General features: G+C 34.3%; 7 protein-coding genes across 14 annotated transcripts; 3 read left to right on the plus strand and 4 right to left on the minus strand.

Annotated features, from left to right (window-relative positions):
* Window positions 1-14,874: 14,874 nt before the first annotated feature.
* On the plus strand, window positions 14,875-19,029 carry LOC107886606 (uncharacterized). 5 transcript variants are annotated; one of them, XM_041079259.1, is made up of 7 exons: window positions 14,875-14,991; window positions 15,634-16,502; window positions 16,842-17,014; window positions 17,228-17,309; window positions 17,441-17,656; window positions 17,825-17,997; window positions 18,281-19,029. In XM_041079259.1, exons 2-7 carry the CDS (start codon window positions 15,702-15,704, stop codon window positions 18,402-18,404), a joined length of 1,569 nt encoding a protein of 522 aa, XP_040935193.1. In that variant the 5' UTR covers window positions 14,875-14,991; window positions 15,634-15,701; the 3' UTR covers window positions 18,405-19,029. The 5 variants fall into 5 exon arrangements, with proteins under 5 accessions (XP_040935193.1, XP_016666114.1, XP_040935192.1 ...); XM_041079258.1 differs by having other exon boundaries at window positions 14,878-14,991; window positions 15,479-16,502; XM_016810624.2 differs by having other exon boundaries at window positions 14,893-14,991; window positions 15,479-16,502; window positions 16,839-17,014.
* Window positions 18,901-25,983, minus strand: LOC107886607 (nuclear transport factor 2). Of its 4 annotated transcripts, none has more exons than XM_016810626.2 (10): window positions 22,691-22,728; window positions 22,462-22,583; window positions 22,173-22,307; window positions 21,433-21,739; window positions 20,962-21,221; window positions 20,626-20,815; window positions 20,289-20,410; window positions 20,146-20,211; window positions 19,738-19,819; window positions 18,901-19,337 (listed from the first exon to the last, which is right to left on the minus strand). In XM_016810626.2, exons 2-10 carry the CDS (start codon window positions 22,513-22,515, stop codon window positions 19,237-19,239), a joined length of 1,317 nt encoding a protein of 438 aa, XP_016666115.1. In that variant the 5' UTR covers window positions 22,516-22,583; window positions 22,691-22,728; the 3' UTR covers window positions 18,901-19,236. The 4 variants fall into 4 exon arrangements, with proteins under 4 accessions (XP_016666115.1, XP_016666116.1, XP_016666120.1 ...); XM_016810627.2 differs by having other exon boundaries at window positions 22,462-22,607; window positions 22,691-22,727; XM_016810631.2 differs by lacking the exons at window positions 22,462-22,583; window positions 22,691-22,728 and adding an exon at window positions 25,847-25,983.
* Window positions 24,988-28,410, minus strand: LOC107887702 (receptor-like protein EIX2). The gene is made up of 3 exons (XM_016811938.2): window positions 28,011-28,410; window positions 25,439-26,482; window positions 24,988-25,257 (listed from the first exon to the last, which is right to left on the minus strand). The coding sequence occupies exon 2, from the start codon at window positions 26,403-26,405 to the stop codon at window positions 25,491-25,493; it is 915 nt and encodes a 304-aa protein (XP_016667427.2). The 5' UTR covers window positions 26,406-26,482; window positions 28,011-28,410; the 3' UTR covers window positions 24,988-25,257; window positions 25,439-25,490.
* Window positions 26,602-28,259, minus strand: LOC107887700 (receptor-like protein EIX1). The gene is made up of 2 exons (XM_041078511.1): window positions 28,242-28,259; window positions 26,602-28,140 (listed from the first exon to the last, which is right to left on the minus strand). Exons 1-2 carry the CDS (start codon window positions 28,257-28,259, stop codon window positions 26,602-26,604), a joined length of 1,557 nt encoding a protein of 518 aa, XP_040934445.1.
* A 4,355-nt stretch (window positions 28,411-32,765) lies between the features above and the next one.
* Window positions 32,766-33,545, plus strand: LOC107887699 (uncharacterized). The gene is made up of 2 exons (XM_016811936.1): window positions 32,766-33,255; window positions 33,370-33,545. The coding sequence occupies exons 1-2, from the start codon at window positions 32,766-32,768 to the stop codon at window positions 33,543-33,545; spliced, it is 666 nt and encodes a 221-aa protein (XP_016667425.1).
* Window positions 33,546-42,994: 9,449 nt separating this feature from the next.
* Window positions 42,995-45,851, minus strand: LOC107887698 (receptor-like protein EIX1). The gene is made up of 3 exons (XM_041078512.1): window positions 45,755-45,851; window positions 43,672-45,360; window positions 42,995-43,602 (listed from the first exon to the last, which is right to left on the minus strand). The coding sequence occupies exons 1-3, from the start codon at window positions 45,849-45,851 to the stop codon at window positions 42,995-42,997; spliced, it is 2,394 nt and encodes a 797-aa protein (XP_040934446.1).
* Window positions 45,852-52,755: 6,904 nt separating this feature from the next.
* Window positions 52,756-55,138, plus strand: LOC107886605 (pentatricopeptide repeat-containing protein At4g02750). Its single transcript, XM_016810623.2, has 2 exons — window positions 52,756-54,786; window positions 54,944-55,138. The coding sequence occupies exon 1, from the start codon at window positions 52,786-52,788 to the stop codon at window positions 54,766-54,768; it is 1,983 nt and encodes a 660-aa protein (XP_016666112.1). The 5' UTR covers window positions 52,756-52,785; the 3' UTR covers window positions 54,769-54,786; window positions 54,944-55,138.
* The last annotated feature ends 16,951 nt before the right edge of the window (window positions 55,139-72,089 follow it).

The following is a 72,089-nucleotide window of genomic DNA, read 5'->3' on the forward strand; positions in this document are numbered from 1 at the left end:
TGTTGCCAGGTTGGCTCGGGGTTGGAGATCGTCGGAAGTATCATCACACTATTATTTTATCAAGTTAGAATAATGGTAATGCTTATTTATTGTCAAATAAGTGGCATGTATAGATAATTAGTTATTGATATTAAGTAATATTATGATTTAGCCAAATGTATAGGCTCATTTTGCTTCATTGTATATAGCCATAAGATTTGGCTCATAATGGTTAAAGTTATGTAAACCTATTTTATGTATGCATAGATAAATGTCTTGGTGTGGCTAAGTTAAGAACACAAAAAGGGCTTGGAAAATAGCCTAATGTGATACACATGGGCTTGAGACACGCCCGTGTGTCTCAGCCATGTGAAGAACACGGCCACCACAAGGGTGTGTGGTCTAGCCGTGTGAGCAAGTCAGTAGCTAGCTAATTTTTACACGGGGTCCAAACATGGGCGTGTGAAGACCACACGGTCTACTTACATGGTCGTGTCACATGCCACACGAGCGTGTGACCCTGCTTTGGTGGAAAAATTTTCTAAGTGTCTGAAAGATTTCAGTTTGTTCCCGAACCAATTTCAATGATTATTTTGGGCCTCGTAGGCCCTTTTAAGGGACAAATTATATATGTTTGAAAAGTTTAAAATTTCATGAAATTTTATGTCTCGATTTTAAATTATTACAAGTACTCAAGTACGGTAATACCTCGTACCTTGTTCCGGCATTAGATATGGGTAAAGGGTGTTACACCTATAATGCCAAATCATAACCTTATCAAAACCAAAAACAGAATTTAAATATAAAGTAGTTGTTGGTTGGCTTAGATGGTCCTCATCAAGAAGTAAATTTCACCAGATTCTTTAGCATTGCTAATCACCCTTACTGAGACCATGTTATGAAATTTACACTTAGATGAGTCAAATATAACATGACAATTCGAGGATTGGGATAATTTACTAATTGATATGAGATTACAAGCTAGATTTGGCACATGTAAAACATCATGTAAAACCAAGGAAGAAGAAATTTTAACAGTGCATTTCCCAACTATTGCCGAGAATGACCCATCTGCTACTTTGATATTTTTGTTTCCTTCGCAAGGTGTGTAAGTTGAGAAAAGAAAATTACTACTAGTCATGTGATCACTAACTCCAAAATCAATGATCCACGTGTTTGTTTTACAAGGCTTGACACTGAAAAGAAACAGAAAAATCAGTACCTGATTGGGAAAAGGAGGAAGAAGGATTATTGGAAGAGTTAGGACTAGACGAATTCATCCGAAACTGTGGTGATTGAAAAACTAGTGTAGATACTCTAATTGTTCCTTAGTGAATGGAGACCCTTCCAGAGAACTTTGGCCCTCATAATTTTTAGTAGTTGTTTGGAAAGCTCTGATATCCCCTAATTGTGAACCACAACCATTTTCACTTTTTTTCCATTCGTCGATTTTCCATGGAGCTTCCAACACGTTTCTCGAGTGTGCCAATATTTTTTGTAGTGATCGTACCAAGGTTTTTTTTTTCTTTTTTCACTATCATCATTATTTTTAATAGTTAAAAGAGCAGAATTATCATCATTAGCTTCACACTCTGGCCTTGACATTACTTTTCTCTTTGTCTCCTCTCTTCTAACATCAGAAAAAATCTCACGAAGCTTTGGAAGTGGTTTTTTTTCCTAAGATCTGAGATCTCACTCCACCAAATTCTTTATTTAAACCAGTTAGAAACAAATAAGCTCGTTCATTTTCTTCTTCTTTTTATAGCTTTTATACCATCTCCAGGACACTCTCATTCATCACTATAACACTGATCCAGTTCTTGCTAAAGAGACATCATCTCATTATAATAAAAAGTAACTTCCTTTTCCCCTTGTCTAGCTTTCCAGAGTTTTATTTTCAACTCAAAGATCTGTGAAGCGTTTTCTAAATCTGAATAGGTGTCTTTCATAGTTTCCCAAACATCTTTAACAATTGGGAGAAAAAGAAAAGGTTCACCTATGGAAGCTTCCATGGAATTAATAAGTCATACAATTATCATAGAATTTTCTAACCTCCACGTGCTTATCTTTGGATAGCCCACCTATGAGTGCTTGACTTCTCCATTTAAATGACCTAGCTCATCATGCCCATCAATTGCTAACTTTACGAACTGCAACCATCCTAGATAATTCTTACCATTCAACTTGTGAGATGTCAACTGAAACGAAAGGTAAGACATCTCTGTCCCTTGAGTCATTGTACTCTTAGTAGATGTTTCAACGGTAAAACTTTCTTCCTCTGTTTGATTACTGGATCTCTTATCTCCAATGAATGTTATTTTAACTATATGTTACTAGAGATTTAACCTAGCTCAAATGCCATGAAAGTTTTCAAGAGAGCATTTAAAAAAATTATTCTGTATTTTATTAACTAAAGAACTGAACTTAAATAGAGAAAAGAGTCAAAACCCAATTGGGAAAATAATTCCCTTATTCTAACAAACTACTAAAAGATAAGGGAAAATAATTCCTTATTCTAATAAACTACTAAAATGTAAAGGCTCATTTTAAGTGAAATCAGAATAGTGGTTTCGGGACCACAAATCCTATGTCGTAAAATTTATTTTAATATATTTTTAATATCCATAGCATGTTAGAATCATGGAATAAAAAATTTCATTAAGAAATTTTACTGTTTGTATACTCAATTTGTGAAATAGCACTAAATCGCATAAAGTGCGAAAGTTGTGTTCTATTAGTTGAAGGTGTCAAATAGCTATATAACTTTAAAGTAGAGGTCCTTATTGAGTAATTGGACCACTAATTGAGTTAGTGGATGTACATGGAGTAAAATCATGAAATTGTCAAAGTTAGGTTGGTATTAGGTGATTTTATTGATAAAAAAATAAAACAAAAAGAAGACAATAGTGTTCATCTTCTTCTCCACCAAAAATTGCAGTAAAATAGGAGTTTTTGAAGCTTAATATTTTAGCCACTTAGTTCCCTTGCATTTAAGTGATTCTTTGACCCGTTTTTATTGATTTATGTTTTCGGGACAGTAATAGCATAAGCTAGCTAAATATGGGACTAATTTGTAATATGATTGAAAGTCTAGAGTTTTTCCATGAGAGCATTTTTTTTCTTGAAGTATAATTGAAGAAAATGAATCTTTGTTGTTCAATAAACAACTTTTGTTATGGGATTTTAAGTGAAATTGCCAATTAGGGGCTAAAATGAGAAATGTGAAATTTATGTGTGAAATATGTGAAATTGTGAAATATATAGGCTGATATAGGTATATATGAAAATCGGCTACGCTTGTCTATAGAGGAAATTGCATAAATTTCATTTTACGAGCATAAGGACTAAATTGTAAAGGAGTTAAAAGTATAGGGGCAAAATAGTAACTTTGTCATAACATGAAATTTCGATTAAATTGAATAGAATGATGATTAAATGAGTTAAATTTGATATTATATAGATCAAGAAAAGCCATGTTCAGACTTAAACTGGGGAAAAGAAAATGTAGTGGATTGATCGATCGACTTACTCTGTACTAATTCAAGGTAAGTTCATATAATCACATTGTGTATTTATATACTTTAATTGAATTATATGTATATGAATTTAATAATTATGGTGTATAAATATGGAATGCACAACTAATATAGTATAATAAATATCGGGCCCCATTTGAACCCTAGAAATTCATAAGATACAAATGACATGTCATGTCATTAGGGTTACCAATTCTGGTTGAAATCTTGCTTGCGTTGCGGAATCACTGCAGCTCGTATGAGCTTACCTTTTATCCCTTGTATGAGCATACAGGTATAAGATTTGATGAATAGTACACTTCGTGTGTACCACCCATGTATCCTATGATATTCTAGATGGTTCAATGGGCATAGTACTACTACGGAATTATACAAGTTCGATATAAACAAGTACAAGTGTTTGCCTAGACATGGTTGATATTTGATATATGATTATATAGCATAGATGTTACATGTACAGGGAATTTGATTAATTGATGAATTCATATATGATTTTTGGTTTTATGTGAATACATGAGTAACTTGATTATGGGTTGTATGATAGGCTTTGACCAAATTGAATTGAGTTAAGTTTCAAGTTATTTACCTAAAACTGTAGTTATATGGTAAGTTTTATTCTATGATTTACAAACTTACTAAGCTTAATTGCTTACTCCGTTTATTTTCTCATGTTTTATAATATTTTGGAAGCTCGCTCGATTCAGAAGTTGTCGGAGATCGCTCACACTATCAAATACTCATTTTGGTATTTTGGACTTTATATTTTGAGGTTAAATGGCATGTATAGGTGTTTTGGCTAATGTGGCCTATATGTCTTATGTTATTTTGGTTATATGTATAGCCATGTGATTTGGCTTATTTTGGTATACTTAGTTTGTAAATATGTATAAATGATCTTTTGGCATGTTGTGTATATTTGCTATGTGAAATTCATGTTTATGAATTGGTATTGAAAGTGCCAAGTGTTTTAAATTTGAGAATGTTATGAATGCTAAGTTAGACATAATGTCTCATACATGTAGTTGACCATTTAGGTAACCTTTGAAGTATGTTGGGTATGTTTTAAGGTAGTTGAATTGATTTGTTTGTTATATCATGTTGTGGTGTAAATGTTCATGTTATAAACTTGATATTGGTTAGTTTTGAGTACCTATTTATGCCATGGTTGTATGCCAATTTATGTGTATAGGTTGGTACTAATGTGGGTGAGGAATATGGCTTGGAAAATGACCTATTTTTGTCCACACATGTAACAGCTCGGTTTTAGTTAAATTGGAACAGTAATTTTGAAACCATAAATCCGAGGTCAAAAAATTATTTTTTATATTATTTTATGTGTTTACAGTATGTGATTATGTATGTGTGAAAATTTCATGAGCTAATTTTATCGTTTAATAGCTCAATTTGAGAAAATTGATTAAATCGCGTAAAATGCAAAAGTAGCATTCTATATGTTAAATTTGTTTAATTGCTATGGTTGATTAAATGAAAGGTCATTATGATGTTATTATGCCATTGATAGTGAGAATGGACATAAATGAGCTTAATATCATGAAATTTGATGGCTTTTAATTAAGGTTAAAATGGAAAATTAGTGATTAAGTTATAATTAATAAAATAAAACAAGAATTTGGCTACATTATCATCTTTTCTAGCCGAAAATAAAAAGAAAGAACACCAAAGTTAGGGCTTTATAGGTTCAGTAACTTCAAGCTCAAATTAGTGAGTGATTTTTGCTCGGTTTTTTATGTTTTTTATGTTTTTGTGATCGTTGCTTTGAGTTCTAGCTGGCCCATGCCTTAATTTTTGAATTGGTTGATGAATTCTTGAGTTGTCATTGATGATAGCTTGATGTTTTTGAATGATGATGATGGAAAATGAATAATGTTGATAGATTTTAATGTTTTGTAAACTGATTTTTTGACAAAAATGTCAAATAAAGATTAAATTGTGAAATTTGTAAATTGAAGGGTTGAAATGTGAAATAAAAGAAATATATGGGCTGTTAGGGACCTATATGAAATTCGACTAGGGAGACCACCCCAAAACACTGGAAATACGAGTGGTAACCGAAGTGTTGCGAGAGAGTCTATTGTGAGATATGAGGTACGAGCACCTGCTTGAGCTTATGATATCCGTGCACGGGAGGAAGCATCCTCGCCAGACATTATAACTGGTACTTTCACTCTCTATGATACTAAAGTTATTGCATTGATAGATCCAGGATCAACTCATTCTTATATATGTATGAACTTAGTATCCAGTAAGACTTTGCTTGTAGAGTCTACTGAATTTGTGATTAGAATATCGAACCCCTTAGGCAAGTATGTTTTAGTTAATAAAGTGTGCAAGAGCTGTTCATTGATGATTCAGGGTTTCTGTTTTTCGACTCAACTGTTGTTGTTGCCATTTGATGAATTTGACATAATTTTGGGTATGGATTGGCTAACGCTACATGATGCTATAGTAAACTGTAAACAAAAGATGATTGATCTGAAATGTTAGAATAATGAAATTATTTGGATTGAGTCAGGTGATTTGAATGGTTTACCAGTAGTGATTTCATCGATGTTAGCTCAGAAATATGTGAGAAAGGGTTACGAATCTTATTTTGCTTATGTGCTTGATACTAAAGTGACCGAAAAGAAGATCGAAACATTGCTAGTTGTGTGTGAGTATCCGGATGTATTTCCTGAAGAATTGTCAGGATTACCACCTATTCGAGAAGTTGAACTTGGTATTGAATTAGTGCCGAGAAGGACTTCTATATCGATAGTTCCATACAGAATGGCTCCAACAGAGTTAAAAGAATTGAAATCTCAGTTACAAGAGTTGACAGATAGAGGATTTGCACGATCGAGTTTCTCGCCCTGGGGTGCTCCTATATTGTTTGTGAAAAAGAAAGATGGCACGATGAGAATGTGTATCGATTATCGACAGCTCGATAAAATGACCAAATGTGTATCTATTATCGACAGCTCGATAAAATGACCATCAAGAATAAATATCCTTTACTGCGTATCAATGATTTGTTTGATCAACTGAAAGGGGCAACGTTGTTTTCGAAAATACATCTGAGATCAAGTTATTATTAGTTGCAAGTAAAAGACTCCGACGTGCCAAAAACCACTTTCCAAATGAGGTACGGACATTATGAATTTTTAGTTATGTAACACCCCTAATCTGTACCCATCGTTGGAATAGATAAAGAGGCAGTACCGAACTTATAACTCAGTTTAAAACAATCATATATCAAATATCATCTCATTTCAATAATCATAGGTCATTCATGTTCAATACGAGCTTAAATCGAGTATACAAAGTCTAAACCTTGCATCTAGGACTAAATCGATAACATGTGAACTTTTCAGATCTTATAAAAATTGTCAACTTTTAAAAGACCACATGCCCGTGTGAACAGGCCGTGTGCCTCACATGGCCTTAGACACACTCATGTGTCTAAGCCATGGCAAAACAAGGCATACATACTGACTTGTCCACATGGCCTCAAGACACGCCCGTGTGCCAGACCGTGTGAAAATTAGAGAGGCTACTAACTTGGCCACACGGCCGACCACACGCTTATGTATCTAGGCCGTGTCAAAATTGGAGGGTATATTGACTTTAATTGGTAGGGTACCCCAGGGGACACACGGCCATGTAATGTGACCATGTGTCGCACACGACTGAGACACATGCCCGTGTCTCTGCCCATGTGAACAAAAATAGGCTATTTGAATAGCCATTTTGCCACCCCAATTTGGGTCAACCTATAAGCAAAGAAATAAGTATATTTGCACAACCAATTCAGCTAAATTCAAACCAAAACATACATCATTCATACCATAACATTATCAACCATATACATACTCATAAACCTTACCAATTTATGTCAAAATATAAGGTAAGATCATATCAAAACATTTATTTCCATACATCATTCAATATCATGCCAAGAACTTGACTAAACTTACCATTTCTTTTAACCAACCAAAACATACTAGAATTTGACATTATCATCACATGACATATACCATTATCAAACTATAAGTTCAAACACAAACTAGCCAAATCACATGGCTAAATATATACATCACGGAACATAATCCCACAACTTATAGCCTATATATGCCATACTTTAATATATAGATTTTCAAAATACCAAAATGAGGTTCGATAGTGTGGAGACGATCCTTGACGATCCCCAAGCTCACAGTAGCTTCGATATCTATAACACAATTCAAACACACACAAAGTATGCTTTCAAAAGCTTAGTAAGCTCGTACCAAAAATCATCAACAGTAAATAAAATATAAAAATATTAACACATAAGTACTTATAAATTCTCAATTCATCTATCAATTCTATGCCAACACCATCCATATGTTTATACCAATTCAATGAACTTTATATACATAATACCATCTACCACATAGGTATCGTACATACCTGAACCTTCTCGTATTTATTCATTTTCATTCTCACCTCTCGTTCGAATGCTTTAGGACTTTCCAAAGATTATTCATGCTTTAACATCCGCACACTTAGTGCTTTAAGGATTAGCCGAAGCTATAATGATTCCGCACACCTAGTGCCATTTCAATTAACCGAAGCTATCTCGATATCGCACACTTAGTGCCTCATACAGCCGAAGCTATACCATTTTGCACACTCAGTGCTATTTATAACCGAAGCTATTTTGAATCACACACTTAGTGCCAAATGCAGTTGATTTATCATCGTATTCAACCATAATCAAATTTATACACAATTTATGTATATTCAAAGAATCAAAAATATACTTGTAACATCATGTATCACGTACGAACTTACCTCGTATTTAGAATTGTCGATTTGAATCGTCTACTTGATTATCTTCGATTTTCCTCGGTCTAAATCTGAATTCCTCTTTTGTTGATCTATATGTATTCAAAATTAACCCTTTAATTCACCAAGTCATTCAAATCAATCCATAAACAACCCTTTAATTCACCAAGTCATTCAAATCAATCCATAAACATTCATTTAGGGCATTTTACAAACTAGCCCTCACATTTTCACAATTTGACACTTTAGTCCTAATTCACAAAATCACAAAACACACAAAATTTCCTTTTACACATATTAGGCCGAATACTCACTTAGTTCATACCAACCCATACATTTCATTTATTTCACATTTTAGTCCATCAATTTACAATTTCACAATTTATCCCATTTTACTCAAAATCATCAAAAATCCAAAGACAAAACATGTTACCCAAAACATATCTTCCATTTATCAACAACTAACTTCACAAAACTCATAATTTCATCAATAGAACTTTTTAAAATCATCATCAAAATTTAAAATTGAGACATGGGCTTGATAGTATACAAAGCAACGATCTCAAAAACGTAAAAATTATCAAAAACTGAAGCAAAAACATATCTAAATCAAAGCTTGCAAGTACCAAACCCTAGGTAAGGTTTTCTCTTTTCTTTTCTTTGATATTTTCGGCTATAAGAACATATTATGGCCTATTTTCATAATTTAATTTATTATAATTACTTTAATAAACATTTTACCAATTTACCCTTGTATTAAAACATTAATATTCCACCAACTAATATCCACCAATGTCCTTTAATCAAAAACATGGTCAAATAACCACATAAGGACCTCACAATTATAAAGCCAAGTCAAATAAGCACTTTTAACAAGCAGCAGGCAACTTTTACATTGATTAGGCCCTTTTATCAAATTGAGTATACATACAATTAAATTTTAATACAAAACTTTCACACATACTAATTCACACATCATAAGCACGAAACAATAATATTTAAATATTTTTTGAATCAGATATGTGGTCCTAAAACCACTATTCCGACTAGGGTCTAAACCAGACTGTTATGATTCTCCCCCCTTTAGGGATTTTCATCCAAAATCTTACGTTGAATAGATTTGGATATTGCTATCTCATAGCATCTTTAGGCTCCCACGTGGCCTCTTCAATACCGTGTTGATGCCACATCACTTTTACTAACGAAATTTTCTTATTTCTTAGTTGTTTAACTTCTCGAGCTAAGATACGAATCGGCTTTTCTTCGTAATTCATATTGGACTGAATTTCAATCTCAGACAGAATATTGCATTTATTTACCGCAAACTTACCTCAAAACAAAATACGATCAACTATATCGATTTAATCCACTATCTTTTTCTTTCCCTGGTCTAACTCCAGATTTTGTTCTTCTTGATCTATAATAAAAAACTTTAGCTTATTTAATACTCACATTTATTAAAATAGTCCTTGACCCAAACTTTGGCAAAATTACATTTTTGCCCCTAAACTTTTACATATTTACACTTTTTCCCCAAGGCTCGAAATTTAAACTGCATCCTATTTTCTTATGTTTTATGACATGCTGATCATTTTTCCCTTCTATGAAAACATCAAATTCTCACTCTAACATGTACTTATGACTATTAGGTATTTTTACCGATTAAGCCCTTTTACTCGTTTTCACTTAAAATCGAGTAGCACAATTTGTCTAACATAATTTAAATCCTCATATTCTATCAAAATACACAAATTTCACCTATGGGTATTTTTCCAAATATGAACCCTAGGTTATATTATTGCTAGCATAAGCTAAATCGAGCTACCGGGATTCCAAAAACGTAGAGAACACTAAAAACGGGGATTGGAATCACTTACTATGGAGCTTGGAAGCTTGGAACAAACCCTAGCTATGGAGAACCCTTGAAATTTCGGCCTAATGAAGAAGATGGACAAAAATTGGCTTTTAATTTTGTTTTTAATTCATTTTAATAACTAAATGACCAAATTGCCCTTAATTAAAAACTATGGTGTTTTATTTTCCTTTAGGTATTTTTGTCCAAACTAGTATAATGGTCTAATTACTATCCAAGGACCTCCACTTTAAAAACTCATTACTCACAAGTACTTAATACCCTTTTGAACTAGAACACACATTTTACAACTTTTGCAATTTAGTCCTAAATATCAAATTGGACCCTCTATCGATAAAATTTCTAAATAAAATTTTCAAAAAATCATGAAATCATGCCATAGACCTTAAAATGATAATAAAATAAATTTTTCTACCTCGGATTTTTGGTTTCGCAACCACTGTTCCGTTTAGGCCCTATTTCGGGATGTTACAAATTGAGTCCATTTAAATATGAAATGTGTGAAATTGATTATTAAATTCATTTATATAGATCTAGACAACGCTAATTCAAGGTTGGATTGAGGAAAAGAAAAGGTTTAGGACTAGTAAACTTTCTACGTGAACAAGTGTTAAGGTAAGTTCGTGTAACTTAATCCGGCATGTAAATATGCTAAAATTGAATGTTGTGTAGTATGGAATGTGACTTATATTTATGTGCATCACTTGCATGCTATGATGGAAAATTCAATACATGCTTGAAATGGTCATAAAGGGTTAAGTCTCTAATAATATTGAATTTCGATGATTATATGCGCTTTCTTGAAACTAATAAGGTCCTGCATTTGTTGCGAATGAGATTTAGCTGGACGAGTAGTCCCATTGACCATGTTATAGAAAGGATTTAGCCCAGATGGGTAATCCCAATATAATACCTCTCGAACATACGTTTTGATTAGGGTTTAGTCTGGACTGGTAATCCTAATCAAGCTCTTCTAAACATACGTTATATAAAGGATTTAGCTTGGACTGGTAATCTTGTTATACGATATGTGGCTCGAGAGAGTGTTTCTTGGTTAAGTGCCTTAATGGATACCCTTGAATAAGAAATTGACGGATTATTGAATCGTACACTTCTAGTGTACTACTTGAGCCTCTATCGAAATTCAATGATTCAACGGACATAAAACTCTTGACATGGCATGAAAATCTTGAGATGAAATGATAATGACTTGAAAGAATATTGCTTGATGAGCTCACCTATGTTACTTGATTGATATGAAGATTTTGGTGACTAACATGTTTGATTGAATGTATGTGATTAGGCAATTTAGCCAAATGGATGGAAACATAACATTGTATGCCTAGATTTAATAAGCAAGATTGGTAAGTTTAGTTTCCATTATACGAACTTATGAAGCATGTAATGCTTACTCCATTTTATTTTCCCCTGTTTTATAGTGCTCGAAAGCTTGCGAGGGTTGGAGATCACTGGAGCATCGTCACACTATCAACTAGTCACTTTGGGTATAATTAGTAAAAATCATTTTGGTATAATGGCATGTTTAGGACAACTTGGCCGATAGTGGCTTGAAATGTTATTTTGTAACCTAGCCATTGGAATGGCTAGTAATGGTTCATTTTGGTATTTCTAAGTAGATTATTATGATATATATATTTACACATGAGTTATGTTAAGAATATGTGATCAATGTTGTGTATGCTTAAGTTAAACTAAGGTAAGGTTGTGATCATGTATGCTTGTAGTGATATGTCTTGTGAATGATGAAATTTTCTTAAGTTGAATACTTGTATTGGTTGGTATTTGATATGTGTTTCAAGTGCAGGTTTTGAGTGAAATTTTGGGTGAGAAATGAAGGTAGAAATGGCTTTATTTTGTCCACACGGGCAGACACACGGCCTGGTAACATGGGCATGTGCTTAGGCCGTTTGTCCCCTGCACCTTAATTTTGAGAAACAAAATGCTCATAATTGAGCATACGGGCAGATACACGAACGTCTGTCTTAGCCGTGTGTGCCACACGGCCTAGAACACGAGCGTGTGTCTTGGCCGTGTGAAACCTACACCTAATTTTGAATTGAATTAATTAATCACACGGCCTATCACACGGGAGTGTAGCATGGTCGTATGTGCAAGGAAAAGAGTTACACAAGGTCGAACACGGCCTCCAACACGGGTGTGTCCTTTGGACCACACGGACGTGTGAGCCCTGTACCTTGGAAAAATTTTGTGATTTCGTAAAAATTTCTTAAAGGTCCCGATTAAGTCCCGATTCGATTCTAATGCTCGTATTGGGCCTCGAGGGCCTGATTAAGGGACGTTATGGATGATCTTGGTAAATGAATAGTAATTTACATAAATTAATGAAAAAATGTTCTAAATGTTCTAGTAATACTCCAAAACCTTATTTCAGCGTCGAGTACGGGTTCGGGGTGTTACACATTGAGTCATTTTTAAACTTATCCGAATTCTCATATTCACAATTTATACAACATCAAAGCATTTAAAATATACTTATAATGAGATTTATCATAGACGAACTTACCTCGGATGTGAAAACGACAAAATAAGTTGATTAGTCGATAACTTTAATTTTCCCCTGATCTAGATCTGAATTCCACTTTTCTTGATCTAAATATATTCAAAATTAACTTATTTAATATTCTCTCTATTCAATTTAATCCAAAACACACATTTAAGCACATTTACCATTTGCCCCTAATGTTTCACCACTTTTACAATTTAGTCCCTAGGCTCGTAAAATAAAATTCATTCAATTTCATCACAACCCAAGCCTATCCAAACTTCTATTAGGTCCCTAGAAGCCCATATTTTTCATTTATTTCACATTTTAACCACTAAATTTACACATTTCACAAATTAGCCCCTAACTTGCATTTCCACTAAAAATCACTTAACAAAACTTGTATATCTATCAACAAGCATTCATAATCTATCAAGAAACTTCAAAATACTCATGTATTCATCAATGGAAACATCTAAAATCTTTAACAATTTTGTAAATTAGTCTCTAGGCTAGCTAGACCTAATTGCAACGATTACAAAAACATAGAAATCATTAAAAACCGAGTCAAAATCACTTACATGCTTAATATACCATGGCCAAACCTTAAAAGCATAAATAATGCAGTTTCATCTTCTTATTTACGGTGGTGGGAGCTTGATGAATATGATAATATTATGTTTTTATTATTTTAACTTAAGTTATTTATAATTTACTAATTTAACCTTTATTATAACAATAAAATTTTATATAATCCATGTACAATAATGTCCACTAACCTTAATAAGGGGCTAATTACAACATAAGGACCTCCAGTATTTAATTTCATAGCTATTAAACCCTTTTAGCTTATAGAACTCAAACTTTACACTTTACGCGATTTAGTCCTTTTTATCAAATTGGCTAATCAAACGATAAAATTTCGTAACGAAATTTTTCACACAATCATATATTTATACTGTAGAGCTTAAAATAATAAAAAAATAAATATTTCAACTTCAAATTTGTGGTCCCGAAACCACTGTTCCAATTTGACTAAAAATGGCTGTTACAAGCATGAAAAGAAAGCTATCTGAAAAGCTTTTGTAATATATGATATCGACTAAGTTAAATAGAAGGCCGTTGGGTGAAGTTGAAGTCTATGTATAAGTTGTAGTACTCTGTTTGTATACTTGACAACATTAAGGTGAAAACAATAGTTGTATTATACAGAATGTAAAGACGAACACACATTGTACACAGAGTAATTTCATTCATATACACGAGGTTATTCAGTATAAGAGTAAAGGAAATTTTATTAGATGTTGTAAGAATAGTTACATAGGAAAGTATAAAAAGAGTCTAAGTACATCTATCCTTAGGTGTAACACCCAATACTTGGATTCAGATCGGGTGGAGGGCGTTACACTACCTTTGGGACCATGAGATGATGTTTTTTTGGTGGAGCATCGAAATGCAACAAAACATCGAGATAACTAGTAGGTGGACCAACTACTACTATAATGGGAACGAGAATATAAGAATTAGGCCTAGTGCCTCGAAGCTGGAATGATGCACTAGGGCAAGCCTTGCGTTGAGTGCACGATGTTGCGTGTCCATCATGCTTGAAACAAGCCTTGAGTGGGGCGAACGAGCTTGGTCCTTGGAATGGCCCTTATGAGCAATGCAACAAGCTAGAAGTGACCCTAAATTGACAAGTGGCCAATAATCGAGTAGTATCATTGGCTTCCGAAACATGAGATGCGTCAAGCGAGTGTAAACTTGGTGTCTGATTTGACTAAGCTTTGAATCAAGATGCCTTGAGTCTTGGTCCGTTATAATCTGTGCTCAAAATCCCCAATAGAGATGCTTGAAACCTCATACGAACATGAATGCTAAACGAGCATCGAGAGAAAATATCCTCCCTTGAGTTAAGTGATTTTCTTCATAATAATAACAATAATAAACTAAACGATTTGCATTAAATTTAGGTTCCGAATACCACTCACCTTATTAAAATAAATAACAATAATAATAATTCTCCAAGAATTTGAATATACCCCCACCTGTCATCTAATTGACCGCCTGGCTGGCTCCAGCAAGCTTTCCATATGTATTTTTATATAAAATAGATAGTTATAGATTTATAGTCCCAAGAAATTAGTGTCACAGTTTTCTGTGGCAAATCCAACCTCTAAAATCAGAGCCGAAATTCGGGTGGCTCACCTTACCTTACTAAAAATAACGCCAATTTCAACCGTATTGCCTTTGGGGTTATCATCTCTTTCCCATTACTCTCATCTTATCTTTCTTTTCTTTTCCCCTTTCTAGCATTTGTCTTTTTAGTGTAAGAAATATAGTAATTTAGGAATGTTGAATTTTTTATATACATAGTTATTCAATGGGTTTTTTTTTTTTTAAATTTCTTGACCTGGTTTAGCATCCATTCTCTAGACTACAAGTTCACTAATAATTGATCAGATAAGATTGGCAGTTGGTTTAGTTGCTTTTTTCCAGTTTCGGAATCATTAAAAACAAAGCTAGTCAAAAACAATAAATTATTAGGTGAACTTCATGTGAGAATGCTTTTTAAGTCCTTTACTCAGAAAAGGAATCACGTTCATCTTTGTTTATACTTGACTTTCTTATCAATCCAAGTTAATTTTCTTCTTCAATCTCTACCAATTGTAGTTTAACTGATAAAAATATGTTCTGTTTTTTTGTTTTCCCCCCTTGGGGTATTTTTTGAAATGATAAAAGGTAAGAGAGTTTTGAGCAAGAAGTGATGAAAAATGAAGAAAAGTTGAAGGATACTTGAGATTGTAGGCACAAACATATGGGAGAGTTTCTTTTACTTTGTCATTAATGTTGGAAATCAATTTGAGTTTATTTTAATATTATTTTCTGTTCACCAGCTCACTGGCACAGACTTCTATACTCTCATTTAGGCAAATACAGATTAGTATTTAAGGTTCCTGAAGAAATGCTTCAAAGAAGCTCATCAACCCCAGTTTTTGGAGCCCTTGTCTTCCCTTTTACTGACAGTCCAAATAAAGATCTTGATGCTACTTACAGCTTACTTCAGGGCAACCATGGTGGAAAACTCGACTTCCATTGTCAAGAAAGCCTCAACATGACATCTTTTTCACATAATTCATCTCCTGAGTCTCATTCAGCTTCAGGGTTGTTTGAATTCAATCCAGAATCGGGTGGTTTTCGCCTTAAAGGCTTTCGAAGAGCTAAGTCTGAAGGTAGCATAGAAAGATTAGATTATAGATCTTGTGATATAGCTCAGTTTCTAGATCCCAGAACACCAAAGAGATCGTTTCATAGGCATCATATAACAATGTTGCATAGTGCACCATCTTTTTCGATATTCAATGAAGGGGTTGAAGATGGAAAACTAGGGGAGGAGTCATTGGAGAGAACAGTTACAATTGGTGAGAACATTGATGCTGTAGGGAATCCAGATTTCAGCTTCCGGAAGAAGTGTATGGAGTTAATTCAGGAAGAAGAAGGAGATGAGGGAAAAAAAAGATTGAACCGAATTCGAGTTTCTTATAATGATGAAGAAGAAGTTGAACTTGAGCCACCTAGTCCTCCCATGTATCTTGCTACTGGTCTTGGAATTGATTGTGCTGGCTTTGGTGCCATGGCTGATGGTGTTGATTTAAGTTACATGGATCTTGATGAGGTTGATGATCAAGAAGAGTTTCATAAGAGGCTGGTTGATGAGTACCCTTGTCATCCTCTGTTCCTAAGGAATTATGCTAAATTTTTACAGGTGAGACTATTTCAACTCTCTTTTTTCCTGTTCTAATTAGGCCATTCAAGATTTTTTCTGTAGATTAAACTAACGCGTTTGATGTATGTGATGTGAATTCAATATAGGTCATATATGAATCATGTGGCTGATATTTCTCAAATAATAAGTGGCTAAACAAGTTTTAATCATCAAGATACCAAAAAATTGTCAAGTTTTAGCATTTTTAGGTGTATTTTAGATCAATCTCAAAAGTAGATTTTATAGTAGATGATCATATAACCACGAAGCCTGCTTCAGAAAGCATAGATAGCTTATACAACACAGTTTTATGGAACATGATTGAATCTTTTCCAGCAGTCTAAGGGAGATCTTCAAGGAGCAGAGGACTATTACCATCGTGCAACATTAGCAGATCCTGAAGACAGTGAGATTCTCTTACAGTATGCCAAAATATTATGGGATCTTCACCATGACAAAGATAGAGCCCTTAGTTACTTTGAGCGTGCCGTTCAAGCTTCTCCTCAAGATAGGTCAGTACTTATCTGTGCTTGGTCAGGCACTTCAAAATAAGTTACTTAAGGCCTAACTCAAACTAGTTACTATCTTTCTTCTATATCTGTTGACTAACTTGATTTCGCTGTTGAAAAAGGCTAGGGTAACAAAAACTTAGCCACTGGAATTTGTTGAACAGATCAGATCCAGAAGCTAAAGTTTAATTTGTTCATTTCTTTTTCATTTTCCAGCAATGTCCTTGGAGCATATGCTAGTTTCCTCTGGGAAATCGGGGATGATGCAGAAGAATATGGAGAACAAGAATACCAGGGGGTAGTGTTTCTTGAATTGTAGATTAGCCATTTTTATTTTCTTTCAGAGACTAAAATGTGACATATTTTCTTTCAGAGACTAAAATGTGACATACTGTTGGTAATGCTGTAATGGATATTACTTTTTCTCAGGTTAAAGAGGAGGAAATTATGAAGGTAGCCAAGAACTCACTGCCCGAAGAAGAAACTAAGCTAGCTAGGCTATCCATGCAACTACCAAATCCAGCAGGTTTGGAGGTTCATACCGATATCCAGGACATTGATATTGAGGATTATCATACGAGGATGGTTCAGGAAAATCCTGGCAACCCTTCGGTTTTAAGCAATTATGCTCGTTTCTTACATCAGGTGTAAATTTCTATATCCCACTCTTAATTTTTGTATCATTAGCGTCATTTGCTTGAGTGCACAGAACATAATGCAACACAGATTAGTATTATCACCACAAGTGGATGATTCTTATTTTGACTACCATTTTCACCCTTTTGTTTGTTAATTGTCCATTTTGATTGACAGTCTAAAGGAGATGTTGAAGGAGCCAAGGAATACTATTTGCAAGCCATACAAGGTGACCCTAGGAATGGTGAAACCATGTCACAGTATGCTAAATTGATCTGGGATTCTCACCGTGACCATGATAAAGCTTCACATTACTTTGAGCAAGCAGTTGAAGCTAATCCTGAAAATAGGTACTTAGTTACTTGAAAATCTACCTTTTACTAACTCAACTTTATTTCCAGTATTCTGCAATGCCCTGGAGATTCTAAACGGATTTTCAGTATCAATAAAAAAAGTACTTTGAAGAGAAATGATTCCATCCACCTATCCTTTACTGTATTTCTAAAACATAATTGAAACACGCGACAGTTTTAATCTCCTTTTCGGGTAATAAAACATTTCATTGTTAATTTATCGTTCATTTTGTAATGCCCAACCTGGCAAATTCTTATCCTACTGTTTTCCCCCTTACAGCAATATTCTTGCAGCATATGCTAGCTTCCTTTGGGAAACAGAAGAAGATGAAGACAATAACACAAGGCAAGATCAAACTCAGGTTTCTATTCAAAACAGAGCTTTGTCTGCAATAAACTCATAAGTCATTCATTCTGAAACCTTTAGGTACCAGATCACTAGTTCAGTTTCCAATGTTTGAGTCATCTATCAGACAACACTAGTTCAGTTTCCAATGTTTGAGTCATCTATCAGACAACAGAGAATAAAGCATATATCTTTATGTTTTTTTCTAACATACTTTCATTATTATAGTAATAGCAACCTTAGGGTACTTCTTATTTTCCTCTTCTACATTGTTGATAGAAGAAATACAGATTCAAGTTTCAACAAGGAACTACTCCATATAAACAGTTAGCTTTAATGGACAACTTAGCCCATTGGTTCAAATGATCACATTTAAAAGATGCCAATTATTTTAGCCAAAAGAGACGAAAATAAAAAGGATCAAAAAAGAGACGAAAATAAAAAGGATCAAACTTTTGGTAAAGCATGAACATGATAGATGAACAAATGGAGCTTGTTTGCTGCAGATTGAAATTAAACCAAAGTTTTGAGGCAAGCCTAAAAGAAAACGCAAGGAACCCAAAACTGCAAACATATTGCCCATTAAATATTGAAAGAACAAATTAAGTATATAATAATGGAAGCCCTTTCCAAAAAATGTAAATCCTATGCATAGTAAAACTAGCTAATGAAAAAAAAAAAAACCCTGATATATTGTTGTTGAATCTAACCATAAATAAATATGCTGAATTGTGGTGGTTGAAACCAATAATTTGATCCCTTCATAGAAGATAAAAAAAATGCCGGCTCTATGAACTTTGTCCAATTTTATATACTTGCTGGCCAGATAAGCCTCGATCTTGTTGAGATGTTTGGCGGTAAAAACCGTTTCCTCTCGATCTACTGTGGTCTCATTCACTTCCATTGTAGGCACATCCCCTGCCATAACTTCGAGTGCCAAAACTCCCCCTTGGAGCTTCTGTTGGATAGCTGCCTCGGCCTCTACCCATCCCTGCCCAGAACATTTTAACCATTGGATAAGAATGGAACACAAATGGAAACAAACGTATCTAATTTACAAATATAGCTTCAGGATATACTAGTTATTAAAGAAATATGAGCCCTTAATGCCCACAAAGCAAGGATGACAAACGTGCCATCATTTGAATATGGGGAGACACGTCCTGCTTTAAACCAGGTACAATGTAAAGATGCCATTGATAAATCAGCATAAGCACATGAAGGGCCATTTTATCATGGATAATGATAAGCATATGCAGGCTTATAACCATATGCCTCATCGGGTGAGATCATTCCTACCAGTTAGACAGTTGTAATGATGCTCACGTTGACAATGTTTTGCTACAGATTGAAAGTATTCCAATAGAAAAGAAAGGTAAAGAAATCTGTACTTCCTCCTCGAGAAGGGATATAACTATTTGGTCTCCGCTCTTCAATGTACACTTGTCGTCCAGCAACCTGTGCGGTTCCAGCCTATATGTGGAATATGATTTCACTAAATTAGTATACAATACCTATCGAGATGACAGTCCTATAGGAAATAAATTAAAAACTAGATCGAATAGGAAGGTCAAAATATTAATAAAATGTGCTAGGTGGATAGGACGAAAGAATGGAAGACATAATCACAGATAAAATAATTGTTGAATTTCCACTCAAGGTGCATAGAATGCTCAAATCGATTTGGATTTCGAATCTTAAATTGAAGCTGGCTTTTGGGTCTTTTTCCCAGAAATGCATAAGATAACTAGAAAAACAAGAGAAATGTTTATTGGTAGATGAATGAAGTAAATTCAGACCATGACCGCATTACGGACACTTGACATATCTTCGAATTCCACAAATGCATAACAAACACCAACATCCTGCACTCAAATGAAATATTTTAGCATCAAAAAGCAATATATCATAATAGGACTACAAAAGAATCTACAAAGTGAACCTTGCGACTACGAATCACCACTCCATCAGGACTAATCTCACCAAATTTCTTGAATTCCTCCTCAATTTCAGACTCAGAAACAGTAGAGAGCAAGTTCCTTACATAAACAGATTTTATTTCACCTAAAATACATGAGCACCAAATTAATTATGCATGCTTAGCTTTGAAACTAAAGACAACATGTGTCTTTCTAAAGTTTCAAGATAAATTAATGTTTTGAGATATTGCAACAACAAACACTTGTAGAATTTCAACAGAATTGACATTCTTATGTCTCACGTCTCACGATCCCATTTTTCAAAATAGCTAAGCATAAAAGGAATAGTTGAAGCTTTACCTTCATACTCTATGGGTGAAATTTCATCAACCATATCAACCCCAGACATCTCGACAACATTTGAGGAGAGAACAGGCTGCTGAGCAGTGTGCTGGGGAGCATGGTCCCAGTCAGAAGCAGGGGGCAGGTTCTTGCTAACAGAAACTTGAGGAGCAACTGATGGTGCCGATTTTCCTTTAGCAACCCGTAACTCCAACAATCATGCATAGAAAACGAGAGAAATTAAATCCTATCGAGAAGAGAAGCCAATTTCTAATTCAACAAACAAGTTTAGAAAGTTCATGAGCATTATATATTCATGCATGACATAAAATATCAGCCACATGTAGAACATACAACAGAAGCATAGGTGTGCTTTTGGGGTTCCCCAAAGGGTTCCTCGACTGGAGGCACATGCTCTTGGACAGTATTCACAGTATGCAGAAGTGAACCATTGCACTCTCGCACAGAACTCTTGTCCACAAGACTTTCAGATTCCGGAGCTTGCTGAAGTTGTTCCAAAAGAGTATAATTGTCAACTGGACCATTTTCTTTAACATCAACAGGAGCCACAAACTTCCGTCGTTGGATATCTCCACCTAGTAAATAGCCTGGCACTACAAAGAGAACAATGTTATAAGTCCAAGCAAATAAATATCCTTTTGAGAAGAATAAAAGAATAGTACTTTTAAAGAAAAGCAAACTATATGATCATACTTGTCCTAAAAATTGTATTTTTAATTCAATAAGTTTCAGAACAAAGCCTTATAACAGGTCAAGTGATACGGAGAATCGTAAAATTCAAATGTTAGATTGGATGAGAAATACCTGGTTCAGGAATTGTTGCTGAAGCATTGAGTTTATGATCAAGATTGTGCTGTGATAATAGGACTGCAGGATGGTGCTGAATTTGTTGCTCCTCAGCAAAGTGAAAGATGTCATTTAGAACAAAAAAGCCTTTCTCTTGCGGTGCAAGAAAAAAGGTTTGCACAAATTCCCTCCTGGAACAGAAATCTTTTACTAGCACAGAACCAGAAACCATCACTAGAACACCTGCATTCCAAGATTCAAGAGAACAAGCTGTCTTGATCTCAATCCGGGTAAAGTTGAGCGACATAACAAGGGCATGAATTTGCTTCCAAATGAAAGATAGGAAAAAAAGGGAAAGAATAAGCCAATAGTTCCATTCATTGAATGCATAAATAAAATAAAAATAGCATTAAACAAGAAAGAAAGCATAAATGGAAACTAAGAAAGCATAAGAACGTAGGACAACTAAATTTAAGTAACTAAGTGAGTATTTAACAAGATACCTCCATTGTTGATGACAACATAAAACAAGAAAGAAACCATTACCCCATATTACTGTTTGTGTATAATTATGACATTATGGGAGTAGATACTAAATACATTCAATGTAACTAAGTGAATTGAACTAATAATATAATAAATTATTTGATCCTTCCCCAGAAAACGCAACAAATAAAACAGCATTTGTTGGAGATTACAAAAATGAGAACTTGATAAACTAGAGAAATAATTGAGTAAAAATGAGAAAGCAGAACTACCAGCATTGCAGCAGCAGTTTCTCTGTGACTGCCATCAACACGAACCATGGTACTGGCATCACTGTAAAACTGGTGCACTAAATGTGGCTGCTGTATAATAACCTGATAATATCGCTCCACAAAATATGTTCCAACCTGAAGGAAGAAGAAGAATGAACGGCAAAAAAACTCATATCTTATTTGTTCTGCATTTCCACAATACGCTTCAAACAAACAAATAAAAAAGTCACAACTTTTATAAGGAAGAACCAGAGAGAAAAAGCAATAAAAAGAGAGCTTTCTTAAGAACCTGTGCAGCAGTGACTGGAAGGGGACAAGGAGTTGCCATTTTGTGAAACCTCATAAAACCCCAAAGAATCAAAAGCCCTTTTTGTGAAATAGATCCTACCACTGCCTCCACTCCCTCAAGATCTACACCATCCAAAAAGAAAGCTCCTACATTTCAGTACACTCAAATAACATAAAAAAAAATGAAGAAATCCGATATGGGTATTTAGAGAAAGAACAGAAAGTGTTACCTGATAGATGTGGGGAAGATTATCTCCACTGATTTCTGTTTTTTTTTGCGGCTTAAGCATTTAAATAATATTTAAATTAGTTAATATTATTATTTTTAGTAATATTATTATATTTTAGTAAAAATATAAAAAAAATTATTATAACTTCTTGTTAATATTTTAACATATAAAATATAAATTTTAAATATTTTTAAACAATAAATACTAATTATTTATAAAATTTAATTAGAATATATAAATTATATTTTAAATATTTAAATATAACTATTAAATATTTATAATTAGTATTTTAAAAAAATATTTTTTATTTTTAATTAATGACTTTAACATATTCGTAATTAAGTAGCAAGAAAAAAAACAAGGGGGAGTATTATATTATTAGAGGGGTGAAAAAGTAATTAAATACTAAAAGTGCTTTTGGGAGAGGAAAAGCTAAAAATTTTAACTTCTCCTCCTCAGAAATGTTAAGTTAAAAATTTCAGCCAAAAGCAGCTTGTTGTGCAAAGCTTTTCTTCCAGAAGTACTTTTAGAGCCAGAAATGCTTTTGAAAAGCAATGTAGAACTGGCCCCTAAAGTGCAGGGAAATTCTAGCATGAGCTCTTAAAAAGGAAAAGCTTTAATGGGAAGCGTTAGATTAATGGTGAGTTTGGATGAGCGGTACGTTTACCTGCAGTTAGTGTAAAAACAACAGTGGTGGTGAGATTAGATATTGTAGTGATACTGTAGCGTGAGACAAAAAGTAAGCTAAAAGCATCGCACCGCACCCAATCGCCCATCCAAACCCACCTTAAGTTTAAATGAAGTCCCAACAGTTGAATAAAATAGAAGGTTAAAATTTTGAGGAAATCGACATTATCCGATAGAGAACCGAAACTCCTGGAAGCCAATAGACATTCACTTCCACTTAATTTCCCCTTAACTTATATTACGAGTCTTTTTGACAATTAGATACTTGTAGATGTCCACTTCAGGGTTCTGTGTAGAGGTGTGCATGGGCTGGGCCGGGCCGAGTTCAAGCCGAGCTTAACTAAAAATTTAGGCCAATTTGCTAGGCTCGGGCCCGGCCCAGCCCGCCCTGAAAAATGGGCCTAAAATTTTACCCAAGCCGGACTAAAATAAAAATTAAAAATCCGGGCCCGACTCGGCCTGCCCATATTAATTTTTATATTAATTTTTATATAATTTTAAAATATATATAAACCATCAAAAATACTAAAAACATCAAATAAATATTTCTCAACAAATTGAAAATAAATTTTAAAAAATATGTATACTTAAATAACACTAAAATAGATGCAACTTAACAAGCAAATGTTTCTAAAATAATAACAAAATTAACAAATATCTTTAAAATAATAATAAAAAATAACAATAAAATAAGTTTTATACAATATCTAAACAATAACAACAAAATAGTAGCAACATAATAGTAAAATAGTAGCAAAATAGGGATAAAAGAATAAGAAAATAATATTAAAAAAATATTTTTTGTCATGTAGTGAATTCGGGCTGGGTCGAGTCAGACTTGGGCCAAAAATGCCTTACCCGAGGCCAGGCCCGTTTTTTAAACAGGCCTTATTTTTTTGTTTAAGCCCATTTTTTCAGGTCTATATTTTTGCCCAAACCCTCCCAGGCCCAGCCCATGCACACCTCTAATTTTGTACTATCAAATTTAATTTACCTTTCAACTTTCAAATTTTTACTTTGAACTCCACATTCGAGAATTTTAATTCCAAAATATTCTCATCAATTAATTTTTTTTTATTTACACATTATCATCATCAATTAATTTGTTTTTATCAACTTTTAGAAAATGTATATAATTTATTTGGAGATAAGTATTAAATTTATCCATAAATTTTGATTTAATATACAATTTAATACATGAACTTTGATTTGATATAACTATACACATAAACTTTGATTTTGTACAATTTTATATATGAAATTTTGATTTGACCGGATTCTTTTAAATTATTAACACAATTATTGATATAATATCATTTTATGAACTCTAATATAAAAATAAATTGACATATTTATTTCTTCAAATGTGTATAATTAAATCAAAATTAAATTTTGACTTATAGAATTGAACCACAATTAGAGTTTTACATGTATAATTGTACAATAAATTAAAGTTCATTTATAATTTTGATATTTATGCAAATTTTAATTAATGCCATTGTCTATGTTTATATATTTTACTTTGATATTTTATTATAACTATAACAAATTAAGTTATTATTTTAGATTTTAATAATATTGAAGTTCTTTCTAATTATACGTATATTAACTTAATATTAAAATCACATTTTAATATAATAGATTAAACAGTTCTATAAAGTAATCAATATTACAAATGATTATATTAATTTAAGCTTTCATATACAAAATACATTTAAACAATAATAATTTATGAATCACCCTATTTAAATCTAAATAATCGCTGAGAACTAAATTAAACAACACTTCAGATATCTTCTCTGTTTTCTGATCGCTGTCTGGCAATTTTCTTTTGAGACTTCCGACTTACCATGACCTTGAAACCAGTAGCCTCCCCTCACCTAAGATTTTAAAAAAGAAGAGAAAATATTGGCATGAAAACAGTGAGAATATGTTTAAAAGACGGAACAGATGCTGAACTCTGTCAAACAAGTGATTATGCAAGCTAAAATATACCAATTCATATCAGTCTTTTTTTTTTTTTGTAAGATACGTATATAATGTGTAGGGAAATGCACTTACACGGTTAATGATTTTCCACATTACTAAAACTGGAAAATGTATATACGGAGCTTCATCGCCTATTAATCACCACAGGGGCAAACACGCTCCAAAAGCCCATACCAAATCCATATAACATACCAAAATAAAACCATTCCATTTCAAATTCATTGTCATTTCCTCCACCTCCATTGTAGATTGCAACATTTGCAGAATGCTTCTTTGGAAGTGGCAATCCACAGAGTTGATTGCCTTCGTAACACGATGAATCGAAGCTTTGTAACTGAGTGCTCAAAGGGATTACTCCGGACAAATTGTTGAAAGACAAGTTCAAGTGGCTCAAAAATGCCAGATACGACATGCTTTCAGGTATTGAACCAGACAACTTGTTTACAGAGAAGTCAACAGATTCCAGTGATCTCAACTCACCAATTCTGTCAGGAATTGTTCCACACAAAAGATTATGGGACAAATTCAATGCTTGCAATTCGAATAAACTTGTTACTTCCACGAGGATCTCTCCTGATAATTTGTTGTTAGACAAATCTATGCTTCTCACCAAGTTAAGGTTTGTGCTATACTCTAGCATTTGACCTTTCATCACAATTGTTGCAACAAAAGTGCCTGCACCAATCACATAAGATATAGCAGTTCCCATTGAGCCATTGAACTTTGCCATTGCTCGAAACTTACTTACACATCTTGGTATACTTCCGATGAGATTGTTATCAGCAAGGTCCAAGACTTGGAGAGAACCAATAGCACAGAGCTCATCCGGTATGTACCCAGAAAACTTGTTCGAACGAAGGCTCAAGACTACCAGCTTTCGAAGGCCATCGCCTATCCATCGAGGGATGTTCCCATGCAATTCATTCTCACCAGCATCAAGTAGGATTAAATCTGTGCAGTTGTTCAATGACAGCGGAATTTCTCCAGACAGGTGGTTTTTCTGAAGATGCAATGATACAATGGACTGTAGAGTTCCCATTGAGCTTGGAATGCTTCCATTAAGTCTGTTGTTACTTAACTTTATGACGTGTAAATTCTGCCAATTCAGCCAACAATCTGGAATCCCCCAGATAGAAAATTTTCACCAAGATTAAGAATTACTGTTCCCATGGTCTCCTTCAACTTATAACATAAAAGAGGAGAAAGAGATCCTGACAAATTATTATTTGACATGTCTAGAAAAACACATTGGGGGAAATTTGAGGTAAAGGGCCACTCAAAAGATTAAAACTAAGGTCAACCACTGAATCAACCGACATAGCCCAAGGTATGCCAGGAATCTGCCCATGGATTTGGTTGTGTGAGAGATTCAAATATTGGAATGGGGAGGAGAAATTCCATAACCAATCAGGAATGCTATCAGTAATCCTTGAGCCAGAGATATCTAGATCCCTTAGATGTTTTTGTGAATGAAGCCACAAAGGAAACATTAAACCTACATTCCAAGACCTCAATCCTAGGAGTTCAAGTTCGAAAGGAGGAATCCAATCAGGACTGACTCTTAAAACAAAAGAGTTCTTAGAAGCCTGAAAAACTTTCAATTTCGGAAGATTGCCGATGTGAGTTTCTGAAACAACACCCTCCAACAAATTAGTAGAAATATCATGGATTTCCAAATTTGTAAGTTCATTAATGGAACGGGGAAGCTGCCCTTTTAATTGATTCTGATCAAGTTCTAAGACTCTCAAGGAAGAAAGCTCTGCAATGGAGATTGGAATGGGACCAGAGACAGAGTTTCGAGACAAATGTAGTTCCTTCAAACTTTTGAAGTTCCTAAGTTGATTGGTTAACTGACCAGACAGATGACACCCACTTAAATCCAATTTATCTAATTGATTAGAGACACATCCTGAGAAAACGATTGACTTTAGGTTACAAAGATTTCCCATTGTTATTGGAATCGGTCCTTCAAGTTCATTATCTGAGAGGTCAAGGTCAATGGCAGAAGTCATGTTTCCTATGGCACTTGAAAGTTTACCTCGGAATTTGTTAGAGCCAAGATTGAGAAACTGGAGAGAATCAAGACTATACAACGACTCAGGTATCGACGAATTAAAAAGGTTATTAGAAAGATCAAGGTGTCTAAGGGAAGTCATATTTACAAGGCCATGAAATATGGATCCTCCCAAACTATTCTCAATATCATTTAAAGAAAGGTCAAGAATTGCAAGAGATGATAGATTAAGATGTATGGGTGGAGGAACTTGCGGAAGCTGACAACCTGACAAATATAAAATTTTCAAGAAAGGAAGTGTGTTCAGTACTTGCAACCAATTGGAAGCCTGTGCAAGGTCGACATCACTCAAATCAAGGTGTTCTATCAAGGAAAGTCCAGACAACCATTGGAGATCGGTAACATAGAGATTATCTTCAATATCTGCTCTAAGATTAAGGTACTCCAAACTCGAGAGATTTCCAAGTTGATTAGGGACCAAGCCTCCGAATCCAGCTTTGGAGAGGTCAAGGTGTCTCAAACTCTCAACAGAACCTATGAAGTCGAGAATGGGAATACCTCCAAACCCGTTCTGGCTTAAATTCAAATAACTCAAATGCGTTAACTTAAGCAAAGAAGGGTTTATCTTACCTCTTAGCTTAGACCTATCGATGGCTTCATTTTCAGCATCACTACCATAATCATCCAGAAAAGGTCGAGGATTTGCAAGATGGAGCTCAAGCACATGGGCCGTCACATTGTCACAAACAACCCCATCCCACTGACAGCAATCTCCATGACCATGATGAAGAGACTAAGAGCTCAATCGGTTTGCACCATCTATGATATCATGTTTGAACATGAGAAGGGCTTGCCTCTCACTCTCAATGCATCCGTCATTAATGTCAACGGTTGCTAGACTGAGAAACAAAAGCACTAAAAGAACACTCATTGATATTTCAATTGTCAGAATATTTATTAAGATTTGAAATCAACTATGAAGGCAATGTTGTTAAAGTTGCCATTAATATAATATTGTCCGACAGTAATGTTTTAATTTTCCTAACCCTCGAACACTCTAGTCAACTAATTTTCAATTTCCACAGTAAAGCTTGACAGCTTAAATGGAAAGCGACAGATGAAATTAATCTATTGCTTCGGAAATTACAATTGACAATATTCCAAAAATGTCAGTTTTAACACTATGGTTTCAAAAGCTACAGAAAAATAGTACGGTTTTATATTTTCATTACTCCTTTTTCCCAACCTTATATGGCTTCATTATCAATATGCAGTTTTGGCCCTTTTTATGGTTTACGGGTCAAACACGCCCAAGCTTTAGACTTGATCAACCAGTAATGACTACTCTAGTTTTAAACATCAAACTAAGTGGGGGGCTGCTGTTCAGTATGTCCCTATCAGAAAAACCCAGATTTTATTTGCTCTTCATTTCCACTGAACAATCCCGAAAAACATTAAAATTCACAAATGTCGACACCGATAATTTTTTTAATAAAATATCAGCTTTTAGTTTATTATTATTTTGAAAAATTTATAAATTTATAAACTTATAAAAAACATGCAAGTAGAAATATATTAAAAAACTTATAATATTTTGAAATATATATAAAATTTTTAAAAAATTATAAATATATATAAATGTATAAAACAACTAAAATTTTATAAATTTATAAAAATATATAAAAAAACTAAAAAATCCCGTGAATCTAGACACCTATCTGTCTAAGTTAATTCTTGATGTTAAATTTTTTTATATTTTTTTATTAATTTATATATTTTAGATTTTTATATACTTTTTAAAATTTAAAATGATAATACAAATAACCTAATATTTTATAATAAAAAATTAAAGTATATAGACTTTTTAAAAAATACATCTAGAATGAATCTAGATAAATAAATGTCCAGATAAAAATGTATCTGGACAATCTTTTGTCCAATTTCAATTTTGTTGTGAAAAATATTATATCTTTATATTAATTTAAAGATTTTTTTAATTATATTTGTTACGTGGGCATATAGAGAGGCTACTATGTGGCATCATCAGATTGACAATTAGTGTTATGTCAACACAAACTAATAGGGTCAGTGTAAAAGTATCAATGATAGAATACAAATTCAAGTACTAATTAGGTCAAAAGAAAATAGGTATCAACTAAGTACAAATAGGGGTGTTCAAACTTCGGTTAAAATTGACTTAACCTACGGAACCAATCCAATTTGGTCAATTCGTTGGTAGTCGAGGTTAATTTGGTCGGAGGTTGGTTAATAATTTTTTAAAATTTCGGTTATCGATTAATTTGATTTGAAATTGAATAATTAACCGAAATAAATAGCCTACTGCCTACCCAGGCCCCAACCACCCCTAATCCAAATAAATATTTATATATCCAACCCAATCCAAATAATTAATTTAAGTATAAAATTAATTTATAAAATTCCTAAATACTAAAAATATCTCACCGACACCTTCACCCAAAATCCCTAATCTAGTGCTAACATCCCTACACCTTCGCTAGTCACCACCATTTAACGTCCACTAGGTCCCCATAGTCTTTCACGCCCTAACCAACATCTTCAAGCCACAAACATCTCTTGAGATACTTTCCTTTATCATAATTTCCTGTAAACAAACCAACTTCGCCAAAAGATACCTTCCCTTTGAATTTTCGATCTCTGCGGAGTGTTTAGCATTTCGGTTCCCTTTTCTTTCTCATTTCCTTTCTTTACATTTAACCAACATTTAGGGTTTTGTTTTATTTTGTTTTTTAAAATTTAGGTAGACTATTTTATTATGGTTTAATCTCACTCCTTAAATCCTATCAGGATATGATATATAAAACAATCAAAATTACTAAATGAAAGGGGGTTAAAACTTGTAATTGAAATTAAAAACTGTAATATATATATGTATAAAAAGGGATAAAATGACGATCAACTACCTGAGTGGGCAGTGGGCACGAAAATTTGCTGACCACAATTTTGCATTGGCTGAAGACTACCTGATTGGTAATACTCTGGAATTACATTTTTTATGTATTAATTATATATTTATTTTGATTATGATCCTACTAATTTGAGATATTTATGATTTTTTATCTTGTAGGGACTAAATTGAAGGCAAAAGGAAATTTAGGGGAAAATGTGAATTTAAAGATAAAATGGGCCAACATGCGAAATAGGAAAGAATAGGTGCTGAAAATGCAAAGTGTAGAAGACTTGGGGGAAAAAGTTCAAAGAAAAGGTTTTATAAACACAAGACCCTATTTAAATTTGAATTATATTAGGATTATTGTTAAGATTATTATTTAGATTTAATTTTAGATTTTATCTTTATTTATTTTTTAAAATTTAAATATGAACAAACTAGGTTTTCTAAGTACTATAAATAGGGGATGGAGTGACACAAATTTTACTCATCTTTTTCTATAAAAGCTCCCTCTCCCAAAAAGCTCTAGCTTTTGTTCCTTTCCTTTATTCAATAAAATTCCATTTTTATTAAGTTTATTTCTTTTTTTCCCAAAAAGCATGAGCCACTAAATTCATCTACTCAAAGGTTGTCGAGATTCCCAAAAAGGGTTCATGAGGCTTAAAATTTGCGCTTAGCCTTTTCAATGAATATTTATCGTTTCTTCGCATTACGGGATTGACGCTTCTGTCCATGTACGTCATTTTTCTCAACTCTATTTATTTTTACAATTTCAATTTCAATTTATGCAATCTTAATTCATCCAAACTTTAAATTCTATTTTTTTCCAGGTACGCCATTTTTCTTGGGCACGACTCTGCCCAAGATTTCGAGGAACAGGAATTTGTGTAAATCTAGTCCCTGAGGATTTGACCCTACTTTCCTTATACTATTCTTTTCGTTATTTTATAGGGATAGAATATTTTTGGTTCTCTTAATGACGCATCAAATTTTGGCGCCGTTGCTGGGGACTGGTAACGTACTAATCTTGTTTCTTTTGTTTCTTATGACCAAATCTGCTCCAAGTATTCTTGCGTTTGATTCAAAGATAGAAAAGATTGCAAGAGCTAATCGCAAGGAAACAAAGCTACATAAAAGGCAGTCAAATGTGGTAGGGACTCAGAGTAACCCATCGCTGAAGATAGAAGCAGACGACGAAGTTGAGTCTAGGGTTAACGAAAACCCTACTCAAACACTAGAAAATGAAAGAATAGGAGTCGATCCACCAGAAGAAGTGTTTAACACTAGGGTTAACAAAAACCTAAATTAGAATATCAACATATGGCTCAAACAATCCAGCAAATGGCCAAAGCTCTTGCAAAACAATCACGGTTATACATTGCGTATCCTACTATTGATACTAATTTTGATTTGAAGTCAGGATTAATCCAGTTACTATCGACTTTTGTGGGTTGCAAAACTAAAATCCTCATAAATTACGTGCTTTCCCTTTTTCCTTAGCAGAGTCTGCTAGGGAGTTGTTATTTTATCTACCCATTGGGTCTATTACAACTTGGACTGATCTTTCCCATTTGTTTCTCAATAGGTTTTTTCCAGCATAACGTGTAGCTGAGTTAAGAAAGAAGGTCGTTGGGATAAGGAAAAAAGAAATAGAGTCTCTTTACGACTATTAGGAGCGATTTAAGAAGTTGTGTGCAAGTTGCCCACAACATGGTATAACAGAACAATCTCTACTCCAATACTTTTATGAAAGCTTGAAGCCCATAGAAGTAAACATGGTAAATGCCACCAGTAGAGGGGCGTTGGTTAACATGACTCCCTAACAAGCAAAGGACTTGATCTACATAATGGCTGCAAATACTCAACAATTTTGAGTCAATCCTGAATCCACTAGAAGGATTCACCAGCTAAGTAATTCAACCTTAGAAGATAAAGTTGATAGACTTACTAATATTGTGAATTCTCTTGTTACAGAAAAAGTAAAACCGGCCTAACTATGTGGAATTTGTGCAACACCTAAACATACAACTGATGTATGTCCTAGTTTGTACAATGATACTATGGCCTATTTAGATGTTGTGGGGAACTTTCCTAGGGCACCACAAAGGCGATATGACCTCTACGCTAATACCTATAACCCAGGATGAAAAGACCATCTTAACTTGAGTTATAGGGCCAACCCATGGTATAACCAGCCATACCAAAACTGATTTCTACAATAGCCACGAGATTCAAGTACCTCTCTAGAAACCATGGTCAATAAATTAGAAGCTAATGTGCTTGATTTCCAATAGCAAATACAATGACAAACTTTTGATTTCCAAAAGGAAACAAAGGATTTTCAACAAAAAAACGAGGCGTCTATAAGAGAGTTGACCACATCAATTGAGAAAATAAGTTTTCAAGGGAAGCTGCAATCACAAACAGAACCTAACCCAAGACAAAACGCAAATACAATGATGTTGCGAAATGGAAAAAAACTGGAACCAATTCTTGGCGAAAATCTTGGCCAATATTCTACCCAAGAGAAGAGCGAGAACGAAGAACAGGTCCGAACGAAACCTCCATTACCTAAAATTCAACCTCCATTTCTAGGATGGTTAAACCAACACTGGAAAGGTAAAGAGGACAATGAAATCCTTAAAACATTTAAAAATGTCAAGATCAACATACCACTGCTGGATGCCATCAAACAAATTTCACGTTATGCCAAGTTCTTCAAAGAGCTCTGCACTAACAAGCGAAAATTAACTGGTAATGAAAGAGTAAGTGTTGGTGAGAAAGTATCCGCGGTGTTACAGCGGAAGATGCTGGCAAAATGCAAAGATAGGGGCATGTTCACAATACCATGCAAAATAGGCCACTTAGGAATTAAAAAAGCCATGTGTGATCTAAGAGCTTCCGTAAATGTAATGCCTTTTTCCATTTATGAATCACTTAATGCGGGTTTTTTGACGAAAACAAGTGTTATCATTTAGTTATCAAACAGGACTATTGTGCATTTCGAAGGAGCCCTCGAGGATGTATTAGTGAAAGTCAATAGGCTTATCTTTTTTGTAGACTTTTATATGATAAAAATGGAAGAGGATAACACTCTTGGATCTTCGGACATCTTGCTGGGCCGACCTTTCCTTAGTACTGCTAGCACTAAGATTGATGTGCATAGTAGAACTCTCACGATGGAATTTGAAGGAGAGATCGTGAAGTTTAATGTTTACGACACTATTAGTCATTAAAGTGAAATCTTGAACGTAAATTATGTCGACATAATTGACTCATTAGTAGAAGAAACTTTTTAGTCTACTTATGAAGATAAACCTGAAATGATATTTGATGATTTTGAATATGTTAATGAATTGATGTCTCCAATGAACACTAAACTTCTACCTTCTGTTGTGCAAGCACCAAATTTAGAGTTAAAACCACTTTCCAAGCATCTTAAATATGCATTTCTGGGGAAAGATAATACCTTATCGATCATAGTCTCAAATAGACTCTCTAAGCTCGAAGAGGAAAATTTGATACATGTGCTAAAAATCTACAATGAGGCGATTGGCTGGACCATTGCCGACTTAAAAGGGATAAGCCTTTTGACATGCACACACAAGATTTACTTGGAGGAAAACACGAAACCAAAGCGAGAGGCGCAAAAATGATTGAACCCTAATATGATGGATGTAGTAAAAAAAGAAATAATTAAGCTACTAGATACTGAAGTAATCTACCCCATTTTTAATAGCAGATAGGTAAGTTTGGTGCAAGTCGTCTTAAGAAAATGGGCGTGACAGTAAAGAAAAACACTGAGGGTGACTTGGTACCAACCCGAATGTAAAATGGGGGGTGTGTCTGCATTGATTATAGGAAGTTGAATTCTTATACTAGAAAAGACCATTTCCCCCTTCCTTTTATAGATCAAATGCTTGAACGTTTAGCTGATAAAACTCACTTTTTTTGTCTTGATGGATACTCAGGTTTCTTCCAAATATCAGTTTCACCATAAGTCCAAGAAAAGACCACTTTTACATGCCCATTCGACACATTTGTGTATAGAAGGATGCTATTCAGATTTTGCAACATATTGGCCACCTTCTAAAGATGCGTGATGAGTAGATTTTCTGAATATGTTGAAAACATTATCGAAGTTTTTATGGATGATTTCACTGTGTACGGGAACTGTTTTGATGAATACCTTAAAAACCTCACAATAATTTTAATGAGATGCATAGAATTTAATCTTGTCTTGAATTATGAAAAGTGTCATTTTATGGTAGACAAAGGTTTGATTCTAGGACATATAGTTTTAGCTAAGGGAATTGAGGTCGATAAGGACAAAACTGATATTATAAATTTTTTACCATATCCCTCAACTGTAAGAGAAATAGTTCTTTCCTTTGTCATGCAGGGTTTTACAGGTGCTTTATAAAGAACTTCTCAAAAGTAGCTAAACCACTATGTAAATTATTGCAGAAAGATAGTAAATTTGAGTTCGACCCAAAATGTAAGGAGACTTTTGACACACTCAAACAGAAGTTGGTTTCCGCTCCTATAGTACAAATACTAGATTGAAACTACCCTTTTAAAATCATGTATGATGCAAGTGAGCGCAATGTGGGGGCCATGTTGGGACAAAAGATAGATAGAGAACCTCATGTCATTTGTTATGCCTAAAAAATCCTAGATGCTGTACAAAGCAACTACACCACTACGGAAAAAAAACTCTTAACTATTGTATTTGCTTTAGATAAATTTTGGTCTTATTTATTAATATCTAAAGTGATTATTTTTTCTGACCATGCAGCTCTTAGGTACTTGATCGCAAAGAATGAAGGAAAACCAAGGCTCATTAGATGGATTTTACTGCTCCGAGAGTTCGACATTGAGATTCGAGATAAGAAGGGATACTAAAACTTGGTGGCTGATCACTTGAATAGGTTAAAAACACCTTATGATGACATTCCTATAAAGGATAAGTTTCCTGATGAATGCCTATTTTAGGCCAATGCGCATTTCCCATGGTATACGGATATGGTAAATCTCCTAGCCATATGTTTATTGCCCACTGGGTTAACACGTTCCGTGAAGGACAAGCTTAAAAGGGAAGCTCGATATTACATTTGGAATGACCCATACTTGTGGAAACACTATTTGAAACAGATAATAAGATGATGTGTTTCAAAAATCGAGGTAGCTTCTACTCACTTTTTGTCATACAGAAGCTTATGGAGGTCATTTTTACCCTAAACGGACTGCTAATAAGGTATTGGAGTGTGGGCTATAATAGCCCACGATTTTTCGAGACGCATATAATTTTTGTAAGTCCTACAATAAATGCCAACATACATGTAACATAACTAAGTGAAATCAAATGCCCCTATCCCCAATTCATGTATGTGAGACTTTTGATGTGTAGGGCATCGACTTCATGGGTGTATTTATTTTCTCATTTAGAAATGTGTATATAATTCTTGCGATAGACTATGTTTCTAAGTGGATAGAAGCAAAGCCTACTAGCAATGACAATGATAAAACTGTCGTGGAGTTTCTAAAATGAACTATTTTTTCTAGGTTTAGCACACCTCAAGCCTTGATCAGCGATCGTGGAACCCATTTTTGTAATAAAGCCATGAAAACACTTATGAAAAATTATGGAGTTTACCACCGTATAGCTAAAGCCTACCATCCTCAAACGAATGGCCAAGCGAAAGTCTCAAACAAAGAAATTAAGACCATTTTGGAGAAAATAGTTCGGCCTAATCGAAAGGATTGTAATCTTCGACTAAATGACGCACTTTGGGCTATCGGATAGCGTATAAGGGACCAATTGGCATGACCCCATATCGGCTTGTTTTTGGCAAGGCTTGCTGTCTTATGGTAAAATTGGAACATAAGGCTTTCTAGGTTGTACGACAATGTAACATAGAGTTAGAACTAGTGGAGAGGGCAAAGAAATTAGACATCCAAGAATTAGAGGAAATTCGTAATGATGTCTATGAGAATGCTCGAATTTATAGGGACAACAAAATTGTTTCATTTCAAGAAAATATCTCGAAAGCATTTCTTGATAGGACAAAAAGTGTTACTTTACAACTCTGTGTTAAAATTGTTCCTAGGTAAGCTTCGGTCTCGATGGCAATGACCTTTTATTGTAACCGAATTATTCATACATGATACAGTTGAAATAAAAAGTGAAGAGTCGGGAAAATGGTTCACAGTCAATGGCCAAAGGTTAAAGCCATTTTAAGAGAATTTTCAAGCCCGCACAGTTGAAAAAAGTCAACTAAAACCTCTATAATACCATTCAAGGTGTCAAGCTAACGACGTAAACAAGCGCTTAATGGGAGGCAACCCAATTTTTATTTTTCTTTATTTTTATTTTTATTTTATTATTTTATTATTTTATTTTATTATTAATCACTTTGTTTTGTTTGGATAATAATTAATTTCTCTTATTCTATCTAAGTAAACTGGTGAGAAAAAAAACTCAAGAATTGGCATGCTTTCACAAACACCCCTTATCCTATCCCTATTCCAGGTAAGAATAGTGCATCCCTGCTTTATGCTTACCTAAAACCTATATCCAAACACCTACCCTACAGCCAAACACCCTTCCTACTACACATTCAAACCTTAAAATTTTCCTTATTTTCACCCAAAACCCCTCCAACTGCCTTTCCCATTCTCCTTTACACCCAACCACCGATTTTTCCCAACACTATGGTTAGAAACAGAAGTCGAGTCGTCACCAAACCCTCTTTTATTGTCAACAACCACCGACGGAGATTTTTAGCACCCCAATAAGTCAATTGAGTCGATATCGTACCTTTCCCACAGCCTTGACACAATGACATCGCATCTCCCTCTCTTCCGCGCGACCTATTGTCCCCATCTGCCTCTCCTCCGTGCAACGCATCCTCCCCATCCTTCTGTCCTACGTGTGGCACCGCACCATTAGCCCTTACCTTTCTTCTATCTTCACCCTCCTCGCTTGCTTTACGCGGACTATTGCTACCATTGCCTTCGGCTCTCGACCCCTTTCGAAGCTAGCCTCATCAATAGCCACAAACTCTTTCAGCCGAACCAGCATCTACATTCGCTGATTCCACCTCCGACTTTTGCGCCGACACCCTTGAACGGCCCACACGCTCTAGCGCCTTAGAAAGCCACGAAGAATAACACCTGTTGCCAACCCACGGCAGGACCTACCGGTCTCGAGTCAATATTCTACCACCGTAATGCCATTTAAATTGCAATTTAACATTTGACAACACTTCTAATCGGGACATGTATGATCGTTTACGACACAAAAAAATAGTGCCTTGCAAATGTTTATCACTGTCTTTTTTGAATGCTTTGCATATTGACACTATGGTTGTCGGTTATTTTCGCAATATTGGTTGGGTTGGAAATTTTAATATCATTCACTGCATTACGAACTGGTTTTATAATTTTATTCCACCTTCCATTTTCAACGGCACAGCTAATTCTCATTGGACACACTTGGCATTATAACATTTCGATTGCTTGGTACCACACACAGTTTGTCCCTCACTGATTTTAATATTGCATTGGCTTTTGTGACAGAGGATTATGTTATGTCCATTGATTATGAAAACAATTTGTGTATTTTTGCAGCAGACTTCAAGGCTATCGAGGCCTTTACGTTATTAATAGACAATGCTGAAACCACATATAGCCCTAAACATCAAAGGATTTATGGTTTTGTAACCTTGCCTTATGTTACATACATTGTTATTTGGCTTATAATTTCTCAGGCCAGAGAGATGCATCAGTTATAGTCTTGAAGAAAGAATTATTCTTATTATAGTGTATGTACACCGGTTTTTTGGTAAATTTGAGCTATTGGTATGCGCTTCAATTTGAGCATATTATAAATGCAAAGCGTCATCTAATTTTAGGCTCTTTTATTACACAACTATTATTCTCTTTACATGGCTCTAAGGCTTCTATTTCAGACTTACATATTGCATTCCAATCCGATCCATTAGATGCCCACTATCTCGACTTGATAGGATTGCTTCTTGGCACTCCTACTTCCTTTCGTTTTGTCTCTCCAAGTGCCCGACCTTCACCGGTAGAACAAATCTTTAGGCGGAAAAATCCGCACGAGGTACTCAATCAAGACCAACCTTCATTGACCATTGAGCAACGATTGGAATGCATTAAAGCACGATTCAACACCACCAACCAGTAGATGACTGATCTCATTGCAGCTCCGTGCAAACGATAGTGACTATATGGGGAATTTTTCTAAACTTTTTCCTCTTTTTTCGCTTATTTGTTTGTTTTCTTTCACATCGAGAATAATGTGTTTTAAGTAGTGATGAGACATTCTTAATTGTCTTTGATGTTTTATCTACTGTTTTGTCACTATTACCATTGCTTTATGCTTTTTTTGCCTATATTTATTTATTTTTAGTATATCCTGCCCTTTTTCATGCCCAAGATTTTGACTAGAAACTGCTCACTATTTGATTTACGAGCATGATTCCTATATACTGAGTAAGTTATGATTTTGTTATATTGATTTCATCTCCACTATTTTATTTCTAGTAGGCTATCATAATAGAGTTAACCCTATCTTGCTTTTAGTAAAATCGATTAAGTCTAAATGTAAAGAAGACACTTAATACAATTGCATGCTAAAATTATGTTCATGACTGTTAGGTTGTTGTTAAAACTTATTTTTGACACTTGATTGTTTTTCCTAGTCCTCCAAACTTAAAATTCTATTTCATTATAATAAATTTGATACCTCTGTGGTTTTGAGTGCAGCTTAAAACGTGACTGAATGAGCAACCAGGGTATGGTGCTTGGGTTGTCATCCTACTTCGCGCCAAAAGGTTGTATGACATGTTAGGTAAAAATCTGCTAACCAGAATTAAACAAAATTTTTAAGAATATGTTGAGTTGAGTAACCGGGGTGAAGTGTTTGACTGTTATCTCTCTTCGCGTCAAAAGGTTCAATATATTCTTAAGCAAAAAAAAAAATTGTATTAATAATAAAATTGCATTTGGGGACTAAGAGTGGAAACAAATAGGGTGTCTTGGTAAGTTTAGTAAATTACCAAATTTTCATGAAATAATCCAAGTCGATTTTGATTTTTGTGTGATTAAATTGGAATACTTTTTCAGTTTTACTTAAAGCAAGCTAAAGGTTCTCTTTAATTTTTCATATGCATTATGCTTAATTTTTATAAAACTTTGGAGTGATATTTCTTTCATGGTAAAAACTAAATTTCACGGTGGATAGGAACCATACTTGAGGACAAGCATGGGCTAAGTAGGGGAAATTTGATAATACTCTGGAATGACATATTTTATGTATTAATTACATATTTATTTTGAGTATGATCTTACTAATTTGAGCTATTTATGGTTTTTTATCTTGTAGGGACAAAATTGAAGGCAAAAAGAAATTTAAGGGAAAAAAGCATGAATTTAAAGATAAATGGACCATCATGCGAAATAGAAAAGTATTGGTGCCGAAAATGTAAAGTGTGAAAGACTTGGGGGCAAAAGTTCAAAGAAGAGATTTTATAAACACAAGACTCTATTTAAATTTGAATTATATTAGGATTATTGTTAAGATTATTATTTAGATTTAATTTCAGCTTTTATTTTTATTTATCTTTATCTATCTTTTAGAATTTAAATAGGAACAAACTAGGTTTTCTAAGTATTATAAATAGGGGATGGAGTGACACAAATTTCTCTTATCTTTTTTTCTGTAAAAGCTCTCTCTCCCAAAAAGTTCTAGCTTTTGTTCCTTTCATTTATTCAATAAAATTTCATTTTTATTAAGTTTATTTCTTTTTTCCCAAAAAGCATGAGCCACTAAATTCATTTAGCCAAAAAGGGTTCATGAGGCTCAGAATTCGAGCTTAGCCTTCTCAACAAATATTCATCATTTTTGCGCATTACGGGACTGACGCTTCCATCCATGTCCCTTCAAAAGTAATCTTTTCATCTTGTGCAAAGACGACCGCTTTGTATGTTTTAGAAAGGTTGCTCAGTCGGTTTCCTAGCTTACTGCGTCAGTGGTTGTCGAGCCCAAGAGACAAAATGGCGTGACATTCGCCATTGAGAAGTGATGATCTAGATTAAGACGATCCCACAAAAGCGACGGTTGGCTAGAGTCAGGTTCCTCTAAATTGTAAGTCTAAAATCTAAATGAAGCTAGTGGTCGTAGGTGTCATCTTCCACTATAACTGGCTTATTCTGTTCGAGAAGGATCACCTAAAAGCCTATGATTGAACCCAAGAAGGATCGAGATAACCGGAGGCTGGAATCTTTCCATCAAAGACTCTTTTTTCTCAACTCTGTTTATTTTTACAAACTCAATTTCAATTTACACAATTTTAATTCATTCAAACTTTTAATTCTGTTTTTTTCCAGGTACGCCACGACTCTGCTTGGGATCTCGAGGAATAGGAATTTGTGGAAATCCAATCCCTAAGGATTTGACCCTAGTTCTCTTTTATTACTCTTTTCGTTATTTTATAAAGATAAAATATTTTTGATGCTCTTAACGACACATCACTACTTGATATATGATTAGGGTTCCATGTAATTTTTGCCTATAAGGAGCAGAGTTTAATCACTAATAGTTTTAACATAGTAAAAACATGAAAATTGAAAAAGTATCCAATTAGTTGGCCAACCAATGTACAAATCGACAAGTTTGGGTGCAAAATATATAGTAACGGAAAAAAAAATTGGAAGCTTCACGTGAGGGAAGGAAAAAGGGAAAATTCCATGTCTCACTTTTTGGGTTTTTGTGCTTTAGCCTTTGGCTTTGTGGAGCGATATCTTTTAGATTTCCCGAGCTGTTTAGTAGTCTTTGAAACTATCAAAATTGAATAAATTTATAAATACGAGAAAAGACAAGGTTATAGATAGCTCGATGTACAACTCTTAGGATCTCAATTTTTTTGTATAATTTATATATATTTTTTTAATTCTAGAAAATTGATTAAGTTGCGTTTAACTTTTTTATAAATTGAAATTGCTTTTTGAGGGGAGATAAAATGCCGACGACGGACTTGACATTATTAGTCTTAGCTATTTTGTTAATCTAAAGGCGTAAAATTTTCTTAAATTCATAAAATTAATAATTGGAATATTTAGTAGATTTTTTTATATTATTTTCTTTAAAAAATAATAAAGGCAATGTTTCCAAACAATAGTTAATTATCAAGTCTGGACTCTGGACCGAGGTGACGAGAGAACCTTGGATATTTACTTTCACATATCCTTCTTGAAATGGAATGAAAATTAAAATAATAAAAAAATTGCATTTTTTTATTCATCGACTTATTTGAAGGGATATATTTTTGGAGGTGATAAAAATTTCATTTCATTTAAAACAAAACTGATTTTTGTTGCGAAAATTATTTTTATATATTAAAATTCAGCTCATTTTAATTCAACTTTTAAATAACATGATTTTTTTGGTACGGTTTTAATGACGGACATTATAATGTCTTAATATTTTTCTCACATATAATCATACTTTTGAATTTAAATTTTGTTTTTGTAAATCATAAATTGTTGTTTTTAATAATTTTTTAAATTAAAAAATAAAAAATTTGAATTTTTAGCTTTTAAAGTGTTAAAATCAAATCGCAAATTATATATAAAAGAGACAAACAACGCATTTTAACCGAAAAAAATATTAAAAATTAAGTTAAAAAAAATTTGAGGGATAAAAGTGTTGTTTAATCCAAAAGTTAAACTGATGTAGTGAGAAAAAGAAATATCCTTCATTTGTTTCCTTTTGATTAAATAAGTAATGGTTTAGGGTGTTCTTTTAAGTACTATTGGTTTTTTTTTCATCCTAAATTATCCTAAATTTAAAAGAAAATAGTTGTCTTCTGAATAGAAATTATTTCCAATTTTCAACAAGAAAAACTTGATGTAAAAAATATGTCAAATTTTACTATTAGATAATGTCTTTTGCATAAGTTGTGGATTTAATACTTATACTTTTATTTGGTCATTTTCAGTCTATGTTCTTTTAGAATTTGAAAATTTTAGTCCTACCAAATGATAATTATTAAATTCATTAAGTTATGTTATTTTTAAAATTTGACGTGTCAAACTTATTATCACATGTGCAGTGCTAAGTCTATTTGTTATTTTCACATATTACTCACCAAAAATTAATTAATAGATTTAACCAGCGTCGTTTCTATTAAGATTAAAATTTTGAAATTAAAACAATATAGTCACTAAAAACAATCCAATCGGTGAATATGGACTAAATCTATAACTATGTACATAGTACAGGACTAATGACATAATTTAACCAAATAGATTTGATTGTAACATTAGATCAAGATTAAAATTGATCAAATTAAAGTATAACAAATTACACAAACTATAGAGTCTAATAGCATAATTTGACCTAAAAGATACATTAGTTTTGAACAAGAAGAAAGCCTTTTGATCATGTGATATATTGTACAACCAGTTGGTTGAGTTGGTAAAGATCGAATACTTGACTTCTAAGGTTACCTTAGATTTCTGACATCAACAGTCTTCATTGAAAGTCAAGACATGCCATGACCCTGAAATCAGTAGTATAAGTACAGTGAGAACTATATTGTTAATTCATAATATAGTTTGTCTGTCAGATATTGTGTAGTCACATGCACTTACAGAGTTAATGATTTTCCACATTTGTTTGAGAACCAAAAAGTGTATAAATGGACCTCCATCGCTTATCAAACATCAAAGGACCAAACACACTCCAAAAGCCGATAACGAATCCGACTACTAACCCGGACCAGAACCAGTCTGTTTCATTTTCATTGCCGTTTCCACCTCCATGTCCAACACCATGAATTGTACCATTATCAGGACACATATTAGGAACTGGAAATCCACAGAGTTGATTGCCTGCGTAACACGATGAATCGAAGCTTTGTAACTGAGTGCTCAAAGGGATTACTCCGGACAAATTGTTGAAAGACAAGTTCAAGTGGCTCAAAAATGTCAGATATGACATGCTTTCAGGTATTGAACCAGACAACTTGTTTATAGAGAAGTCAACAGATTCCAGTGATCTCAACTCACCAATTCTGTCAAGAATTGTTCCACACAAAAGATTATGGGACAAATTCAATGCTTGAAATTCGAATAAACTTGTTACTTCCACGGGGATCTCTCCTGATAATTTGTTGTTAGACAAATCTATGCTTCTCACCAAGTTAAGGTTTGTGCTATACTCTAGCATTTGACCTTTCATCACAATTGTTGCAACAAAAGTGCCTGCACCAATCACATAAGATATAGCAGTTCCCATTGAGCCATTGAACTTTGCCATTGCTCGAAACTTACTTACACATCTTGGTATACTTCCGATGAGATTGTTATCAGCAAGGTCCAAGACTTGGAGAGAACCAATAGCACAGAGCTCATCCGGTATGTACCCAGAAAACTTGTTCGAACGAAGGCTCAAGACTACCAGCTTTCGAAGGCCATCGCCTATCCATCGAGGGATGTTCCCATGCAATTCATTCTCACCAGCATCAAGTAGGATTAAATCTGTGCAGTTGTTCAATGACAGCGGAATTTCTCCAGACAGGTGGTTTTTCTGAAGATGCAATGATACAATGGACTGTAGAGTTCCCATTGAGCTTGGAATGCTTCCATTAAGTCTGTTGTTACTTAACTTTATGACGTGTAAATTCTGCCAATTCAGCCAACAATCTGGAATCCCCCCAGATAGAAAATTTTCACCAAGATTAAGAATTACTGTTCCCATGGTCTCCTTAAACTTATAACATAAAAGAGGAGAAAGAGATCCTGACAAATTATTATTTGACATGTCTAGAAAAAACACATTGGGGGAAATTTGAGGTAAAGGGCCACTCAAAAGATTAAAACTAAGGTCAACCACTGAATCAACCGACATAGCCCAAGGTATGCCAGGAATCTGCCCATGGATTTGGTTGTGTGAGAGATTCAAATATTGGAATGGGGAGGAGAAATTCCATAACCAATCAGGAATACTATCAGTAATCCTTGAGCCAGAGATATCTAGATCCCTTAGATGTTTTTGTGAATGAAGCCACAAAGGAAACATTAAACCTACATTCCAAGACCTCAATCCTAGGAGTTCAAGTTCGAAAGGAGGAATCCAATCAGGACTGACTCTTAAAACAAAAGAGTTCTTAGAAGCCTGAAAAACTTTCAATTTCGGAAGATTGCCGATGTGAGTTTCTGAAACAACACCCTCCAACAAATTAGTAGAAATATCATGGATTTCCAAATTTGTAAGTTCATTAATGGAACGGGGAAGCTGCCCTTTTAATTGATTCTGATCAAGTTCTAAGACTCTCAAGGAAGAAAGCTCTGCAATGGAGATTGGAATGGGACCAGAGACAGAGTTTCGAGACAAATGTAGTTCCTTCAAACTTTTGAAGTTCCTAAGTTGATTGGTTAACTGACCAGACAAATGACACCCACTTAAATCTAATTTATCTAATTGATTAGAGACACATCCAGACAAAACTGCTAAAATGGTTGATACATCTTGATACAAGTTAAGCTCTGAGAAAATGATTGACTTTAGGTTACAAAGATTTCCCATTGTTATTGGAATCGGTCCTTCAAGTTTATTATCTGAGAGGTCAAGGTCAATGGCAGAAGTCATGTTTCCTATGGCACTTGAAAGTTTACCTCGGAGTTTGTTAGAGCCAAGATTGAGAAACTGGAGAGAATCAAGACTATACAACGACTCAGGTATCGACGAATTAAAAAGGTTATTAGAAAGATCAAGGTGTCTAAGGGAAGTCATATTTACAAGGCCATGAAATATGGATTCTCCCAAACTATTCTCAATATCATTTAAAGAAAGGTCAAGAATTGCAAGAGATGATAGATTAAGATGTATGGGTGGAGGAACTTGAGGAAGCTGACAACCTGACAAATATAAAATTTTCAAGAAAGGAAGTGTGTTCAGTACTTGCAACCAATTGGAAGCTTGTGCAGGGTCGACATCACTCAAATCTGTTGAAAGCTGGACTGCAATGCAACATGGAGCCAGAAGCATGCTACTGTCGAGACCAGCAGCTATCGAGCTCAGCTCATTTTGCTTGGCGCGTACGAATGGTTTTTGGACCAAATGAAGCAACTGACATTGCTGTTTTGTTTTGATGTAATTTAGTTCAGTTCAACTTTAACTAGTTTCCAAAGTTAGTTGGATTAAGTTTGTGATTGGATTGATGATGTAAAAGCTGATATGTCAGCTTATTTTGTATTTGACTTAAGCTTGTATTAGTTTAGTTTAAGTGGGAGCAGTTATGTCATTAGGTAACTGTCAAATGAATCAAAATTTGTAACTCTTTTATATATTCAAATTTTGAATGAAAATTGGTAATGTTCAGTTACAATTTGCTGAGTATTCAATTTTGTTCACTGCTTTTGCTTTGCTTTGTTTTCTTTTGCTTCGATACTTCTTGCTTCAGTTTTGCAAATTCTGTTTTGCAACTTTGTTTGATTTTTGCTGCTGCCATTGTTCCTACAAATGGTATCATGAGCTCGAGTCTTTGAGGGGCCTTTGCTTGCATTCTGTTGATTTCAATTTAAAATCTACAGCAAAGCTTAAAACTAAAAAAGATCGAAGCACTTAAACTCAGTCTAGCAAGATGAGTTTCACTCCACCACCTCCACCAGTGTTCACTGGAGAAAACTATCACATTTGGATAGTTAAAATGAAGACTTATCTTCAGGCACACGATCTTTGGAGTGTGATTGAGAATGATGCTGAACCACCTCCATTGAGAGCCAATCCCACCATTGCACAGATGAGGCAGCATGCTGAGGAGCGAGCCAAGAAGCATAAGGCTATGGCCTGCTTGCAAAATGGAGTCTCTGATGTGATATTCACTCGCATCATGGCCTGTGACTCACCAAAACAGGCCTGGGAGAAGCTGAAGGAGGAGTTCATGAGGACTGAAAAGACAAGGCAACAGCAAGTGATCAACCTCAGGAGAGATTTTGAAAATTTGAGGATGAAGGAGTCTGAGACCATCAAGCAGTACTCAGACAGGATAATGGCCATTGTCAACAGCATTAGGCTCCTGGGAGTGGACTTCACAGAGAGCAGAGTTGTTGAAAAGGTCATTACAACTCTTCCTGAGAAATTTGAGTCTAAAATCTCTTCACTTGAGGACTCGAGGGACTTATCAGCCATTTCATTGTCTGAGCTGATAAACTCCATGTATGCACTTGAGCGAAGGAGGGCAAATAGGCAGGAGGAGAATTCTGAAGTTGCTTTCCAGGCTAAAGCCAGTGAAGGCTCAAGTATGAGTGCAAAAGGCAAGAAGCCTTGGCACAATAGAAAGGCCAAGTCAGGAAGAGATGAAGCAAAAAGGGTGTTTCCACCATGTGTTCACTGCAAGAAGACAACACATTCAGAAAAATATTGCTGGTTTAGGCCAAATATCCAGTGCAGAAAGTGCAAGCAGTTTGGTCATGTAGAGAAGGTGTGCAAGGGCAAACCAAGGGAGGCTGCTCTACAAAAGCTAGACCAGCTGAGGACATGCAAGCTCAGGAGGAGCATGTGTTTACAGCAACCTATTTTGTTGGCACAACAAAAACCAGCAATGATTGGCTACTAGACAGTGGCTGCTCACACCATATGGCAGCAGATGAGAAGTTGTTCAAGGGCTTAGACAGAAGCTTCCACTCTAGGATCAGAATTGGAGATGGCAAGCTGATTGAGGTTAAGGGCAAGGGCAATGTGTTGGTTAGCACTGGTTCAGGTAACAAGCTGATCTCAGATGTGCTTTTTGTACCTGACTTAGACCAGAATTTGCTTAGTGTAGGCCAATTAGTTGAAAAGGGCTATACATTGGTTTTTAAGGATGGTTGCTATACTGTTCAAGACATGAATGGTCTGGAGTTAATCTCAGTCTCCATGACCGATAGATGCTTCATGCTGGATGTTAGCCAAGTAGAAAGAAAGGCATACACCAGCCTTGCTGACAGCACTGACTTGTGGCATAGGAGACTAGGCCATGCCAATTTCAGATCGCTTGATCTGCTACATAGGCTGAATTTGGTTGATTACATTTCAAAAGTTGAGGTTAGTGGGAATGTTTGTGAGGTTTGTCAGCTTGGTAAGCAGGCTAGACTGCCTTTTCCTGCTGACAGTGCTTGGAGAGCTCAAAACAAGCTTGAATTGGTGCACTCTGATGTTTGTGGTCCTATGAGAACACCTTCAATCAGTGAGAATAGGTACTTTGCCCTGTTTATAGATGATTTAACAAGGTTGTGCTGGGTCTACTTCTTGAGGCAAAAGTCAGAAGTGTTTGAAGCCTTCTGTAAATTCAAGGCTTATGCTGAAAATCAGTCAGGCTGCAAAATTAGAGCTTTGAGGACTGATAATGGCTCTGAATATGTGTCTAAGAGATTTCAAAAGCTTTGTGACAGTGATGGGATTCATCATCAGCTCACAACAGTCTATACTCCTCAACAGAATGGAGTCTGTGAGAGGAAGAATAGGACTGTGCTAAACATGGCCAGGTGCCTCTTGTTTCAAGGCAAGCTTCCAAGTCAGTTTTGGGCTGAGGCAGTTAACACCTCAGTGTATCTGCTCAATAGACTGCCAACTAGAGCAGTCAAGGATAAGACTCCTTATGAGGCTTGGCATAGAGTTAAACCTGTAGTAACACACTTGAAAGTGTTTGGTTGTGTGTGTTATGCTCTTGTTCCAGTGGAAAAGAGAACCAAGCTCGAGAGCAGGGCCACTCCAGGAATCTTTGTTGGCTATAGCAGCAACAAGAAGGGCTATAGAGTTTATGATCCTATAGCAAAGAAAGTCTTAGTCAGCAGGGATGTAAAATTTGATGAAGAAAAGATGTGGAATTGGAATAGTGCTGAAGCTAACATGTTTGAAATGGATCAGTTGGACTTGGTTGCTGAGCCTACAGAAGAGGAACCAAGTGAAGATGCTGTAGATGACACACCAGTGAGGGGCACCAGAACTTTGGCTGATGTCTATCAGAGGTGCAATATTGCTGTGATTGAGCCCCCAGACTTTGAAGAGGCTGCCAAGGACAAAAGCTGGATGGAAGCTATGGAAGCTGAGCTGGAAATGATCAATAAAAATGAAACATGGGAGTTGGTGAGCAGACCAGAAAATAAGAAGGTTATTGGGGTTAAATGGGTGTACCGGACCAAGTACAATGCTGATGGCTCACTGAACAAGCACAAGGCCAGGCTTGTGGTGAAGGGTTACAGTCAGCAGTATGGTGTGGACTTCTTGGAGACTTTTGCTCCAGTGGCAAGACTGGACACAATCAAGCTACTGTTTGCTTTAGAAGCTCAGAAGCAGTGGAAAGTTCACCAATTGGATGTCAAATCAGCATTCCTGAATGGTTTTCTCAAGGAGGAGATCTTCATTGAGCAACCTAAAGGTTTTGAAGTTGCTGGACATGAAGACAAAGTGTACAAGTTAAGAAAGGCCCTTTATGGCCTGAAACAGGCACCAAGGGCCTGGTATGACAGAGTTGATGCTTATCTGACCAAGCTTGGATTTGTGAAGAGCCTTAGTGAACCTACTCTGTATGTTAAGAGGTCAGAATTTGAAACCTTGCTGATTGTCTCCTTGTATGTGGATGACTTGTTAGTGTCAGGGAGCAAAGTTGAGCTCATTGATGAGTTCAAGATTCAAATGCAGCAAGTGTTTGAAATGACAGATTTAGGGGTCATGACTTACTTCCTTGGCATGGAAGTTCACTAGTCTGATCGGGGCATCTTCATCAGCCAACAAACATTTGCCTTGAAGATTCTTGGCAAATTTTGCATGCAAAATTGTAAAGCAGTAAGTACACCAGTGGCACAGGGTGAAAAATTAACCAGCAATGGTGATCAGCAAAGGGTTAATGAGAGGCATTATCGAAGCCTAGTTGGTTGTCTGTTGTATCTAACAGCAACCAGGCCAGACATCATGTTTGGTGTTAGCCTGTTATCGAGATTCATGCATTGTTGCAATGAGGCACATTTGAAAGCTGCAAAAAGGGTCCTTAGATACATCAAAGGCACAGCTAACTTTGGTGTAATGTTTGAAAGTGGGAAGGAACTGAAATTAGAAGGTTACTCTGATAGTGATTGGGCAGGATCCCTCGATGACATGAAGAGTACCTCTGGATACTTCTTCACACTTGGATCGGGCATGTTTTGCTGGAGTTCAAAGAAGCAACAAACTGTTGCTCAGTCCACAGCTGAAGCAGAGTACATTGCTGCAGCAGGAATAGTTAATCAGGCCATTTGGCTAAGGAAGCTGCTTCATGACCTTAATGAAACTCAAGATGAAGCAACTGAAATTTGGGTGGATAATCAGTCTGCAGTTGCGATAGCCAAGAACCCTGTGTTCCATGGTAAGACTAAGCATTTTAAAATCAAACTACATTTTGTTAGAGAGGCTGAACAAGCAAAGGAAGTCAGCCTTGTGCATTGCAGCTCAGGGGCACAATTGGCTGACATAATGACCAAGCCTTTAGGGGCTGCTTGATTTGAATCTTTGAGAAGTGCAATTGGAATGTGTTGCATACAGTCCAAGGAGGAGTGTTGAAAGCTGGACTGCAATGCAACATGGAGCCAGAAGCATGCTACTGTCGAGACCAGCAGCTATCGAGCTCAGCTCATTTTGCTTGGCTCGCACGAATGGTTTTTGGACCAAATGAAGCAACTGACATTGCTGTTTTGTTTTGATGTAATTTAGTTTAGTTCAACTTTAACTAGTTTCCAAAGTTAGTTGGATTAAGTTTGTGATTGGATTGATGATGTAAAAGCTGATATGTCAGCTTATTTTGTATTTGACTTAAGCTTGTATTAGTTTAGTTTAAGTGGAAGCAGTTATGTCATTAGGTAACTGTCAAATGAATCAAAATTTGTAACTCTTTTATATATTCAAATTTTGAATGAAAATTGGTAATGTTCAGTTACAATTTGCTGAGTATTCAATTTTGTTCACTGCTTTTGCTTTGCTTTGTTTTCTTTTGCTTCGATACTTCTTGCTTCAGTTTTGCAAATTCTGTTTTGCAACTTTGTTTGATTTTTGCTGCTGCCATTGTTCCTACAAAATCAAGGTGTTCTATCAAGGAAAGTCCAGACAACCATTGGAGATCGGTAACATAGAGATTATCTTCAATATCTGCTCTAAGATTAAGGTACTCCAAACTTGAGAGATTTCCAAGTTGATTAGGGACCAAGCCTCCGAATCCAGCTTTGGAGAGGTCAAGGTGTCTCAAACTCTCAATAGAACCTATGAAGTCGGGAATGGGAATACCTCCAAACCCATTCTGGCTTAAATTCAAATAACTCAAATGCGTTAACTTAAGCAAAGAAGGGTTTATCTTACCTCTTAGCTTAGACCTCTCCATGGCTTCATTTTCAGCATCACTGCCATAATCATCCAGAAGAGGTCGAGGATTTGCAAGATGAGCTCAAGCACATGGGCCGTCACATTGTCACAAACAACCCCATCCCACTGACAGCAATCTCCATGACCATGATGAAGAGACCAAGAGGTCAATCGGTTTGCACCATCTATGATATCATGTTTGAACATGAGAAGGGCTTGGCTCTCACTCTCAATGCAACCTTCATTAATGTTAACGGTTGCTAGACTGAGAAACAAAATTACTAAAAGAACACTCATTGATATCTCAGTTGTTAAAACAATTAATGAAGAAACCAAACTATGGAAGGCAACGTTTATAGAGTTCCTATTTATAGTATCATATCTAACAGTAATGTTTTTAACCATTAGTCAAGCTAGCCAATTACGTTCAATATTCATTTTAAAACTTGGTAGCTTATGTGGAATGTGACAACGAAAATGACAATGGGTTTGAAGTGCTAAAAACAATAGACTAGAAGGGTATGGCTTTATGTATATAGTAATCACACCGTTTTTCTCAACATTTTGGCTTCAAAGTCAAATGCATGCAATTCTTACCCATTTTTTAGTGGACGGGATAGACACGCCCAAAGCTTTAGACTTGATTAAAGTGTAACTGATGACTGTTCCAAATCCAAACGTTCGTGTTTTTTGGTTGGAAAGAGTTTGTTTTACTTCGGACTGCTTTTTCCACACTCATTAGCTTCCCTTTTCTGATCAATTCCGTGATTGTCGTTTCTGTAGAACGTTGGTCGGTGACTAATTACCAATGGATTGTATTTGGCTGAGTTTGGATGTAAATATTAAATTTAAAAAAATGATTTGGATTGACAATTGATGGAGCTTGAGTTTTTAATACAACACCTAACCAAGGACTAATATAGGTAGGGGAAGTGACAAAAAAATTTTTAAATCTGGAATTAAGTTATAAATTTTAATAAGAATTAAAATAAAATTTTATTTTTTTATTGTTTAATATTTTTAGAAATTTTTAAATAATTAAATTAAAATATTATTATTTTTAAGAGTAAAGTGTAATTTTATTATTATTAATTTATAATTTTATAAATTTTAGAAGGTAAAAAACTATAATTTTTCAAGTTTAGGGAGTTAAATCCTTGGTTGCTCCCCTCCCACTGTCCTTGAATATAAGACTTAACCTTTTAATATCAATTATGTAAGTTGAGCTAAGTTTCGACCGATAGATACTTCTTTACTTTAAAATTATACTTAAAAATAGTGGATTATTTTTAAAATATTAAAAATATTTAACTATATTTAAAAATATTTTATTTTATAAATTAATAATTATAAGAATTTGAAATATTAAGTTATTGAAATAAAATTATTTTTAAAATATGAACATTTTAAATATACTTGTTAAAAAGTCATAGCATCATGTTGATTGAGTCTTAATTTGATTGGTATGGACATTGTTGCCAATGCAAGAAAAGGTGGGTTTGAATACATTGAAACATATCATCCTCCTATTTATAGATTGAGGAGAGACTATGGGTAGTTCTATGTGACAAAAAGAACAGTTATGATTAAAACCTATAATAAAATTGATAAAAAAAATTTACAATATCATCTTTAAAATGAAACTTATAAAATACTTTCAAACTTACAAAATACTATTAAAACAAATATTTTTGTACGATAAAAAAATTAAAAAGGAATGAAGTGGGGACCTATTCTTTGCCCTTCTACATCCTTCATTTTAACACAAGATAAAGATCTCATATTGGAGCTTGAACTTTTTTTTGTTCAAGTTAATCCTTTAACTTGAAAATTGTTCTCATATTAGAATTTGAATTAGACAATTATTTTAACATTAGTGCATGAATTTTTTGTCCAAATTAATCTTTAAACTCGGTAATTGTTCCCATAAGGAAGCTTCAACTTTTATTCATTAAACTTTTTTTTTAAAGAAATATCATTAACTAAGTAGGAACAATTGCCAAGTTGGTATCCCAATAACCCAAACTCAATTAAAAACTGGTAGACACGTATGAGGTTCCACGTGAAGTTGAGCACACATGATCGTCAAACCACCTAACAATTGCTCGCTCATCAATTTTTCTTTACCTTTTTCTCACACTCTGCATCTGGGCATGTTATTTTCTAAACTAAACCGAAGTTTTCCAACAAGACTCAGTAGACACTTCTCTCTTTCAGCCCCAACATTCTTAAAAGACAATCAGACATCCATAGCAATCTCAAGTATTAAACCCCACAATTACAGAATTTCCATTTTCATGAAAAATGGGCTTATCCAAGAAGCCCAGAATCTGTTTGACAAAATGCCTCAGAAGAACGTTGTTACGTGGAATACCATGATTCGTGGGTACTTTCTGAACGGGTTTTTCAGTAAAGCCATTGCTATGTTCCAGGAGACGCCAGAACGTGATATTTTTACGTGCAACATAGTGATTTCAGGGCTCATGCATGGCCATGATGTGCAAGGTGCAAGGCAGGTTTTCGAAGGGATGGTTTGTAGAGATGTGGTGACATGGAATGCTATGATTGGAGGGTATTTTATAAATGGAATGTTGGATAAAGGGTTGAAGATTTTTGAGGAGATGCCCGTGAAAGATGTTATATCTTGGAACTTGGTCATTGAAGGGCTTGTGAAATGTGGAAAGCTTGACTTGGCTGAAGAGTATTTTAAAAGAATGAGTTATAGAGATGTTGCTTCATGGACTGTTATGATTTCAGGGCTTGCAAAAGCTGGAAGGATGGCTGATGCTTGTAAATACTTTGAAGAGATGCCAGTGAAGGATGTTCGTGCGTGGAATGTAATGTTAGAGGGTTATGTAGGGTTTGAGTGTGTTGACTTAGCAGAAAGTATTTTTCATGAAATGCCTGAGAAGGATTTGGATTCCTGGAAATTGTTAATAAATGGGTTGGTTAGATGTAGAAGATTAGTAAATGCTTTGGGTTATTTCATGAAAATGCCCACAAAATGTTGTAAAACATTGAACTCAATCTTGTTGGGGTTGATAAGAAATGGACATGTCAAGGAAGGCCATGCTTTTTTGGAGAAACAACCGTATAACAATGTTGCTTCATGGACGAATGTTGTTGTTGGATACTTTGGAATAGGTGAGGTTAGGAGTGCGGTTAAAGTTTTCGAATCGATGCCAATTCGAGATGTGACCGTGTGGAATGTGATGATAAGTGGACTAGGAGAAATTAATTTTGGTGAAGAAGGATCTAAGTTTTTCATCAGAATGAAGGAATCAGGTTTTCACCCTGATGAAGCTACATTTACTAGCATTCTCACCATCTGTTCGAATTTGCCAAGCTTAGACCTCGGAAACCAGATTCATGCACAGGTAGTTAAATCGGGTTTAAATCATTTCACTGCCATTTCAAATGCATTGGTCACTATGTATGAAAGATGTGGCAACATGCACTCTGCTTTGCTCGAGTTCTTATCCATGCAGAGACATGACGTTATTTCTTGGAATTCTATAATATGCGGATTCGCTCACCATGGAAATGCTGAAAAAGCCCTCGAGATGTTTGAGCAAATGAGATTAACTGATGTTAAGCCTAACCACATAACTTTCATCGGTGTATTATCTGCCTGCAGCCATGCTGGTCTGGTTGACAAAGGTAAATACTACTTTGATTATATGAAAAGTAAATGCTCTTTTCAGCCAACAACAGAGCATTATAATTGTATTGTGGATCTGTTGGGGAGATTCGGACTCATAGATGAGGCAATGAGTTTTCTTAATCAAATGAGAGCTGATGGTATCGAAGTTCAGGCTAGTGTTTGGGGAGCTTTGCTTGGAGCCTGCAGAATCCATAATAACATGGAGTTGGGGGTGATAGCTGCTGAGAAAGTTTTGGAAAAGGAACCTCATAACTCAGGCATATACTTAATATTAGCTGAAATGTATCTTTCTTGTGGACGGAGAGATGAGGCCGAGAGCATTCGAGCTTGCATGGAGGAGAAGGGGGTGAGGAAGCAACAGGGGCGTAGTTGGGTTGAGGCAAACAATAGCAGCTAAGAGAACTTGATCATATTGGTGAGCAACTCGAGTTTAGCATTATGATATTTCAATCCTAAATCCAAACGAAGTTAATTCCATTTAAAAAATTTTAACAGGTTTAAAAGTTTTGTAAATCAAAGTTTTCTTTATTCCAACAAGTGATTTCACCATTAAAATCTCTTTATCTTTGCAGTGACCCTATTTATTCTCAAACCAGTGGAGTATTTTCTATCTTTTTCCACGCATTTTAGCTTTCAGTGAAAAATCATGAAAGCTTCTAAGGCAAATCCCAAAGCTCACATTTGTTTAAATCAGCCTTATCAATGGTGATAGCATAGAATTTGGAACTGAGAACGTTTGGTAAAAATATCAAGTTATTAATTCTTCAGCTATAGGGTGGAATTGTAATCCTGAGGATAATTACATTTGTTCATCTTCCTTGATAAGACTTGAAATGTTTTTCATTAAAAACCCTTAATTCAACGATAAAAACCTCAATGAAATCGCTCTATAAAAAAATTGACTTCTTAGTAATTGAAGAAAATAATGAAAGCACAAAACTACAAAGTAAATTCGAAGTTCAAAATGGAAGGAAGAAAGTGGCTCAAGGAAGAGAAAATGAAATGAAATAATGATCAGAAAAGCTTCGACTGTTAAAAATGGAAGGGATTTTTTTTTAAAATACAAGAATAGTAAACTATTTACTTTATTTTATTTTTATTTTGATGGCCCAACCATTAAATTTTTTTGTTTTAGTTATACATTTTTAAAAAAAATTAAATATTTTAGTTACTTTTCCGTTAGCTACCTAACATAAGTTTAACATGGGCCTTTTTTTATTGGCCTAATGATAAATTTAACCTTTCAATATTTGCATATTCTATCAAAACATAATTGTCGAAAATACCCTCAACGTTTATGGATTTTTGGATTTGACCCTTAATCATTCTTTTATTGATACTCTCAACGATACGATTTTTTAAAAATCAACCTAATTTTAACAGTAAATGTGAGTTGGCTGTCAGTCAAACTGCAAGTCAATAAAGTAGTTTATGTGGCGTGCCACATAAGCACGAAGTTATAGAAGACGTCATTTATAAAAAAATTGTTTAACAAATTTTTTTTCATTTTGTTTTTATGTTTTTTGTTCTTCTCCTCTTTCTCTTTTCCCCTCCAGCTGTTATTACAGTAAAAGAGAAACACAATGACCTACCACTATTTTCATCATAGCCCAAAATTGAATTTCATTCTTTCAATTACCCATTTCAATTACATTAAAAATCAAAGCAAACTCATTTCTAAATGAAACATTTAATGGACAAAAAAATGCTTATAATCAAAGAAAAATACAAATTCAACCTTAAATGAAAATGCTAAAAAAGAAAATAAAAACCCCAGAAACAAACATTAGAAACACATGCATTTTAAAACCATAAGAACATGAAATAGAAAAAGAAATACTAATTATTGTTGTAATCCATTTCTTTAGCTTTCCTTTCAAAACTGAACCAAACCACTCAAATTTCACATCTTTTTGTAACAGACAAGTCATCGGAGAAGTTATCATTAAGAACCCTTTTACAAACCTCTGATAATAACAGACTAATTCCAGAAAACATCTGACTTCAGACACATTCTTCGGTGGTTTCCTGTTGACAATAGCTGAAATTTTATTCGAGTCCACTCTGATACCTTCAGTAGATACTATATGTTCAAGGAAACCAACTTCCCGAAGCCAAAATTCACATTTACTGAATTTGACATATAATTGTTTCTCTCGTAGAGTTTGCAACACAACGGCATGTTCATTTTCATCTTGGGAATATACCAGAATATCATCAAGAAACACCACCACAAATCTGTTTAAATACGGTCTGGAAATTCTATTAATCAAATCCATAAATACCATAGGTGCATTCGTCAAACCAAATGGCATCACAAGGAATTCATAGTGCCCATACTTCGTTCTGAAAGCTGTCTTCAGTACATCTGAGTCTTTCACTCGTAACTGATAGTATCCAGAACGGAGATCTATTTTAGAGAACACAGTGGCACCTTTCAACTAATCAAACAGTTCATCAATTTGATGCAATGGATACTTGTTCTTGATTGTAACCTTGTTGAGCTGCCTCAACGATCCTGTAATACCTTGAAAATTTTTACAGTAAGATATTATTCTTGATATAGTAAAATAAGGAAATAAAGAGACATAAAGGGAAATTTTGAGTTATGTTAATATTAAGAAGTATATTATGATATATTAATTCAAGAAAGGACTAAATTGTAAAAGTGAGAAAAGTTTTATTGCACAAGAGTAAATACTCAAAATTTAAGGGGTTAAAGTGTAAATATGAAAAAGTTGAAGGACCAATAGTGTAAATATTTTAAGAGTAGAATGATCTAGAAACTAAGGAAAATGGATGAATTAGGACCAAATTGAATAGGTGAAGAACTATGAGGGACTAAATTGCAATTTTACCAAAATTAAATGATGACTCAAGGATGAAATTTTAAAAGATAATAAAGGGCAAAATGGTCAATTGGAAGAGAGAGAAATCTAGAAAGTAATGATGATGTTGATGATATTTTATGATTATTTAATTAGATATATATTATTTTGATGAGATATTTAGTATTATTTTATTATTAATTATTTAGTATAAAAGGAAGGAAAGATGAAGAATTTTCATCATCTTTACATGCATGCAGCCAACGTTAGAAGAGAAGGAAAAGAAAGAAATTTTCTTTTCTTTACAATTTGGTCCTTCCACCAAAAATTCACCATTTCCACCTAGAAATCAAAAGAATTTCCATTGCTACTAAGAGAGAGAAATGTTAAGGAGGCCATGGGGAGTTAGAATATCAAGTTGGATTCAAGAAATAGAAGCTGGAGGAGAGAGAAAATCAAGTTAAAGATTAGTATCAATAGAACAAGGTAAGTATATCAAGATTCCAATATGTTTTTAAGTTTGTTATTATTGATAAAACATGGAAATAATGTTATAGTAGAGTTTTCTTACATAAGGTCTTATGTTCTTGATATGTTAGTGAAGAGAAAATAAGAGAAAGTGATGAGAAATGGTGTAGAAAAAGAAAATAAGGATGTTATAACATGGTAATTAATATCTTGTACTAAAACAGTATTGGACAGCAGCAGTAGACTAACTTTGAAAAATCACCATAAATTGTATAAATCGAATTTGAAGATTAACAAAATATGAAATTAAATCTCATTAGTCTAGTTTCTCATAGAAGAAACGGTGTAAGCAATAGATTTGTAAATCATGAGATATAATAAATTTTGTGAGACAACAGCAGAATGATTTCGGGTTCCCCTGTTCTAACTTTGAAAAATCATAAAAAATGGATAATCATAATTATGGGCTTAAATTTATATTTTTAGAATCTTGAATGAGTATAGTTTCAATATAAATAAACGGGAACATCATTCGAATTCTTTACGAGAAGATAATTAATTTTTAGTGAAGAAGGGTCACAACTGTCAGACAGCAGAATAGGGGTAACTTTAAAGAATAAACTATACTTATTGACTGAACCAAAAATTCTGAAAATTTTATGGTAATAAGATATATGAGTCTAGTTTCAGGGAAAATTATCGGATCTTAATTTAGAGTTCTATAGCTCCAGATATAAATAATTTAGTGACTATGACATAGATGGACAACTTGAATATTCATAAAAGTAAATAATAAAAATTATGGATAATGTTACTTACAAGTGTGTTTTCTACATTAAGGATGTGGAATGGAGAGGAGGAGGAGGAAAAATATGTATGAATATTCATCTAGCATGGCTAATTTGCATATTTTAGGCTCAGGGACTAAATTGAATAAAAATAAAACTTTATGGGCAATTTTGTAAAAATGTCAGAAATGACCAAATTGCATGAAATGGATTATTTTATTATTTAAATTACAAAATTGAATGAAATTATTAATTTAGTTCAAGATCGGGGGAAAACATGTTTTAGAGATTAAATTGAAAAGTGTTGAAATTATGGAAAATTCTGATATTTTATAGAATTCATGGACTGTTATCAATATATATATATGAGAATAATAGCTGGAAATAAGGATTAAATTGCAAGAATTTTATTTTCCTAACCCTAAGGACGAAATCGTCATTAATTAAAAGTTAGGGGCAAAATGATAGTTTTACCTAGAGCATTAATTAAATGCATTAGAATATGAAATGAATGAAAATGATGATCAAATTTATTTATAAAGATCCGAACGACTCAAATATGAGACTTGATCGTGGAAAAGAAAAGATACCGGATTAATGAAATTATAAACACAAACAAGCAATGAGGTAAGTTTGTGTAACTTGAATTGTATTTTAAATACTTGAAATATGCGATTATGTGATGAAAATATGATTTGAATGTTCAATTCATGATATTTGATAAAATATTGATAATACTCGATATAAATTGAAAATAAATCCCGGTTAAATGAAAGGAAAATTCGATGGATCTCTGAAAAGGAATTGACGGTAAAAAGGATCTAGCCCGGACGGGTGATCCTATCCTGATATAGCCCTCCCGAAGAATACGTGTAAATGGATTTAGCCCGGACGGTTTAGCCTGGACTGGTAATTCAGATCCAAGCTCATTAGAGTAATTGTCGTTGCAGGGGATTTAGCCTGGACTGGTAATCCCGACAATACTCTATGAGTTTATATTACAGGGGATTTAGCCTGGACTGGTAATCCCACTATAAGGATGAGGTTCGCGGGAGTGTGCTCTCTGATATGAAATGTGTAAGACCATGGTTGAAAGATACCATGGCAACCTGATATGAAATGTGTAAGACCATGGTTGAAAGATACCATGACAGCCTGATATGAAACGTGTAAGACCATGGTTGAAAGATACCATGGCACCTGATATGAAACGTGTAAGACCATGGTTGAAAGATACCATGGCAACATGACGGGAAATAAATAAGACCATGGTTGAAAGATACCATGGCAGTGTGACATGAAATGAATAAGACCATGGTTGAAAGATACCATGGAAACATGACAGAAAATGAGTAAGACCATAGTTGAAAGACACTATGGCATCATGTCAAAGATAAATAAGACCGTGGATGGGAGACGCTATGACATCTGTTGAACAATTGATATTCAGGTAATATGTAGCAGATGACGAATGGTTATATGAAATAATTATAAAGATAGATAAACGAAATAAGTATAAGTACATGGAATATAATTTATGTTAAGTTTGATATAAACTATTACCGGAATAAATATACATAAAATATATGGAAATGATAGAGCATGAAATATTGATATAATGAAATGAATGATATATGCTTATGAAGAAACGGTAAGAGCATGATATGTTTCATGACATGTACATATATGATTATCTTTGATATGTTGATACAAGGAAATCATGTAAGTTGAGACTATTATTAAACTCAAGTGCGATATGTCGAGAAAATATATATATCAATGTTGAATTTATATGAGATATGTGCAAGTATACTAACAATGCTGCTGTTTGATGCTTATACAAGTGTCAAAACTGTTGATTGAATGGTAATATATTTATTTATATGATGCATTGAATCGGTAAGTATTTAAATTTTTTTTAGTGATCTGTAAATGGTAGTAATGCTCTGAAACCCTGTTCTGGCAGCGGATACGGGTTAGGGGTGTTACAGATCCATTCTTCTTTTTAACAAACAAAATCGACACACCCCAAGGTGAATGACTAAGTCGAGCAAAGCCCCTATTTGTCAATTCTTGCAACTGTGCTTTCAACTCTTTTAACTTTGTTGGGGCAATTTGATAAGGTGCTATAGATATAGGAGTTGTTCTTGAAATAAGATCTATAGAAAATTCCACCTCTCTTTCTAACAGTAATCTGAGTAATTCTTTCGAAAACACATCAGGAAACTCACAAACAACTGACACTGACTTAATCTTTGATTCGGATACTTTAATGTCCAACACATATGCAAGATAAGCATCATGCCATTTTCTGACATATTTATGTGCTGATATAGTTGAGATTACATTAGATAACCCATCCAGTTTATCAGATTCAACATGAAGTAATTCACCTTTTGACATTTCAACACAATGTATTTTTGCTTACAATTTACCACGCATCATGTTAAGTTAGCCAGTCCATTCCCAAAATTACATCAAATTCATCAAAAGACAATAGCATTAAATCAGCCGAGAAGCAATAACCCTTTACCATCAACGGACAGTTTTTACAAACTTTATCTACCATAACATACAAGCCCAAGGGGTTTGAAACTTTAACCACAAATTCAGTGAACTTAACATGTAAATTTTTAACAGACACTAAATTTGTGCATATGTATAAATGTGTTGAACCAGGATCAACTAAAACAGTAATATCAGTATGAAGAATAGAAAATGTACCAGTAATAACATCAGGTGCAGAAGTATCCTCTCATGCATATATAGCATATGTTCTCACTGGTGCTCGTGCTTCAGATTTAACTATTGAATCTTTTGTCACATCTCGGCTACCACTGACATTGTCGGGGTGACGAGGTGGTCTGCTCCTCGAGGTGGGATTGTTCGACCTAGAGGTCTAAACAGTATCTTTTACAGGCTTTTCCGGACAGTCTCTGAGGTAGTGGTAAAAAGAACCATATCTAAAGCAAGCTCCGTTTCTTATGCCGCATTCATCGAAATCAATTTATTGCAATGTTTGCATCTTGGTTTAGGACTTCCAACACTTCTTACATTTGTAACGGATGGAGACGGAGATTTAGGATTAGAGCGTTGAAAGCATCGTTCTTTTTCAGAATACCCCGTAAATGTGGTAGAACGATCATGGTGTTTCTTTGATTTCTTTGAAGCAGATGATTGTGACTTCCCCATATGTCTCTTACTAGAAATCTAAGGTTCTCTCTCTCTACTTGTCTTTTCTCTTTACTGAATTCCTCGGCTTTGTGTGCTCGATCGACCAGTACCACAAATTCCCTTAATTCAATAATTCCAATCAATAGCTTGATGTCCTCATTTAATCATTCTTCAAAACGTTTACACATATCAGCTTTAGTTGAAACCCATTCTCTTGCATACTTACTCAATCTAACAAATCTCGGTCATACTTAGATACTGTCATGTTTCCCTATTTAAGCTCTAGAAATTCTTTCTTTTTTTGGTCTAGAAATCTCTAACTAATATACTTCTTTTTGAATTCTATTTAGAAAAATTCCCATGTAACATTTTCCCTCAGTACAACAGAAATGATGGTATTCCACCACTGATATGCTGAGTCTTTTAGCAAAGATACAACACATTTCAAGCATTCTTCAGGTGTACAAGATAATTAATCCAAAACCCTGATTATATTTTCTAACCAAAATTTAGCCCTTTTCGGATCATCTTCGGCTGTAGCCCTAAATTCTTCTACCCTATAGTTACGGATTTTACCTACCAGACGCTTACCAGTTCTAACAGGTTCAGCACCTTGTGGCATCACGAATCGGTTGAGGAGCAGGAGGGGAAGGTTGTTGTACAGCAAGATTTGTTCTAAAAAATTATGTAAACCACTCATTCATCATTTGAAAAAAGACTTCTTTTGTCTCCTTACCTCGATCTTCAGATTCAGGCCTTCCACTACTAGATGCAGCTCTTTGAACTGAAGCTGAAGCATTGCTCTCAGCTTCTTTGGATTCTGCTCTAGATCGGTTGGACGACATTACTATATGAAAAACACATTTAAAATAGTTAAGAGATATCACACTATCACAAATTATATAATGGCATGTATAGCTAAACTTATACTTGCTATGTTAGTCTGAGAATCAGCTAAATCTGGCTTCAATACCAATAAATGTAACATCCCTAACCTGTATCCATCACCGAAACAAGGTTGTGGAGTATTACCGGAGTTAGTCGTTCAATTTCAGTTAATTATGTTATTTATTATTCATTTTTGAAAATCAATCACAATCAATCATAATGCCGCTCATGGGTCATCAAGGCCCAAAATACATATTAGAATTGAGTCGGGACTAAACCGGGATCACAGAAAATTTTTCGCGAAATCTCAAAATTTTTCTTAAGTGTAGGGGACACATGCCCGTGTGGCCAGGCCCTGTGGCTCACATGGCCAACAACACGCCCATATCCCAGGCTGTGAGGGCATTCGATATGAGGCACACGGATGTGTCCCAGCTTGTGTCCTTACCCATGTAACTCTCTAACTTAAGTCACACGGCAAGCTACACGCTCGTATGCTAGGTCCTGTGAACAATTTAATTTTCAAAAATTAGGTGCAGGTTTCACACGGCCAAGACACGCGCCCGTGTGCTAGGCCATGTGTCTTATATGGCTAAGACACATGCCCGTGTGTCTACCTGTATGGACAAAATAAGGCCATTTCCTAGCCTTATTTCTCACCCAAATTTTACTTTATACCTACATTAACATTTTAATACATTTCCAAACCATTCAAGACATTTAAATTAAGCCAATATTAACATCATTTATGATATATCTTCACATATATTAAAACTTACCTTTTGAAAAATATATATGTCTACCACAATTCAATCTAACTATACCAAGCACACATATGCTAACCATATTATAACCTCAAGTATATACTCACTAAATATACCATTACTAGCCATTCCAATGGCTAGATTACAAACAACCATTTACATGCCAATATTGGCCAAGTTAGCCTATACATGCCATTATAACAAAATAAGTTTGCTATTTATACCAAAATGAGTTGAAGGATAGTGTGATGATGCTCTGACTGACTCCAACCTTTAGGAGCTTCCGAGCACTATAAAACAAAGAAAAGAAAATCGAGTAAGCATTTCAAATGCTCAGTAAGTTCATATAAGAAGAAATTAACTTACCAATCATATTCGTTTAAAGTAAGCATACAAACATGCATCCAAAACTATGTGGCCAACTGCCCAGACACATGCTCATACCAAACAAGTTAGCCATGAAATATTATTTAATTATCAAGAAAACAGAGATGAGCTCATCATGCATCAATTTCTAAGTATTTCAATGATATTTATGATATAATTCATTTAATTCTCATATTTTCTTATATCAAGAGTATCGTCCGTTGAATCATTAAAATATCGATGGATACACAGGTAGTACACACAAGATGTACTTATAATTGATCCATCAATTCATATATGGGGGTACTCTTTAGAGCACATAATTAGGAAGCACACTCTCGAGCCTTGTAACGGGAAGCTCACACAGAGCCATTTCGAAAAGCTCATAAAGAGCCTATCGGGAAGCTTATCCGGGCTATATAATGGGAAGTTCATAAGAGCCACAATCGGGAAGTTTACAAAGAACCATATTGGGAAGCTCACAAAGAGCCATGTAATAGGAAGCTCCAGATAGCCATATATCAAGAAGTTCAAGCGAGCACTATCGGGAAGCTCACGAAGAGCCTATAATTGGGATGCTCATAAGAGCTAAGGTGTGTCCACAACAAATGTAGAATTACAACCTATCGGGACGCTCCGAAGAGCTATAACGGGAAGCTCACAAGAACCTTATACAGGAAGCTCGAGAGAGCCAATAATCGGGATGCTCTTTTGAGCTATGGTGTATCTGTAACATATGCAAGACTACAACCAATACGGGAAATTCGTATCCATCGATTTTCATTTGTTCAAACGGAATTAAACACTTATCAGGCATTATCGAATATTCAATCAATTTTACATATACATGACATTAACATTAACAATTACACAATTCATATATACAACATTTAATTCAAACATATAAATGTACACAATTTAATTACACGAACTTACCTCGATACTTGTTCGTATATGAGAATTTATTAATCCGAAACTTTTTATTTTCCTCGATCCAACTCAGTATAGGTCTTTCCGGATCCAATTAAGCCAAGAAAGATTACTTTCTCTTTCCTAGGGTTTCCATGTATTTTTGGGGAAGAGGATGATAATAATAATATATGATATTTCTATTTAATTTATTTATCATCCATTAATTTTTCCACTTTCCAATTTAGTCCTTTTCTTTTTCTAATTTTCCGTGGATGATTCATCATAAATATCTACTAAATTTTTCTTAATGGTCTAATTACCATATAAGGACCTCAATTTTTGAATTCCATAGCTATTTGATACTTATAGCTACTAGAACTCAACTTTTGCATTTTATGCAATTTGGTTTTTTCTATAATTAAACATAAAATTGGTAAATTTTTTTATCAAAATTTTCATAAATCTTTCTTATCATAATATAGACCAAGCAATAATATTAAAATAAATTTTATTTTTGACTCGAATTTGTGGTCCCAAAACCATAATTTTGATTTCACTAAAAATAGGCTGTTACATTAGTGCCCTATGAACACTTTGGTGTCCCTATTTGCACTCTAGTGCCCCTGGTAGCACATTTCTGCCCCTGAATGCACTCGGGTGCCTTTGATAGCATATTTGTGTCCCTGATTGCATTTTGGTGCCTTGATTACACACTTGTGCTCCTGATTGCACTTTGGTACCCCTATTTTTGCATTTATGATGCCTTTGAAAATGAATGAAGTTTGAGTATTTGAACCATATAATGCTGAACTTGAATAAATGATATGAAAAATTATGTGGACTGGACATATTTAAGTTATGATGAGTTCTTGAAAACTTATAGATAAAGTAATTAAGAATTTTAGTTAACATGTTATAACATTTAAGTGATTTCTTAAGTAGAATTTACACTATTATCTTACTAAGCTATTTAGGCTTAACGATTTTTCTTATGTTATTTTGTAGTTAACGGCTGTAGATGGCTCAAAGAATCAACATCATAGCTCACACTATCCATTTACTCTTGGTAGCTTTTATATCTCTTTTTGGGTTGTGGCATTAATATACGTTTTGTTGTAAGAAAGTTAATAATAGAAGTTTGGAAGATATGAAAAGTTATTTAGTATTGTGATTATGTTATGTGATGTTGGATGGTAAACTTTATTAGTATGAATAGAAGAAAATAGTATGGTTGGTTATGAATGTTGATTGAGGTGTGTTAATAGATAAATGTTTGGTGTATTGTTGGGTTATAATTGAGGTGCCTATGAATGGTACATTGGTTAGAAATCTAGGTTACTAATTTTGATATGTTTAAAGTGTAGGATTATGTTTGTTTTGGTCATGGAATGGTCGGTGTTTTATGTGTACCTTGTTGGGCAAGTTTTGGTTTGATTTAGCTTGTTTAAGGAGTCAATTTGGTAGCACACGGCCTAGGACACGGGCTATCATACGACCGTGTGCCACACATAGTCACCCCACATGGTTGTGTGTGATCTGATAATTTTAGTACAGGTTTCACACGGTTTGAGACACGGGTTGAGACACGACTGTGTGTATCAAGTCAGTGAGTTATACGGTCTATGACATACCCTGAAACACGACGTGTGTTCCTACTTCGAATGTTCACATGGTCTGATTTGTGTCATATAGCCTAGCCACATGGCCATGTGACCCCTATTTTCTAAATTTTCAAGTTTTCTCAAAAACATTTGTTTTGATACAATTTGATCCCTAAATAATTTTAATCTAATTTTTAGGGCCCTGTAAATATGCAATAAGGCCCATGTGAATAATTATTTTATGAGTAGTTTATTTTAAATGAATATTTGTTTTGATTCAAAATAAAATGTTCCATTTGATTCTGTAACACTCTAGTTTAGTGGTATCAAAGCTACGGTTTAATTGATTCTAGGATTAACGTAGCATGTATAGAGTTTAGTATATACATGCCTCATATACCTTGTGATAGTGTGATGCTTTTGATTCACTCTAATATTGTATTTTCTTATAGATTCAAGATGTTAGCTGAGCCACATCGGGCCTTAGTTAACGAAGCTCAAAGTAAAGTTCAAGCTTTGAATCATGAAACAAGTAATAGTGCATCAGTTCCACAGTCCTTTAGTGACGAAATGAGAAATGTGTTTTTTGAGATGATGAACCATTAGTTCAATGAATTTAAGCAAACAAATCCTATAACTTTACAACTTTCACCCCTTATTGTACCTCTTTCGACACCCTTGTACCCTCAAAATTATGTACTTGTGATAGTTACCCGATTATCTGTGGATAAAGTTTGTAAATATAGAGCTCAAGAATTTAGAGGCAAAGTCTATGATGACTCAGCAAAAGTTGAGTAATGGTTAATGAATACGAAGAGAGTTTTTGCGAAATTAATGTGTACTCCTGAGGATTGTTTGAGATGTAATGTACTGTTGTTGAAAGATGAAGCATACTTATGGTGGGACACTTTGAGCACCATGACATCAAGTGATTGTATTAATTGGGATTTCTTCCAAATTGAATTCAAGAAAAAAGTATGTTAGCCAGTTGTTTCTTAACAAGAAAAAGAAAGAATTCATTGAAATAAAATAAGGAAATTGATCTGTAGCTAAGTATGAACAAAAATTTGTGTAGTTAAGCAAGTATGCCCGTAATATAGTGTCAAATGAGGAAAAAATATGTACTAGATTTGAAGACGAGTTGAACGATGACATTCGTATGTCCTTGGCAGCATTAAAGTTATAGGAATTTGTAGAACTTTTAGAACACTTAGAAAATTGAAAAAATCTGCAAGAGTAAACGACAATCAGATTTGAAATTTTAGATTTTAACAAAAGAGGGTCGTTTAAGTCTTCTCAAACTTTTCCATTAAAGAAGTTTAGAAATGAAGCAAGTCGATTGACTACCCTTTCAGAGTTCATTGGAAGAGATAAATTAAAGCAAAGCAATTTGAAGTCTATTAATTTGCCAATGGCTAGTGTTGGAAGTGTGAGGAATGTTGAGAGTTTGTTTCCATTGTGATGATTATGGTGATTGTGGCAAAAGACATTTTCGTGAATGTCGATTAAAATTTGTAGTTTGTTTCCGTTGTATATCTATTGATCATTTCCTTCGTGATTGTTCAAAATGGCAAAATAATTTGGTCAATCAGACAAGCAAGCCTGAAGTAAGTTCACATAGAGGTAGATAACCTGGAAACGATAAAAATACTACTTCTGGTTGAGGAAAGATTAGTGATATGAATGAACAATCTGAAGCGAGAGCACTAACCACAGCATACGTAATCAGAGCTCGTGAGGAAACTACTACCCTAAATGTTATTGCTAGTACATTTTCTCTTTTTGATATTAATGTGTATGCATTAGTTGATCCTGAATCAACTCACTCTTATGTATGCATTGCATTAGCAGACAAAAAGAATTTTCTTGTTGTGTCTACTGATTACACTGTTAAGGTAACAAATCTATTGGGTCAATGTGTTTTAGTTAATCAGATCTATAGATTGTGCCCACTGAAAGTTTGGGGTTACGATTTTCCTACTAGTTTGATGTTGTTACCTTTTGATGATTTTGATCTCATTTTGGGAATGGATTCGTTGTTTGAGCATGATGCAATAGTGAGTTTCCGAAGGAAGCACGTTAGTTTGATGCGTCTAACTGGTTGAATTTGTTTGTGTTAAGGCAGATGGGACTGGTTGTACTACAATGTGATTTCAGCATTGTCAGTTCAAAAACTAATTAGAAAAGGATGTGAAGCTTATTTAGCTTATGTTCTTGATTCTAAAGTGGCAGAATAAAAAATCGATCAAGTATTGATAGTCAAAGAATATGCTGATGTTTTTCTTAAAGAACTGCCTGGGTTGCCATCAACTCGGGAAGTTGAATTTGTGATCGAACTTGTGCTTGGAACAACTCTATTTTCAATAGCACCATATAGGATGGCTCCTATAGAATTGAAAGAGTTATTAGATCATGGATTTATTTGACCGAGTGTGTCACCTTGGGGTGCTCCAATTCTGTTTGTAAAGAAGAAAGATGGGTCGATGAGACTATGTATAGATTATCGATAGCTGAATCGAGTCACTATTAAGAATAAATACCCATTACCTCATATTGATGATTTGTTTGACCAGTTAAAAGGAGCTGTAGTGTTTTTAAAGATTGATTTGAGGTCCGGATATTACCAGTTACGAGTTAAAGAGCTAGATGTATTGAAAATATCTTCAGAACCTGATATGGTCATTACGAATTTCTAGTAATGCCATTTGGTTTGACTAATGCCCTTGTAGCATTTATAGATTTGATAAGTACGGTATTTCAACCATCTTTGGATCGATAGTTGTTGTATTCATTGATGATATCCTGATATACTTGTTAAATACATCAGACCACGTTGAGCATCTGAAAATTGTGTTGCAAACTTTACGTGACAAGCAACTTTTTGAAAAATTTATCAAATGTGAATCTTGGTTGTGAGAAGTCGGTTTTCTGGGTCATGTTGTTTCAGCTGATGGTATCCATGTTGATTCGAATAAAATATCCGCAATCTTTGATTGGAAAGTTCCAAAGAATGTTTCTAATTTAGCAAGATATTATTGGTGTATTGTTAAAAATTTTCTATTATAGCCTCGTTGATGACAAAATTATTGCAAAAAATGTTACTTTTGTCTGGACTGATAAATGTTAGAAAAGTTTCAAACAACTGTTGAAGCTCCAATTTTGATTCAACCTGGATCCAAGAAAGAATTTATAGTGTATAGCAATGCATCTCTTTTTGGTATAGGCTATGTGTTGATGCAGAATGGAAAAGTAATTGCCTATACCTCGAGACGGTTGAAGCCTCACGAGTGGAACTATCCGATACACAATTTGAACTGGTTGAGTAGTTTTTGCCTTAAGGATTTGGCAACATTATCTGGCTCTTGAAGAAAGTGTTACGATTTGGTAGACAGAGGAAGCTTAGTCCTAGATTTATTAGGTCGTATGAAGTTCTTGAAAGAATATGATCGATAGCATATCGTTTGGCTTTACCTCTAGAACTTGACAAAATTCAAAATATTTTTCACATTTCAATGCTTCAACGATATCGGTCTAATCTGTCACATATTTTAACTACAGAAGAAATTGAATTACAACTTGATTGAATTTTTTATGAAGAACCTGTAAAGATCTTAATCCAAGAAATGAAAGAATTGAGACATAAATCCGTACCCTTGGTTAAAGTGTTATGGCAAAAACATGGGACTGAAGAAACGGTGTGGGAAACAGAAGAAAATATGAAATCTTAGTATCTGAACCTTTTCTCTGGTAAAATTTTCGAGGATGAAAATTTATTTATGCGGTAGGGTTGTAATATCCTGTTATTCATTGATGCTAGAAACAGTGATTTCAAGACCACAACTCTGATATGTGAAGTGTTTTATTATTTAATTAATGCTTATAGAGTTATATGAGGGTCATATTAAAATATGGTTAAGAAATTATAATGTTTAGATAGTTAATTAAGTAAGTTTTTTTATTTAATTAATGCTTATAGAGTTATACGAGGGTCATATTAAAATATGGTTAAGAAATTATAATGTTTAGATAGTTAATTAAGTAAAAAAAGATTAAATTGTAAAAGAGGTAAAAGTTAGTTGTTATTACTACATTGAGTTTTATAGCTATAGAAGCTTATTTGGAGGCCTTAAATAATAATTAAACCATTTCTAATTATGTTGGACGGCTAGGGGCATGCATATTTCATGTTTTATAAGTTTAATTAAAGGGAATTTTGGTAATTTAATAAAAATAATAAAAGAAACATAAAGATGATAAAACTATCATCTTTTTCAGTTGTTCTCTTCTACCACCGAAACACCATGTTTGTGCAAGGTTAGGGTTCGGCGAAGCTTTGGATGCATGCATGTGAGTAATTTTTGTACTGTTCCTTGTAATTTTTATGTTTTTGAGATTGTTACAACTAGATCCAGCTAACCCATACCTCCGTTTTTAAAACTATCAAAGATTTTAAATGGTGCCATTGATGAAACCTTGTTGATTTGGGTGTTATTTGATGGAGTGGAAATTATAGGTGTTAATTTGAATTAGTCTATTCAGTAATTTTGTTAGTTTTTGATTAAAGGATTGAATTGGGTAAATACTAGAATTCATGGGAAAATATTTTGAATTTAGAATATACTTGGGCTGGAAATTAGAGGATAAATATTCAACAGCATGAATAAATGGAAAATTTTGCTAAAATCAGAGATTTTAAGTTTAGGGACTAAATTGTGAAAAATGTAAAAGTTTAAGGAAAATGTGTAGTTAATGAAAAGTTAAGAGTCATATGTATTGAATTGAATGTGAATTTAATATATTATATTTAATTATAATATAGATCAAGATTTGAATAAAAAAGACAATAACGGAGGAAAAGGAAAAATTACGAGTAGTCCCTATGTTTAAACCTGGAGTGTTTTAGAGGTAAGTTCATAGTTATTTGCTATTTAATGTGTTTAAATTGTAATTTATATGGTTATTATATTGTTAATTGATCTTTTTTAATGTACATGTAAGTATAATTGTTAGGAATGTAAGTATTATATATATACATGATATTGAGAAGTAGTTATTAGTAGTGTTTCTTGGATATGAAATGATTTGTATGGGACTGTAATGAGTTCTAATATGAATATGGAAATATGACGTGCTTTCATTGCACATCGGTGCCCCTGTGAACACTTTGGTGTCCCTATTTGCACATTCGTGCCCCTTGAATGCACTTTGGTGCCCCTGATAGCACATTCGTGCCCCTGATTTCGGTGCCCTGATTGCACACTCGTGCTCCTGATTGCACTTTGGTGCCTCTTTTTTTTGCATCTATAATGTACTTGAAAATGTTAAGTTCGAGTATTTGAACTGGATAATGCTGAACTTGAATATATGATATAAAGAATTGCATGGAGTGGACATATTCAAGTTATGATGAGTCCTTGAAAAATTATAGACAAAGCAATTGAGAATTTTAGTTAACATGTTATAACATTTAGGTGATTCCTTACTAAAAGCAAGTCAAGTAGAATTTACACTATGATCTTACTAAGCCATTTAAGCTTAACGATTTTTCTCATGTTATTTTGTAGTTAACGACTGTAGACGACTCAAAGAATCGACATCAAAGCTCACACTATCCATTTACTCTTGGAAGCTTGTATATCTCTTTTTGGGTTGTGACATGTATATAGGTTTTGTTGTAAGAAAGTTATTTTGGAAGATATGAAAAGTTATTTAGTATTGTGATTATGTTATGTGATGTTGAATGGTACTTTATTAGTATGAACAGAAGAAAATAGTATGGTTGGTTATGAATGTTGGTTGAGGTATGTTAATGGATAAATATTTGGTGTATTGTTGGGTTATAATTGAGGTACTTATGAATAATACATTGGTTAGAAGTCTAGGTTACTAATTTCGATATGTTTAAAGTGTAAGATTATGTTTGTTTTAG

Source organism: Gossypium hirsutum, chromosome A10 (assembly GCF_007990345.1).
Source record: "Gossypium hirsutum isolate 1008001.06 chromosome A10, Gossypium_hirsutum_v2.1, whole genome shotgun sequence".
Taxonomy (NCBI): domain Eukaryota; kingdom Viridiplantae; phylum Streptophyta; class Magnoliopsida; order Malvales; family Malvaceae; genus Gossypium; species Gossypium hirsutum.

Bases quoted from the DNA above. Each gene is read 5' to 3' on its own strand.
- LOC107887702 (XM_016811938.2), bottom strand. From the start codon at position 26,405: ATGGGAACTCTACAGTCCATTGTATCATTGCATCTTCAGAAAAACCAC.
- LOC107886606 (XM_016810624.2), top strand. From the start codon at position 15,702: ATGCTTCAAAGAAGCTCATCAACCCCAGTTTTTGGAGCCCTTGTCTTC. The intron at 17,015-17,227 runs GTCAGTACTTAT...TTCATTTTCCAG, and splicing joins CAAGCTTCTCCTCAAGATAG to CAATGTCCTTGGAGCATATG. The intron at 17,310-17,440 runs GTAGTGTTTCTT...ACTTTTTCTCAG, and splicing joins GAGAACAAGAATACCAGGGG to GTTAAAGAGGAGGAAATTAT.
- LOC107886605 (XM_016810623.2), top strand. From the start codon at position 52,786: ATGATCGTCAAACCACCTAACAATTGCTCGCTCATCAATTTTTCTTTA.
- LOC107887698 (XM_041078512.1), bottom strand. From the start codon at position 45,851: ATGGCAGCAGCAAAAATCAAACAAAGTTGCAAAACAGAATTTGCAAAA. The intron at 45,361-45,754 runs GTGAACAAAATT...GTTGCATTGCAG, and splicing joins AACAAAGCAAAGCAAAAGCA to TCCAGCTTTCAACAGATTTG. The intron at 43,603-43,671 runs GTAAGTTTCGAG...TGATTGGTGCAG, and splicing joins AAGTATACCAAGATGTGTAA to GCACTTTTGTTGCAACAATT.
- LOC107887699 (XM_016811936.1), top strand. From the start codon at position 32,766: ATGATGTTGCGAAATGGAAAAAAACTGGAACCAATTCTTGGCGAAAAT. The intron at 33,256-33,369 runs GTTTTTTGACGA...TCTTTTTTGTAG, and splicing joins TTATGAATCACTTAATGCGG to ACTTTTATATGATAAAAATG.
- LOC107886607 (XM_016810626.2), bottom strand. From the start codon at position 22,515: ATGAGGTTTCACAAAATGGCAACTCCTTGTCCCCTTCCAGTCACTGCT. The intron at 21,222-21,432 runs GTATTTCTCATC...TTCTCTTTGTAG, and splicing joins AGCAACAATTCCTGAACCAG to TGCCAGGCTATTTACTAGGT. The intron at 19,338-19,737 runs GTACAGATTTCT...TGTTCTGGGCAG, and splicing joins TATCCCTTCTCGAGGAGGAA to GGATGGGTAGAGGCCGAGGC.